General features: G+C 32.9%; 3 protein-coding genes across 3 annotated transcripts; 1 reads left to right on the top strand and 2 right to left on the bottom strand.

The window, feature by feature from the left end:
- Positions 1-8,932: 8,932 nt before the first annotated feature.
- Pgd (phosphogluconate dehydrogenase) lies at positions 8,933-17,406 on the bottom strand. Its single transcript, XM_090104352.1, has 12 exons — positions 17,224-17,406; positions 16,205-16,316; positions 15,756-15,870; positions 15,128-15,279; positions 14,082-14,174; positions 13,382-13,532; positions 12,806-12,916; positions 12,217-12,360; positions 11,262-11,416; positions 10,938-11,027; positions 10,219-10,419; positions 8,933-9,505 (listed from the first exon to the last, which is right to left on the bottom strand). The coding sequence occupies exons 1-12, from the start codon at positions 17,229-17,231 to the stop codon at positions 9,386-9,388; spliced, it is 1,452 nt and encodes a 483-aa protein (XP_089960478.1). The 5' UTR covers positions 17,232-17,406; the 3' UTR covers positions 8,933-9,385.
- A 2,680-nt stretch (positions 17,407-20,086) lies between these two features.
- On the bottom strand, positions 20,087-55,040 carry SCAP (SREBP cleavage activating protein). The gene is made up of 23 exons (XM_090104330.1): positions 54,689-55,040; positions 49,294-49,415; positions 48,791-48,898; positions 48,152-48,260; positions 47,352-47,538; positions 44,808-44,953; positions 43,346-44,518; positions 42,842-43,050; positions 41,349-41,502; positions 40,902-40,995; positions 40,159-40,319; positions 39,727-39,812; positions 39,599-39,633; positions 39,391-39,518; positions 38,810-39,140; positions 37,581-37,767; positions 37,002-37,109; positions 26,520-26,629; positions 26,077-26,224; positions 25,424-25,569; positions 24,797-24,917; positions 22,338-24,311; positions 20,087-20,716 (listed from the first exon to the last, which is right to left on the bottom strand). Exons 1-22 carry the CDS (start codon positions 54,805-54,807, stop codon positions 24,181-24,183), a joined length of 4,113 nt encoding a protein of 1,370 aa, XP_089960456.1. The 5' UTR covers positions 54,808-55,040; the 3' UTR covers positions 20,087-20,716; positions 22,338-24,180.
- Positions 26,861-28,286, top strand: LOC149911221 (uncharacterized). The gene is made up of 2 exons (XM_090106556.1): positions 26,861-28,004; positions 28,261-28,286. The coding sequence occupies exons 1-2, from the start codon at positions 26,918-26,920 to the stop codon at positions 28,284-28,286; spliced, it is 1,113 nt and encodes a 370-aa protein (XP_089962682.1). The 5' UTR covers positions 26,861-26,917.
- Positions 55,041-55,246: the final 206 nt, after the last annotated feature.

Here is a 55,246-nt window from a genome sequence, read left to right as displayed (position 1 = left end):
ACGGGCATTATTTATGATCTGACAAATTATTGCTATTGATTTATATCTCTGATTATTTAATGTTACCTAACTCTCCAAATAAGGGTGAGATTAGAAGATACAGTTTTTTATACTTTTGTGAGATGTAAGATGGGGGGAATATTTTCTTAATTGAATAAAAGTGGTGGGAGGGTTTCCTTCAGAAACCCGACTGGGTAATGACCACCTACTCACATTAGGTACCACGGCAAAATATTAAAAATTTTACCTTTGTTTACTATGCATATTTTAATTTATTTTTATTTTAGTTAATTTTAGAACTTACTTTAAATTAATAATAATTCATAGCGCCATAATTTTGGATTTTATTTAAATACTTATATTGATAGAACTTTTAAAATATAAATAACTTCAATGAATCAATTTCAATATAAGTTCGCCCCGGCTCCGCCCGGACTGTATTTTTCTTATTTTTAATAGTTCTATATCCTAATTGCAAAGGAGACAAATACAACGAACCAAAAATCGTTAAAATCAGTTCAGCCATTCTTGAGTTACAAACAATAATATTATAACTATCACGATTTTCTTTTGTATATTCATATAAAGATTCATAGTTTTTTATTATTTTGCCGAGGTAGGTGAGTAAACCAGTTTTGCTAAGGTCGAGACAAGCTTGCAATGTTTCAGTTCGCTTGCGAACTGTGACATTGCAACTTATTTTATGAAACGAGATCGACATTTATTGCGATCTAGTCTCGATCTATAACAATAAAAAGCTAACCTTTTTATTTATTCGTTACGTTGCGTTATGTGGTCAACATATGGCTCAGGTGAAGCATTTAAACAAAAAGAAATTGATAAAAAAAACATTGAGTTTTCAAAATTTCCAATCAAATAAGCTTAGCTTAGTGCCAGAACATGGTCAAAATTAAAATATTTTCTTATTTATAAAGAATCCAATAGGTATTGAATTAGTGCTATGTACAAATTTTAACTTTACCTCTACGAGAAGATCTGTACTGAATAGATCTTAGAATAGATAAAAGCCTCTAGTAATTTTTATCTCTCCTATAGTTTCAGCGTGATCAAGGTACGTACCTACAGACTGACCGACAAGTCATTATTCCAAATATCTTCATCTTTTATTTCGTATTTTTTTTTATTACTCTTTTATAATTCATTTTTTCTCTTCCGCTTTTTGTGGAACACCCATCTTTAAATAAAAATAAAAAGAAAACATATCATTTTAAGTACATACTTGCATTTAATAAAAATCAAAAGTTATATTAGAAAATTAGTCATTTTGTTGATCACATAACGTATTAAATTTCAGTCGGGGTTATCTTTACAGGTATATACCTCGAACGAACTCGATATAAGTTCACAAGTTGTTTCTAACTATTTGTGAACTCTTATCGTGAACGTGAATAAAATTTAATTATGAAAATATTCATAATATTGGATATTTATATCCATTTTTTAGTAACAATGAATGTTTACGTGGTAGTGTTGTAGTGTTGACAGTAGTTAATAATGTATCTAGTACCTAACACAGAGTAGTTTTTTCAGCCGTTAACTTCTTCAATATGTATCTACGTTTACACTTTACATCTTACTTACCTACTTGAAACAAAACATTTTACGCAACATATAATCACTTTGTAATGTTAGGTAATTGATTGATATCCACTTCAACAATCAGTGGAAACTTCACTTATGTTAATAAGTTAGAACCAGTAGGTAGTTAAATTTAGTGCCAAATTTTTAGACGTAATTAGAAGTAGTTTCTAGGATTAATGAATTCACGTATACGATTAAAATATAAAAAAAATGCTGTGGTTAAACGTACTTAAAATGAACAAGTACGTTTCAAACCATTTTTAGATAATCTCTATAATTATGGTTAATCTATGAATATATAAATAGTAAGTTTGTTTATGAATTTATGTCTATTGCTCATTTGAAAATGTTTTGTAAAGCAGTTTTACATGAGTTTTTTCAGTAAAAACAAGGTACCGTAACTTTATTTAAATTTGTGGCAATCAGTTCCTTTAATGAGTTACGATTTTTAGTGAACCGAATAACATTTGAAATTATCTAGGAATTTAAAAATGAGGTCTCACTCAGCAATCCACGGGTTGCCAGGTGAAGACTAATCATAATTATAATCACATTTTTTTCAAATGAAACTTATGTTTGCCGGTAAAATTGCGCAAGCAGAGGTTGCCATTATTGTAATTATTGTTTTCAAATACATAATCAGTAATGCTTAGGTAGCAATTGTTAAAAATAACATTTTAAACAAATAATGTTTTATCCGTGATATTTAAAAAATTACTATCTGCAAACAGAGAGATAACAGAAGAAAAGAACCGGTGTTTCTGTTAATGTGACCCACACACATGTTTTTTGTGAATATAACGATTAATTTTGAATTAAATGTGTTAGCTAATGAAATTTTGAACATTATAGGAATGCCATATTTATAGAAATCAAAATTAATGTTACAGATAAATTAATTATTATTAGCCCATATATTCCGGTTAAAATTTAATGCATATTCAAAGGAACAGTATACTCGTATAAGTAAGATAGATAAAGGAAATTAATTCATTTCTTAATTGAAAATAATACAAAACATGCATAAAATAACTCATAGAGTCAAAATTAATACACTACAAACTTGAAATTAATTTGGTGGGAGGGTTTCCTTCTGAAACCCGGCTGGGGAGATTACCACCTACTCACAATATATACCATAGCAAAGTAATGAAGTGATAAATGCTTTTAGTTTTTCGACAAGTTTTGAGACCATATTTTAAATACATACATAATATGACGTATCTACGTCATCTACAACTGATAAATTCAAATTCATTTATTAATTGCTTGAACACGTACATTAGATGTTTTGTATTACAAAGTATTGCGTAACAGTGTTCGCCATCTGAACTGGCATGCAATATATAACCGATATTTTAATTACTCGCTATTTTCACTTCTAATATTTTCTTCATGCATGTTCAAATACAAAATTTATTTTGAAACTGTTGTCCAATATTTGAATAACTTCATTACTTTGTTATGGTATGTGAGTAAACCAGTTTTGGCAAAGCTGGTCGAGACAAGCTTGCAATGTTACAGTTCGCAAGCGAACTGTGACATTGCAACTAATCCATAAAACGAGATCGAATCTTATTGCACATTATAACCTAGTCTCGACCTATAACAATAAAAAATAACCTTTTCATTTATTAATTTATTGTAGTACTACGTTATGTGGTCAACGTTTGACATAACACTTATAATTTTATAAGACTGGTACTTAGATTTACTTCGAAGAATATTAAAGTCTAAATTAAAAAATCACGCATTGATTGTCATTTCCTTGAATGGTTGCCTGAAAGAGATTTCTCTTTAGCAATCAGGCCGTCTTGTAAAAAATAAATAATTTCTTGTAAAAATTTAATGCTATATACAATATATTTCTATTTATTTATTTATAAATATATTCAGTCATCATGTTGATCTCATAACGTACTTACAAATTTCAGTCGGGATTTATAGCTTCATAAATCTTGAACGTACTTGAAATAAATTCACAGGTCGTTTCATGTTGATTTGTGAACTCTTATCATGAACATGCATAAATTTAATTGTAGAAGTAATAGGAAAATAAATTGTAATCGCTAATACACTCAAACTATTATCTATCCTTTCTTAAGTACCCAATGAGCTTGTTAAGACTTCTATCTTATTTAAAATTGCATATACCCTTGCAGATTTGAGACTGGTAAACTTGTAAATATTTTTTATTCGACTGATAAAAAATGTATAAACATGGTTATATTTATATAGGGAAGACTATACGAATAACACATCGACCAACGTTATTCATGTGAGAGAGTATGGTCACATCATCAGGGTATTTTTACCGAATTTAAAATTATTAACTTCGGGCCCATCTAAAATATAGCTACTTAGTCTGTTCAAAATTATAAGTTTTTTTGGAATTTTAAGATAAAATTACCGGTAAAAAGCTTTAAGGTGTATTAAAGTATGATTCAAATTAAACGTGACATTTGCGCACAATCAGTCAAGCACGTAAACCCATTACCGTAATTTTAATTTGCACAATTTCTAATTTGGCATAAAATGAAACGTCTGTTCCCTCATTTCACTGGAGCAATTATTAACGTATTATTCTCTATACTTTCAACATAATATACTGTACATTCCTCTTGCCGAAATTCAAGTCTCCGTATCCGTATTACGTACAGTATAACAAAATAAATATAATATAACGGAGCGTGTTAAGTGTTTCTTTCAAATGAAATGAAGATATTACATTATATTCATCGCATTTACTGCGGTAACTGTACACAAAACAGTTGTGGAACACATTTCGATTCATTTCATATAATATAAAATTATAAATTTGACAATTGATTAAGAACTACTTATGAGGCGTGTAAATATATTTGATTAGTTGAAGGCACCTACGCCGTAGCCTCCGTAGCAATAGCTACAACCTGGTAAAATAATCCTCCTTCCTTTAATATCATATCGGATAAACGTATATATACGAATGTATATATAAACATAAAATGATTAAGAATTTTGTACATATAACTTTAGTATAGTATTATAAAAAGTGGTACCAAGTACACGCTCTAGATATGATAAAGGTTTATTGTACCCAATGACATTATAAGTAAAAGGTGTAGATAGGTTATATACCAACACAATTGTCATTCGATTATTCAAAAACAGCACACTTATCGCACACACGATTAGAGGTCAAAGGTGGTCAAAGTAAGAAAATGGCATGATTGAACTATCGTGAGCGACATCGAGACAATTGAAGTAAAATGTGGCTAATTCGCTTTCCAGTACTAAGAACCTATCTGGCTATCTACACCTTTTTACTTATAATATCATTAATGTACCTTTAAAAAAATAGTGTCATAAAAATTATTACTAAGTCATATACAATTGGCTAAGGAAACATTACCTTTTGATTTAGGTGTGTGTCTCGTTTATTGATTTTCAAAATCTTATACATAAATTACGATAAGTAAGTAGATAAGAAATAGATTTAAGAAAAGTGAGCTTATTTCATGGACCTATGATTTTGTGCGGTATTAGGAGGGAGGTCTATTTTTGTACTAAAATTTATTGTACAATATGTAAATACTATATTTATATAACAACAGAATGCCATTTTCGTATATATTTGAAATTATTATTAAGTATGTATATTTTTTCCAAAGTATGTATAGTATAGCCTTAATTTTTACATTAGAGACCTACATCGTTTTTCATTATCTTATATGTATAAATACCTATATATATATACGTTCATAAATAAAAAAATATTGACTTAAGTTTCAGTTAAAAGACCGGTACACCAAATAAAAATAAGGATGAAAAAAGTTCTTCCTCACAAAATTGTCCAAAATTATAGGAACACGGTAAAAGAGCCCTTTATGCATGTCGAAACGCACAAAGAAAGTAGATTCTACTGGTTGATTGAACAAGTCCCAGTAGATTTAGTAGAAAATTTTGTGTTGAAATTATGTTGTAGATTTTTATTAGGTAATTTAATATAGATAGGAAACTTCTTCAAAAGAAGTGTAAATTTCCTTTAATTTAGTCTAATATAGGTAATCAGAACTTAAACTGATTTAATGAATGTCGTAGAAGTAAGAACAGTAAATGCTCAAAAAGCATCAGTAGTTGATAAATATAAGTGCTAATGTTGTAAGTTGTTAGTTACCTAGTCAGTAATTAAAAATATCTACTGAATTAGTATGTGGTCTGAAAAAAAAAACAAAATTAATTTGTCTTTTATCCTGCAGTTTTAATGCTGTATGATAAAAAGGCCGACAATGTCCTGTATTATAATAGTCATACTGAATGGAATATGACCATAGACGAGCGAACGAATTTAATGTATGAATGTGCTTTTTTGTTTTGGATCTTTACGGTCGTATAATTGCAAAAAAGAGTCCATGAGAATATCTAAACGAGACCTTGTAGCAGTTTACATACCTAATATTTAAAATCTAAACTTCCAAATTGGCTCTACATTTCACTCAACACATTATTAACATTTGAATTTGGTACTTAACCATTAAATACTTAAATTTACGTACCTATCTACACATATTCATCATATTATTATCGCGATACTTATAGGAATGCGAAATTTAGCTCAAAAAAATTATCAAAAGTAGGTACGCTATGCGTTACATTTTGGCCACCAAAAGGTTTTCATATGTCAATAAACTTTATAGTAAGTATATTGACATGACCTCATTCGAATTTTCATGTGTCTTTAATCTATTTTCTATAACTTGATAGGAATTAAGGATTAGATTAGGTATAATTGTACATACAATTGAAAGACATAATAGTGAAATTAAAATTTAAGCTTTAATTATTAACTTTGGTGAATGGCCTTGATGCAGTGAGAATGAAGAGTTATTTATTGATGTTGGAATATTTATAATATTGAGTAGTTTTTATTAACCCTAGATAATTTAATATCATAAACCTACTTCATTTCATTCTCAAAGAATATACCTAAATAAAATACTCTTCGTCCAGATTACCTACATACTTATATTTTAAAATCGATATCTTTCTAAATTTAAGGACATTATATTTTTATATAAAGCTTCCCTATAACGTTTAATAATACATATTTTATGTACAAAACAACATAGTCCGAGAAAATATATTTAATTAGACATCTAAGAATATTTTCTGAAAGATATTTCTCTAAAATTGTATCCATATTTAAAAAATATCAGTTCTTGCATTAGTCACAATTATTTGTCAGCATTCAAAAGATTATAGTACTTATTACGGTTTTCATTTGAAACGGAAATAATTCAATAGTTAAATATATTGTTGTATCCTGCAAGCAAAGTCCGCCCCTTAAAGTGAACATCGTGTCCAGACTCCGGAGTTAAATTTTGTCACTAAGTATAAATTACGTAATAATTGATTTTAAAAAAATATTATATAAGACTTATACCTAATTATTGTGTTACGTAAATTCCATATTATCAGCTACTTTTGTTTATATACATATCTAGAAATATTAAACATACCTACTACCTATCCCTGAACATTCATCCACCTTTGCTATTTGTTTTTTATTGTGTGATGAAATGAATTCTGAATGAGTGCGTTTCATTTAAATGTTACTAGTTAATAGGATGTAAAATATAGACATTATAATAATTGCTGTACAGATTATTTTAAGTAATAGTTTAACATAGTAGTATAATACATTTTATGGTAAGAAATCTGTGTTTATTAATAGTCAATAAGTGTGTGAGGATTACAAGGTTTAAAAATACTGTTATACCACAGACTAATTATAATATACTACGGTTATACGAAAAATTTAAAACAAGATCTTCGTAATGAGGTATCATACCATGGATGACCCGAGATCTATTAGTTCTATGACTAATAATAAGTACATAATTTATTCATGTCTACCTTAACACCCAGGTAGTCACTAGGCATCTATAGTACTATTATTAATCACGATTACTTCGTGCAAGTTTATGTTATTTAGTAGTATACAATGTTAAATTAATTTCGCAATGCCGAAGGAATTGATAGTTTAATTCGGTTTAAGAATATCTGGACAGTTCAGATTTAACTGTGTTTAATGTGCGCAGTATGCGTATAAATACGTTTATTTCCAATGATAATTTTTGCCCATAGTTAAGAAAATATTAATTGTAATTAATGGCAATATTTATTTGCAAATAATAACTACTTACTGGACTAATTGTTATTATTAATTAATTACGTAATATTACAAAGTGGATGTTGTTATATTGATAATGAAGTATATCCATGCTTTTGTCAATAATAATAATAATATGTTAATTTACACTCTCTGTCCATAGTTAAGAAGATATATAAATTGTAGTTAGTTATTTGCAATATTTATTTGCCAATAAGAACCTACTTACTGGAGTAATTAATTATCATTTTTAATTACATGTTTCAAATTGGATGTTGTTTTAACGGTAATTGATGTACTTACCTATCCATGCTTTTGTCAACTGTAATACAATTCTATCGATGTGATAAAAATAAAATGTTAATTAAAATAGAACTTTTACTTATCACTTTATTTTACAGCACTCGGAAGTGGGAGTAATGAGGAAAACTCGATTTTTTCTGTCCTTTGCGATTACTGGTTTTCCTGGTTTCGCCCATAAGCCTCTCTTCAAACACGGAGCCCATAATATTAAGACAAGCGTTGTTAGCAAAACTCCACAGACCATTATTTTGGCACAACATTGATTCACAGATCGATTCTAATACATAATAAGACAAGTATGTTATTAATTTAATGGTTCCAACCCATAATTTTGTAAAGCTCTTGAATAAACTATCTATGCCATTTGAAAATGCATGACAAGTGTCATGATAGCTTGCTATTATGAAGTTCCCTGTCGAAATGATGGAAAGAAGTTTATGTGGAATAATCAAGGGAATAAAGCGCATCACACACGGTGAAGATACTATAATATTTTATGTTAAGATTCTCTAATATAAAACGTTATAGTATCTTAAGGTATCCGGTATCAGCGTTCTGACCATCATTTTTCTTTTTGTCATTGCGTACTAAGACCCCTGTAGAACCGCCAACCTGTTACAAATGACCCAAAATGTTGTGGTTAAAATATTATAGTATCTTCGCCATGTGTGACGCGCTTAAAGTACCTACCTACGAATTCTAGTGCAAGTACACATGCAAGTATAAAGGATAACAGCCCAAATTCATACTTTAAATGAATAAAATATTATGAATTATATTTATTATACTTCTTTCATTATTATTGTATAATGATGGACTCATTCATAGAAAAACAAACATTCAATGGCTAGTTTGATAAATGAAACAAACATGTTCTAAAATAGCCCATTTATTTCAACAGCATTTAAAAACTATAAAATATAATTCATTTTGGACCCATAATTTCTAACGACGCATACAGAACATTCACCAATACAATAAAAATAATCTATAAAATACACAAATCTGTGTAACCATTGATGTACATTAGGATCGATAATCGAAAAAAATGCAATAAAATGGAACATTATTAATATAAAATATAATACCAAAAAATTAAATAAGATACATCGAAAATTCGCAGAGCGTTCGCACGTTCTTGTCTTAACCTAGGAACATTGCGCTTACACCTAAGGAATGTTCATAAAAGATCACAACACTAACAACTGTATGGTTATTACAAAAGATTCGTAATTTGATTCTTTAATACGTTTTTATGAAAGCATTTCTCGAATATTAGCCGAAGAGAGGTAAAATTTATGCGCAAGTCTTTCTTGTCCAGATAAATTAATTATTGTACGTGGAAGCGGAGACATTGCCGCCATGACCGGTCCAGTTGGTGTGGATGAAGTTCCCGGGTTTGTCCACTAGCTCGTAAGTATGGGCGCCGAAATAGTCCCTTTGAGCCTGAAAAATAAAAATAAGATAACCTCTTTGATTGATTGGTGATTGAAATATCTAGTCTTCTTATACATTACTGCAACATTTTCGTATCATTGACCGCTTTTACGAATTGTATTTTTTTTTAGTATATTTTCTTTTCTTTATTTATTTACAACAAGTACAAATGATTTAGAAAAGGCTCATTGTATAAATAACTAAGTTAGGAAATCCGCCATCTTAAAACTCTTTTATTGATATATTTCACTAACACTCGTATAACTCAGCTTGAACTTCTCTAAAAGTCAATAACAGGCGTTAAATTCCCAATACACGACTCCGATCCGATTAAAAAACTGTAATACTATCGGACATTTATAAATCTAAAATTCCATTTCCAAGTAAAGTAACTTAAAACAAGCTGGCAACACTACAGCCCGGTATCCAAAAAAATTGAAATAATTCAGACAAATATCAGAATAGAACGCAGGTGTTGGCACTTCACTGAGAGCAGCTTGAGCTACGGCCTCCCACAGCTATTACTAACCGAATCTTATTTATTATAAAGAGCAAATAAATAATTCTATACACATAGCCTGCAACAAGTTAGCTGGCAACACTACAGCCCGGTATCCAAAGAAATCGGCCCGGTATCGGAAGAATTCAGACCGATATCTCAAGAATGCAGCCCAGTATCTGAAGAATTCCCAGGATTTATAAACATCAAACAAATTATTTACCTGCAGCAAGTTAGCTGGCAGCACCGAAGCCCGGTACCCATCATAGAAGGCAAGCGCAGAAGAGAACGCAGGTGTTGGCACTCCGCTGAGAGCAGCCTGAGCGACCACTTCACGCAGCGCTTGCTGGCTGTTGCTGATGCGCTCGCTGAAGAACGGGTCCAGGAGTAGGTTGCTGAGCTGCGGATTCTTTGTGAACGCGTCCTGGTGGGGAAAACATGTTTATTGATTTGTCTCATAATTCGATAGCGCCGGCTGCACGCACGAAAAAACATGACTCATGCGGCGTTACCTCGCTCTGAGGCGTTCCATGTAAGGCTTGAAGTGCAAGCGAGAGCGCAGAACGAGCGACAAAGAAGCACAATCGGACGTTGTCACGTTCAACTATCGTCAGTAAACCGATTTTACAGACAACCATTTATTTAAATTAAGTTTATAGAAGTAAAAAAAATAAAGTAGAAAATAATAAGGAATAGACAAAAATTTGATTGTGTGGCTTAGTGTGGCAACGCTTGGTAATATAGTTTATTATCCTTTTTTAATTTCTTAGATATTTTTCAATTAGATACGTTTAAAGTAAATGCATTTCTTACGTAGTAAACGCTTAAAAAATACAGTAAAAATAGAATACAAAATAATTAGGATTGCATATTCACTCTAAAAACGAAAATAACGATAACACATCATATTGATTTTTGTTAAATATTACAAATGTTATTTACCTTGATGTTTCCAAGGAAGACACTCCTGATGATGCAGCCTCCGCGCCACATGAGAGCAATACTGCCGTAGTTCAGATTCCACTTGTTCGCCTGTAAAAATAAATATTATAAGTCTGCTTTATACTGAAACAAATATAAGAAATACTGACAATTTTTATGATATGTAGTTTGAAGAAACTTTTTGAATACTAAATATGATAATAATTATTTGCCTATTTGTCTACCCTAAACAATGAACAATGTTTTCTATTTTATGCACTATCCAAAAAACACACTGGCGTCATTTAGGTTTTAAATAGAATAAGATTAATTTTATTTAGATACCTTAGCAGCCTCTCTAAGAAGCATGAATCCTTGTGCATAAGAGATCATCTTGCTAGCGTAGAGGGCCTTACGAAGATTTTCGAGGAACTTTTTCTTGTCTCCAGAGAACTTGGTCGCTGGACCGGGCAATACTTTGCTGGCTTCGACACGCTCATCTGCAGATAGTAAAAACATATTAGTTATGACTACAACCTATATTCATTACTAGCTGCTCCGCGCGGTTTCACCCCGTGGCTCCACCCCTGTTGGTCGTAGCGTGATGATATATAGCCTATAACCTTCCTCGATAAATGGGCTATCTAACACCAAAAGAATTTTTCAAATCGGCCCAGTAGTTCCCGAGATTAGCGCGTTCAAACAAACAAACAAACAAACTCTTCAGCTTTAGAATATTATTATAGATTCACTAAATATAATAGTTGTGTTCACTTTAAATATGTATAAAAACACCTAATATCTATGAAAATCTTAAATAATAACAATTTTTAATGTTACTGGTGCATGAATGAGCGAAAAGGAAAGGAAAAGTTCATAAAAACAATCAAACACATAAAAAAACAGTTTTTGTAACATTCACAAGCTGGATTAACATAATTATGTTACATACATTTATAATTTTCTTTCTTCAAAAGTGTAGAGTCCTCATCATCCTTAAGCATGTTAAAGTTCAGAGAATGTACAGTTGTTCTTAAACATACATATATATATAAAACTAGATTTCCGCCCGCGGCTTCGCCCGCGTTTTCAAAGGAAAACCCGCATAGTTCCCGTTCCCGTGGGATTTCCGGGATAAAACCTATCCTATGTGCTAATCCAAGTTACCCTCTATATGTGTGCTAAATTTCATTGTAATCGGTTCAGTAGTTTTTACGTGAAAGAGTAACAAACATCCATACATCCATACATCCATACTTACAAACTTTCGCCTTTATAATAGTATTAAGATTATAATTACCCTTAAGAGCAGAGAGACAGCGAGCGAACACTGCTTCACCAATTAGAGTGACAGGCACTCCATACTCCAAAGCACTGATTCCCGTCCACTTGCCCGTTCCCTTCTGACCGGCTGCATCCCGAATCTTCGGTAATAGGTATTTGCCTGTAAAACAATCAACTATATAAAAAAAGTCGGGTTTTCGTTCCTGACGCTATAACTCCAGAACGTCTGAACCGATTTCCACGCTTTTGCATTCGTTGGAAAGGTCTCGGGCTCCGTGAGGTTTATAGCAAAGAAAAGGTGTCTCTGGTGGCGAAACGGAGTTCACCCGGTTTGCTAGTTATTAATAAATATAACTTATCTTCGTAATACACTAAATGCTATGTGAGGTATTCAAGATAGATAAGATGGAATATAACAACACTTGATCATCATAAGTTTAATAAAAACTAAATAGAAAAATACATGAACTCAGAATAATCAACCTGAATGTTAAACTTTAAAATTTTCATAGTATCTCTGAAATAATACTATAAAATAAAATTCACTGAGAAATTATGAAATCACTTTAATTTCTGATGTTTCATAATGCAAGTATTACACTTACCATCTGAGTCCTTAAACTTCAATATGTCTCTTGTGATTTCAATAAGGAAAGAGTCCAGTTCACCTTTGTTCCATTCTTCGAACACTTGAGCCATTTCATCTTGTTCAATGCCTGATAACATATACAGTTTCAACGTTTAGTATAATACCTAATATGCTTTATAAAATAAATACTTTTTTAAACTCTAAAATTTTGTTTTTATTGTAATAAAGATAGTCTAATCAATTTATGTATATATGTATATCTTAATATATATAAATCTCGTGGCACAATGTTTGTCCTCAATGGACTCCTAAACCACTTAACCGATTATAATAAAATTCGCACACCATGTGCAGTTCGATCCAACTTGAGAGATAGGATAGTTTAAACATGTAGGTACCACGGGAGAAACCGGGGCGGACCGCTAGTAATCTTATAATTCTGAACTAATCAATTGGTTTTCCCTCGCAAGCAATAATTATATAATGTTAGTCTTGTATACTAAGTAAATAAATATTCTATTCCATTAATGACACTTAACAAAATATGTACAATTAACTATTATATAATATGTATATATATTCAATTACTTACCCAAAATGTCCTTCATTAAGTTATAAGCTTCACAAATGAGTTGCATGTCACCATACTCAATACCGTTGTGGACCATTTTGACAAAGTGTCCTGCACCTGACTCGCCAACCCAGTCACAGCAGGGCTCGTTGTTCGCTTTTGCACTGATTGCCTGTAAATAAATACGTGTATTTAAATCATGAGGTATCTAATCTTAATATATATATAAATCTCGTGTCACAATGTTTGTCCTCAATGGACTCCTAAACCACTTAAACGATTATAATAAAATTCGCACACCATGAGCAGTTCGATCCAACTTGAGAGATAGGTACCACGGGCGAAGCCAGGGCGGACCACTAATAATTTTAAAGTTTGTAATGTAATTTAAAAAAATCGTGTGTGCCGAGGACAGGTGTCAAAAGTGATACTTCTTTGGCAAAACTCAAAGATACCAAAATCGTCAGCGTCAACGTGACGTTACGTTACGCTATGGCCATGACGCGACCTTAAAATTTTACTCACAACGCGCCTAAAGTAGAATATTCTTTGATACGAGCATAATGTTTTAATTTAAAGTTTATAGATCAAGTTTTAACTAAATTAATAGGATTTTAGACTTATGGAAAGAGGATTTCTATAATATAGTCAGATCTATAACTGTGATAAACCCTATGATAATTCTGTGAAATAATGTCTGTTACACATTACTATATCATACCTGGAAAATGGGTTTAACATGGGGCCACGCAGCCGGATGGCCACCGGGCATTAGAGATGGACCATAACGAGCGCCATCTTCGCCACCGCTGACCTTAAAAGAAAATAGTTTATAAACTAAAGGTTTCTTAAATAAATGAATTAAAGCTACGCAAAAATAGATTCACATTTTGTAAGGATGGATTGCATAATATTGTGAATTAAAATGTTGCGATTTTTTTTATTATACATAATATCACTATTTTGTCATCATCAACTATAAAACATTTAAAATATTATTCACATTCTAAGTATGTTTTGCGCCAAGTCGCGTTCTAGCATACATTCCTTACCAATCAGGGTTGCCTGGAAGAGATTGCTTTTAAGCAATAAGGCCGCCTTTTAGTACGTAATATGTGCCGTGTGTTTTCATTGTATCTTAATTGTAATTATAGTATAGCTTATTTATGTTTGGTATATTATGTACAATAAAGAATAAATAAATAATTAAAAAAATATGTAATTATTCTCATTAAAAATTTTCAATAATATATACAAATTCAATCTAAGGAAATTCACAAAGTGGTATCAGTAAAACACAATGACCTTTGTACATTCAAGGACTGCGAAGGTTATTGGCAAAGCATATTGATGTAAGTAGTTAAATGAATAATTATCACAAACGAACTAATACATCATCCTGTATTCATGATCATAATGGTATAGATATTTGCAACAATAAGATATCATTGATGAGGCATCATCCAAGATTTAATAAAAGAGAATTAATAAAATAACAAATCTAGTTTTTCCACAAACGAAGTCCAGTTTTTCCACAAAAGAATATCCTCATATTTTAATGAATTATGATAATGAAACAATTTAATTTGTACAAATACCTATGTATTTACTACAGTGATCCAATATGAATTTGCAGGTACAGTATTATTCTGGAAAGTTTTATCAATGACTTGATTCTATATTCATATTTTTTCATTAATTGAACAAAAAAAAAACATAATATAAGACTGAATCATAGATCATACCACAGACTTATCATAGACTTACACCCATCCCAATATAGTAGATACCAGTTGATTGCAACTGTTCACACCACCTCTGTGTATCGGTGTACTGTGAGTTTCCACCGTCAATAATGATGTCACCTTTTTCCAACAAGGGCACTAGCTTCTTCACAAATTCATCAACAGCAAAACCAGCTGTAATTACAACATAAATCTAATAAATGTTCATAGAGTAATTTCTTTAATACATCCATACTAATATTATAAATGCGAAAGTAACTCTGTCTGTCTGTCTGTTACTCAGTCACGCCTAAATTACTGAACCAATTTGCATGAAATTTGGTATGGAGATATTTTGATACCCGAGATAGGACATAGGCTACCTTTTATTGCGAAATATGTACCACGGGCGAAGCCGGGGCGGAACTCTAGTAATATATAAATTAAAAGCAGTTATTACTTATACAATAAGCTGGTATTGAAGGTTTCTAAGTCACTCACAATTTTTGCGGTCAAGGTTTAGTAAACAGGCGTCCAAATTACCTTTCAAGTGACCTCTAGTACAAATTATTTTTGTTTATAATTATATTATCTTGAGCATGCTGCATGTGTTCCTAATATTAAGTTAAATAGATATTTAATTTAGTAGAATGGTAGAAAATAATGATTACCTTTGACCAATAACATAACCTTCCTAGGCTTTTTGAGTTTGGCCACCATGTCTTCTAATGACTTGGCTCCGATGATTTTTGTTCCTTTTGCTTCATTTGCAAGAAATTGGTCAACCTATGGAATTGAACAAATTTTATAGATGGATGGAATAAAGGACTTAATTTCTATTATTTAATTAATGTAAGAAGTAATTTATGTTCTTGGAAACAGGTAAAAATTGGTCATAAACAATTTGCATAATAATTATTGTTTGTTAAATAAAAGAGGAAGGGAAAATCATTAACAAAATTTTCCTTAAATTATGCTACAATGTGTAACAATATAGGCAATTGAGAATTTATGAGTTCTACAACATTCTTTAATTAAGTAGAAGATCTTGCGAACATGTCATGTACAAACAATTTTTACATTACAAAAACATGAATTATGTTTTTTTGATGGCACTTACTTTTTCAACAGTTCTATTGAATGCACAAACAACAAAACCCTTGGAGTCCATGTTTAGAATGAGGTTTTGGCCCATCACAGCCAATCCTATGAGGGCGATATCTGCTTTTGGTCTAAAATATAATAAAAAATTTCAATTATTCAGTTTTTAAGAAATTCTGGGTTCATTATTATTTATTATACATTTCTCACGTTATAAAACAGTATTGAATGTATATTAAAGTATTAGTTAAATTGACTTAGAATGTATTTTACATAAATTATCCTTATAACCTTTTAACTTACACATGTGCAAAGAAATTATGCTTAACTCAGTGTATTCAAAATATAATGCAATATTATGCCTAATGGTACACTTTCTCAAAAAGTTAAGGTCAATTTTATTATTTTTAGTCAATATATATAAATTTTCATATTTTAAAGACACAACTTAATTAACTTAATGCATCTAATATCATTCACCTTCAAATAACCTTCTCATGATAGTAAGAAATTATATGGAAATTTTGACTATTCTGTACAATGTTATATAAAGCCCTGTTTTAGCTTTCACAATGTTAGTATTAAATCTTCATACTATGAGTTTTAAAAAATACATTTATCATACAAAAAGGTAATGTTAAGTTTACAGAATACTATAACATATTCTTATATTAATTGACTTGCTAACTTATTTAACAAAACTGAGCCTGGTTAAGCTTTATGATTACTCTTTATCATTTTTGGACATCAATCAAGCAACACTTAAATTGAGATAATTTATAACTCATTATGACTACATCAATTTTAATTACAATTTGATTCCTATAAACAATTATATCTATATAGATATATTTAGATTTGTTTTAATATCTGCCTAACTCATTACTAGAAGAAAATTAATGTTTTGAAACATATCTAAATAGTTTTATAATAGCTTCCAGTAAATTTCATAATCCAAAGTCATGCTAGGTCAGCGTTCTTTGTAAAGTTTTTTAAATCATTCTGAAACAAACTTTTTATAGAAAATGCAATACTTACTCGGCCATTGTAAAATAAATTATTGAGAAGTAAGTTAGATGAATAAACTATAACTATTCATAAATTTAATTTTGTCACGGCTGCACTACACGAGCAACACACGAGCAATATAACACGTTTGTTCAATAACGAAGCCTGAAAGCCGATCATACGATCCAATTGCTCATACCGGTACTTGAATAATGTTGATGATGATGACGACATCCGTGACCTGACACTTACAGCGTGACATTGACTTTGACGTTAGACTTCACTTTTTACTTTTTATTAATTGTTGCCATACTTATAAAAAATATCTCAAGCCACGCAGACCACCAAGCAGACCAAACACGAGTTGGCCATATCTTAAAAAACCTTGAAGAACGGATTAAAAAGGTGACCTTTTTTTTCTTTTTCATATTTATCTATGTAGGAATCAATATTAATTATTTAAAAGCTTGAAAATGTAAGTAATAAGTATGTATTTATGTTTCAATACCACCCCCTCGCATGAAAGAGTTTTTCCTTTGTTCCTATGGCAAAATTAATCGGTATAAAAAATAGCCTTACATACTCCATAAAACAACAGTTATATATAAGTGAAAATCCCGTCAAAATCGGTGCAGTCTTTATTGAGATTAGGGTGAACAAACAGACAGACAGACAAAAATTGTAAAAATTACTATTTTGGTTTATGAACAGTGTATACATCTCTATAAATTTAGTATTTAAATAGGTTATTTCAATATTAAAAAAGACACTCCAATATTATTATTTGTACCTACACTTATATAAGGTGTATTTTTAAAGTAAAAACATTTTTATAACAAAACATTTATTAAAAATATTTCATTTACAATGTATTATTATAATAGGTAGTGAAAGCAGGAATATGTGTGAATAAATAAGATTTTACAAACTAGGCAATCCCAAAATTAATGATTACTTACTTACATTAATTGTATAAAAATTAATGTCTTCTAGAAAAATTCATTACAAAGGATTTATCTACTTAAAATAAGACCGTACCTTAGAACGTTATATAAATAAGAACAACCCACTAAGTTAAAACAAAGCATTAAATAAACTATTACAACAATGTAACAAAACTACAAAAAGGCTTAATTAAAAATGCATACAACACTAAAAACTGGCCCTGCAAGCAACACTACAAAATAATTGACAATTTTATCAGGGGAATATTAAAATGGATTTATAATTTCAAATTGTTGAGATCGCGTTGGTCACAATTATCATTAACACATTCATCATAAATAAAACTAAAGTATTGCAAGTGAGTTTTATGGTTAAGATGAGTTATAGTACTATAATGTACCAAACACATTATCTAAAAGTAATTAATGGATACCACTTGTACCTTAACAATTTTAAACAAGTCATATATTGGGAAGAAGGACGGATTTAGGAAAGGAAGTGGGGGTAACTTATTGGATATACTATCAACTTATTGTTTCAATTACATTCTTCGCAGAACATTTATACAAATCTTGGAACCAAAATACAACATTTACATTAAATTATTGTAAACATTCAAAAACTGAAATAATTCAAGCACAGAACAGTAAAAACATATAGAAGTGCTGTAATGTCTAATTAGTACGAAAACCAGTGTCGCCAAACCCACACATTTAAACCGATAGTTATACAGTACACTACAAGTAAACTATGCCTGTGATTGGACAGCTTAATTTGAGTAAAAACTGACTTAGGTTATAAATTCAGCATTTCAATATGTACACTAACGCACGATGTTACGGTTTATTTTAGTATAACATCCCTAGGTATATTAGCTGTTTTGTTTCTCATTGCACAGAAATTCCAAATTCGAAAATATTCAGCTACTCCACAACAGAGGGCGTTAGTTTTCGATAGATATAAATTTGAAACGCAACACATAGAGATAAGGTTGAAATTTGTGTCACTCAACATTAATGACATTAACTTGATATTTATCTGATGCTATGCTCTGAGGGATGTCAGCCTTGTTATCGATAATTCACAAATAAATATTTTTTGTGTATTTTTATTTCTTTCTTTTATATGAGTATAGTATAATGCGTCACATTTTGGAGTATGTTTATTACTACTAAGTACGTCTTTTTATATTATTATTATTAAATAAAAAACGGAATAGAATAGTATAAATCTATATTTACAAAATACAAACAGGAAATATGCATTATTTTAAATCTTGGAACTGCCGTAGGTTTGATGTATCGGTGGCCTTTGTTAGACCGCTTAGCTTAGTTCGGCATCCAGTTAACTCGTCACGTTGCATTTATCCATTTCTCTTTTAAATTAGCCTCTTTGGGAAATCTATAAATAAATTAGACAAATGAAAGCTAAGGAAAAATAAAATAAAATTTAATATGTATTTATAATGTTTGTCTTTTCTAAAGTATCGATACTGTCGATATGCACCACAAGCATCACTAAAGTGACATTCGTTTGTTTATTGCAATAATATTCCAGAAAGTCTTGTTTGCTGTTCAATCTATAATAGTACTAATTTCTTATGGATTAAGGTTCATTTTGACTAGATATTTGTATACAATTTTGACAAATTACGACAAGCGAAGTTATAACATAAAATATAATTAAAATAAATTAAAATAAGACTTACCGACGGTATGAAATGCCTTCATTGCTGATATTATTTCGTCTGCTATCATTTTTGCACTCTTTATACCGAACAACACGTCCTAATTAATGAATAAATATGGAAAAAAGGTTTGACAGCTGACAACCGACTCGAATATTTTTCTGCGCACAACTGAGAGCAAGTTAGGTGATCTAAACTTATCATTGACACGTGGGCCACGCCCACATCACACTTCTATCTACTTTACTGTTCTGTGAATTCAAGAGATTTTTTTTTTCAAAACAAAAAATCCTATATAAATGTATGAATGAATGTCATTCGTTTACACAGGTTTACACATAGTACCTACTTCCGATATATATAAAACTACACAAATAGCGCTAATAACCAATTAAGTACGATTATTATAGCAAATAACCGGTATTTAATGAATGGCACCGTTATTTATTCCCTTTTACAATTATTAATAAACATCTAAATATTGCACAAAAAAAGAATTGTATTTTATTTTTCTATAAAATTGTGATGTCGCAAAATATTATTTTGTATTCATATTCAGAACGATTTTTGCATGATTATTTTAAAAAAACAAATGTAAACATACCTATTACTATTATTTTTCCATTATGGCTCTGTTCCTAAATAAATAATCCATATTCCAAATCATAAAAATAAAAATAAATCAATTCAATTAAAAATAATTAATAGACAAGTAAACATAACATTTAAGAACTTTGTCATACTTTTAACACTTTATTCTGTCTATATGTCTTTGGGTTTACATATATGAATGAAAAGAGATTAGTAATAAACCGCACCAAGTATAATAAATAATATACCAAATGACGTTATATCTCTTTTCTGCATAAGTGTATATATTTCTTTCCATGCCTTGCTCGGAGCAATTATCAAGCCTGGAGAAGTAACAATTAATTGAACAATAAAGCACTAGTTTGGCCTTTTTGGCTTATGGCAAAATGTCAAGCGAAAAAAGAGGACAGATATATGTCAGTTCGACAGTTTGAAATGACATGTAGCCCTTTCAATTTGTTTTAGTGACCAGTCTGGTCACTAACGTATGGTGATTTTAATTATTGTTTTTGAAGTGAAAAACGTGTTTTCTAGTTTCTTATGTTATTTTCTGAAAAGATAATTTACTAAAGATTACATGGCTTGTGTTGTTCACGGCTGTAAAAGCCGTAGTACTGGGAAATCGGATGAAGATTGGAATTTGTCTTTTCACAGGTTAGTGTTTTGATCAATTTTTTTGTTAATTGTATTATAAATAAGTTAATTTACGTTATTTTCATAATCATCTATGTTTTATCTAACCGTAATCATTGAAATGAAATCATAATCAGCTTAGTTTTTAGAAAAAATGCAAAATATAACTTCCATAGTGTTGTGCAATTATCGATACTTGAGTAGGTACGAAGTACTTCATTGATAATGACTGCTTTAGGTTAGAAGATAAAAAGGTATTTAAGTATGGATTTTATTGTTATTTGCAGGTTTCTGGCTTGAGAAAAATTCAAAGATGTTTGGGTTAAAGCTACAGCACAGGGAAAATTGGAAGCCTTCAAAGTTCAAAACATTCTCGGCCTTGTTCAAATCATTTCGAATCAGACGGGAAGAAAAGTAAAGTGCTTTGCAAAGATGCTGTGCCACAAGTTTAAGGTGGCATCTATTTTAAATAATAAATATTGTAATTTGTTAATTAAGTATCGAAATAAAATGTTGTAAAAAAATTTTTAAATTTTATTTGTTTTATTTGAAGCAATTTATTTTCAACTTTTACCAATTTTTTCCTGTGGGAATGAGTTATTTTCCCGCGGTAAATTGTAGCCTATATGTTATTCTGATGTTTAATCTATAATATTATGTATAATTGTAAAGTTCCATAAAAACTCATTCAGTAGTTTTTTCGTGAAAGAATATCAAATGTCCATTCTTATATATTTTTGCTTTTATAATATTAGTAGGATACGATTATTGATTTGTAAAAAGATCAACGTGGAAGTCAGATTCGCGCACGAAGGGTTCCGTATAATTCTATGAATTAATCTATGAAAACAGGAAAAAATACGTACCTTTTTACGAAACCATAAAAAACAACCTAAACCGAAATACCTAATAATATTTTTTTATAAATACCACTACCATACAATGCAAGGCAGTCAATACGCATCGTAAATGAATAATTCCAAATTAAACGAATCTTAAAATTTGGAATTACCTATCCATAATTCAAAATTAAAAGAATCTTAAATTATCTTCAAGCAATTTTATAACTTAATTTTTTTATTTATCGATATTTTAGTATTCGATAAAGTGGCAAGCACTACCTTTTTAGAACAAAAAGTGGCTACATTTGGATTTGAATGCCAAGCCGATAACAGTGTGTTGTCTCTTTCTATCGCATTAATTAGGGTATTGAATAAAAGAGAGCCACTATATAAGAAACGTTCAATTAATTGTTACTTCTCCAGGCTTGTTAATTGCTCCGAGATGCCTTGGCTTATTAAATAAAAAATGTGTGCGTGTACTAGTGTACACATGTAAGAAGTGAAACTTCTTTTTCACTTCTTTATGACCTTATTTTTCAAAAAATAATATACTTTATGCAACTTTACAGAAGTACGTCGAATCAAAGATGGCGCGTAACGGACAAATGTCACGCGTAACGAAAAAATGTTACACCAAATTTTTTTCCAACCCCGACAAAGAAGTTTCACTTCAAAAATCAGAATCCAAAATCGGATTAACTATAATTATAAAAATATCTGATAAGAATAAATATACACAATATTAATCTTACACTTACTTCTGTCATTTCACACTCAGATCAATGTCAATTATATTCACATACAAAAATATTTTTGTTCTCGTCGGATGAAATGTAAATTTTAACATTTGATACTATCAACTCGATTTTACAAATATATTCTATGATCTATGATCGGAATATATTTAATAATTTTATAGTTTGTAGAAAAAAAAATGTAAAACACATCAAAATCATTAATAATAATTAATAACTTACCTAACTCACTATATTGAAACGCACATACCTTAATTTCGATTACAAATTTTCTTTACAAATTAATAAAACTTAAGTAATAGTAGTAGCATATAATTTACAACACAAACATTGTTAAATAAATAAAGAAAACATCACAAATGGTTAACATGAAATTATTACTAAAATAATAGGCAATGGATAGGATTTTTTAAATATGTACTCATCTTAAAATTACATCATCGATAATTATGCCAGGTGGAGATATGATATCATTAAATTAAATTATTGCATTTTATTTGGAAACACTTTTATAGGGCCAGTTTTACATTCATACAATTTAAAAGGAGTATTTCAGTCGTGTGACGACATTCAAAACATAAGTATAAAGCATTCCTGAAAGTCTTACTTCCAGTTAATACATAGGACTCGCATTTGTAAAGAATTAAACAAATTCGGAAATTGGAAGAAGGAAGTTTACAAAATAACATATAGGTTATAACCAGATATAAAGAAGAGGGATAGAAAGTAGAATTACAGAGGCAATTAGCACATTTTCTTTCACTGTTACATTCACAAAATAACACCTTTTTTGGGACAAAATTAATCATAGTTAAAAACATTTTAAAATATGAATCGTGTGCGTATAATGGTAACGAAAAAAGATTTACTGTAAAATTTGTTTATTATTCAGGCATATTTAATTTATGCAGATGTTGATCAAATAGTAATAAGCCGTTTGTGTTGAGAATATTCGAGAAGCTTTATATAAAATAATATGCAACAAGTTTCACAACGAAAAATGTTACGTAGGTATTGATTATAAATCTGATTGAATTAAATATAGCATTTATAGGTAAATAACTTGAAGTCCTGTCTATAAAAATTATTGGCTTACACTAACTAAACTAAGCAAAGCTGAATGATTAGATGTTGTGACTTATGGCACAGTATTGCCATGTAATGAGTTTGAAGAAAATATGTTTTGATAGACTTGAAAATAACGAATGGAAAACAGTTTCAGGTATGAAGACATTTGTAGAATTATGAAATTATACTAACATAAAGCAATATTACATATCTCACTATTTGTTAGGTATACGTATTTCTATAAATCATTAATACACTGGATGATAAACGATATTTGATACATTGTTACAGTCAGTTTATAAAATAATTAAAAGTTTATTGATTCATTAATACTCAGTATAAATGGATTATGTATGGAGATTTGAGCTCAGCGAATACAAAAATATATATAATATTTCGTATTCGTAGCATTTTCTTCCATGTGTTAGAATTCAATATATTGCCATATCAATTAATTAACAACAATTTATTCATTTTTCATGTCAAACCTTGAAACGAGCGGGAATCGCACGATACGCAGTTGGTTCGCGTAGTCACAGACTATCGCGTCCTTTAGCGGGAGTATTTGTCGTACGAATATGCAGCCGTCACTTTGACCTGCAGATAAAAATAAAGATTATATTCTGTACAATAACTGTACTTGCTGTATGTTACAATATATCACACTGTTCAAGCCAAGAAGCTTATATCTAATACACTGGAGATTTCAGTATGAACATTAACTTGTAACAAGAAAATATGACCTTGAATGACGCCTGTACGTTTTTTTATCCCTTTCACACCTAGGTAGTTAGTTAGGTGTGAAAGGGATGGATTCTTGGTTTAAGCAAAATACAACAATGTTGTTTAGATTAATAACATATTATATTTTATTAAGAAATAAATGCATTTGGAAGAATTTGTTTAAGGCGTAAGTTTGAAACGAGTTTCTTTAACACGCGTTGTTTAGTGTTATTCTTGTTAAGTAGACAGATTCCCATCCGCCACAACCGAAATACTTCCAATAAATAACGATATATCATTTTATGAATCAAATAAATGTTTTATCTGTCTCTATATCTAAAAATAATAAAATCTCTTACCAAATAAAACCCTTCGTATAACATCTCCACTGCTTAAATCGTAGGCTGTGAGTCCACTTCTATCGCCCATCACTAAGAGAGTGTGAGTCAAAGGTAGCATACGACTCATGTAGTTTAAACCCTATTTAAAAGAAAAGAATTAATCAGAACAATATAAATACCTTCTATCTTCAATTTTTTATCGAGTAAATTTTGGTTTTATAAGCGATCATTCATTTGTTTCTTTTAAACTCAATTAAAAAGTCTTTAGTTTTAAAATATACTGGCTGCGCTCCGCGGTTTCACCCGCGTGGTGCTCCTGTTGGTCTTAGCGTGACGATATTTAGCCTTCCTCGATGAATGGGCTATCTAACACCGAAAGAATTTTCCAAATCGGACCAGTAGTTCCTGAGATTAGCGGTACAAACAAACTCTTCAGCTTTATAATATTTGTATATATTACCTTTATTTCAGAATTCAAATTCAAAATTTTATCTTAGTCTATCTAGTTTTATCTAGTTTTATCTTAATATCTAGTTTTATCTTAATCGTCATTTCACAATAAGTCTTACTTATTTATTATTAAAAAATGGTGGCACTGCTAATTTCAATACACATAAAATAATAATAACCAATAAATAAACTCACAATATGTATAGAATTGAGCATATGCCCCTGAAACCGATCCCATATGCAGAGCCGTTCGTCCGCGCCCGCAGACACCACGTATGAAGCCGTGTACGTGAGTGACGTCACCGCGCCGTCGTGCGCTTGCATACTGTATAGACACGCACCTGTAATTATATCGATGTAATAGTAAAACACTGGAAAATACATTTTTGACGTGACAACGTTTAATAATTCGATAGAGCCGGCTGCACGCACGAAAAAACATGACTCATGCGGCGTTACCTCGCTCTGAGGCGTTCCATGTAAGACTTCAAGTGCAAACGAGAGCGGGGAACGAGCGACAAAGAAACACAATCGGACATTGTCACGTTCAACTATCGTCAGTAAACCGACTTTACAGACAACCAATATTTTTTAATTGTTTATATATTGATTGTACACCTCTTTCTATTGATCGAAATTATGAGGTTGAAAAAAAATAAGCTGTATCCTAGCAAAATTAGAAGAAATTATAAGCATATGCATTTTGTAGTGTAGTGTAAATATGTTTCATGTTATGTTTTTCTTTCTAATCAAACTCAAATATATGTATTTTTATTCAAGCAAAATTATTTTAAAATATATAATTTAGTATAAAAGTTACCAGAGTATAAAGTAGGCAACACACTCACCCGTATGTAAATCCCATACGCACAGTAAACCATCTTGTGACCCACTACCCGCTATAGTGGGATTCGCGTGATCTATAAAACAACTAGTTATGGGCCCGCAATGGCCGTGTAGAGTGAATAGCTGCGTTAGATCAGGACTTGAAAATACCTGAAAACAATGTGTAACATTACTCATTATCAAAAGTATTTTTTTCTAAGAACAACCGTATTTTGCTGACATTCTCTCAAATTTAATTAACTAATATAAATAATGATACATAACGTTAAAATATATAATATCATTATGGAGTCTTTTTTTGCTTAGAATAAATTAGTAAGTTATCATGGATATAGTTTTTTAAAGTATATTTTTAAACAACGCCGGAAACGTCGAAAATTTAGGAGGTTCTCATTTCGTAGTGTATTTTATTTTTTCTAATATTAAATATTAAGAAAAGTCTTACTTTAAGCACATGGTCTTGCCCTCCGGTGAGTATACGACCTCCCTCAGATTGTAGTTCATTGATTGGTTGCTGATGCGGCCTGCAGTGTGCGACGCGAACGCATACAACTTCTAAAATAATAAATAGCAATACAAATGTAATTCATTCATTGGGAATCATATTTTACTGATGAAAAGTTTTGTCCTGCATTTTGGGGCCGAATAATCCGAAAGTTATTTGCTTTAGTGATATTATTTTGAATAAAAAGGGATGGTTCCAATTCTGTCCGTCTAATTGTTACTAGTTCAGGAGAAAATTCGCAATAATAAATGAGTTAAATAAAGGAAGCCATTACGCCGCGCGCGCGCATGCGAACGGTTGGTTATTATGCGTGACGGTGTGGTATTCGGGATTTGAAAATGTCCTCCGTGGTAAAATGTGCAAATTGCAATGTAGTGATCAACGAAGTGCTGGCCTTCGTCCATAATAAAATATCTGTAATGGACGATGAAAGTATTAGCAGAATCTGTGCAAGCGCTTTCTCTGAAAGTGAAATTGTAGCGGCGAAGAAGTTGTTGTTCGAATCCTTGTCGACAACGAAACGTAAGATAACGAGGAAGAAGGCGGGGAAAAATATTCGTGATATAGACGACATCATCTGTCTTATTCGCGATACCGACTCCGAGGATATCCCAGTCTTCGTGGCCCGCGATCTTGAGAAGTTACCCCCGGTTCTGTTCGATCATGTCGACGTGACGAGGCTACTGAAAGACATTGTTAAGCTACGGCAGGATCTCGACATGATGAAAGAAGACTATGCTACAGTTAAGCAGATGGACCAGTTGAGAAGTGAGGTGCAATATCTTTCATCAGGATGGCGCAATGTAAACACCAAAAGAGGTGCATATGTCGCAAGACTCACAAGTTATGAGTGCGATAGTGGTCCCATGGGATTGCCGATAGAGTGCAATGAACGCAGTAGTGAATATTTTCAACAAAAATCTGCGTTAGAATCTCCTCTAAAATCCGTTATTAATAATCAAATAGCGGAGGGTAGCAGTGAAGCTTTGCCGCAAGGTATGCAATACGATTCGACCGTCGAACTTCGAGAAACGGCTACGATGACGCACATCGCGGGTCAGCTGATCGAGTCGCTTGCGACTCCTCACGCGCAGTCCGCACCCGTTCCCCCGCCGGTGCACGGTGTGGCCGACGGAGCTTCGCCGCCGCCGCCGCCGCTGTCCCCCGCGCAGGCCGGTGGCCGCGTTCCCCTGTCCCCCGCCCCGCTGCTGATGCTACCTAGTCCGGCCGCATGTACTGAGCCGCTACCACCACCAGTCGAAAAAATTGGATCCGGCCCTGTCGCTCCTAAATCGCTGGCGGAGATTGTTCGAGAAGGCCAATGGAAGACACAGGCCCCGAGTAACCAGTGGGTTCGTGTCCAAAACAAAAGATCACGAAACCGTTTCGTTGGGAAGCGAGGAAACGCGGAGCCTGAGCCTGGAAGTAATTTTAAGGCAGCGGAAACTAAGGTTCCCATGTACATTTATAATGTGGCGAAGGGCGTGTCCGTGTGTGACATCCATACCTACATAAGGAAGAAGACTAACATTGATGTTACAATTGAAAAAATGGGCATGAAGTTAGCGAAGGATTACGAATCATACAAAATATTCGTACCTAAACATTCGTTAATAAATTTCCTGAATGATGACTTCTGGCCAAAGGGGGTAGCCTATCGTCGATTTATCAACATTATCAGACGTGATAAGGGAAATATCCGTGTGACGAGCGAGAATATTGACAAGTCTAATTTATGAATAACATCAACTTGATAAGTTTTAACTGCAAAAACGTGACGAGATCAGTGGAATGTGTGCGGCAGCTTTGTCGCTCGGCGGATGTTGTGGCGCTGCAGGAGACGTGGCTAATGCCGCACGACCTCGGGTTCCTGGCCGCGATTGACGACGACTTCGCCTGCACGGGTACCTCTGCAGTGGATACCTCGGCAGGGGTCTTACGCGGTAGGCCCTACGGCGGAGTTGCCCTACTGTGGAGAAAGGTTGCGTTTCCGACGGTGACCGTAGTGAAGTGCAATAGTGTGCGGCTCGCCGCGATAAAAATCGAGCTCAGTGATCGTTCCATCTTGATATTTTCTGTGTATATGCCTACTGAATCCAATGAAAACTTAGTGGAATTCACAGAGTGTCTCAGTGAAATGACAGCCATAATTGACAGTCACAATGTGCAGTCAGTGTTTATGTTAGGGGACTACAATGCGCACCCCGGTGAGTCTTTTGCTACCGAACTTTTAACTTTTTGTGCGGAACAATCGTGGTCCTGTGTAGACCTGGAACTTATGCCGGCGGACAGTCATACATTTGTAAGTGATGCGCACGGCTGTCGGCGCTGGCTCGACCACTGTCTTGTGACAAGTGCCGCGCGTCAATCCGTGTCCGCGGCCTGTGTGTTGTATAATACTTATTGGTCTGATCATTACCCTGTATCTATACGATGTAACTTTAATTTGCTTAAACCTAAGATTTCTATACCTACTACTTGTATAAATAGGGTAGTCTGGGGCGAACGTGACTCAACTCAGATAACGAAATTTAAAACTGTATGTCACTCTAGACTTCGTGAGATTAATTTTCCTTCAGAATTAAGAAGCTGCTCAGATGATATGTGTCGTAACCAAAATCATAAAATTCTATTAGATAACATGTATGACGAGATTATTTCTATTCTGTCGGAGGCCGCTATTAGTAGTTATAATGTTACCGAAAAGCGTAGATGTAAATACATTACCGGGTGGAATAGGCACGTCCGCGGCGCTCACGAGAAGGCTCGGCTATGTTTTCAGGCTTGGTTGTATGGGGGTAAGCCCGGGGCCGGCCGTCTTTATGATGATATGTGTGAAACAAGGCGCACTTTTAAATCAAAATTAAAGTGGTGTCAGAATAACCAACAACAAATAAAAATGGATATTATTGCTGAACTTCACTCAAACAAGAAATTTGGTCAGTTCTGGAAAAACACCAATAAAATGAATCATAAGCCGGGCCTCCCCGTCAGCGTGGCGGGAGTGCACGAGCCAAGTGAGATTGCCACCTTGTTCTCCCACCATTTCAGGGTGGACTCGCCTCTGGGGCCAGCGCGGCAGGGGCCCGATGCTGAGGAAGGTGGTGAGCGTAGTGTTTATTTTACTACGAAGGAAGTGCGTGCGGTGATCAAAGGCATGGTGAGGGGTAAATCCCCGGGTCACGACAGCCTTAGCATCGAGCACCTGCAGCACGCAGGTGTACACCTACCCAGAGTGCTTGCTATGTTTTTTACCCTGTGTTTAGGCCACTCCCATCTGCCCGATAATCTAATGCGTACTATAGTTGTACCAATCATCAAAAATAAAACTGGTGATACATCGGATGTAAACAACTATAGACCGATCTCACTAGCTACAGTGGTCGCCAAAGTACTGGACAGTCTGCTTGGTCAGCACCTGGATAAACACGTCTCGTTAAACGACGCTCAGTTTGGTTTCAGGCCCGGGCTTTCCACCGAGAGTGCTATCCTGTGTCTCAAGCAGACTGTACAGTATTACACGAGTAGAAAGACTCCAGTCTATGCATGTTACCTCGATTTATCCAAAGCATTCGATCTTGTATCGTACGATATTCTATGGGGTAAATTAAGGAATGAAACTTGTCTACCTAGGGAAATTGTGAAATTGTTTATGCATTGGTATAACAATCAAAAGAATTTTGTAAGATGGGCAGGCTCTCTTTCGGGGGAGTATGGGCTGGAATGCGGGGTGAGGCAGGGGGGGTTGACCTCCCCCATGCTTTTCAGCCTGTACGTCAACCGACTGATCGATGAGCTCAGCAGCACCGGCATAGGGTGTCATATAGATGGAGTCTGCATGAATAACATCAGCTACGCAGACGATATGGTGCTGCTGAGCCCGTCGATTGGTGCCTTACGAAAGCTCTTAAAAATTTGTGAATCCTACGCAGTGGCTCATGGGCTCAAATACAACGCGAAAAAGAGTGAAATAATGATTTTCAGGCCGGACAACAAGCGATACACATTTGTTCCGAATTTCACTCTGAGTGGTACAGCTCTAAACAAAGTCGAGCAATTTAAGTATTTGGGCCACTGGGTCACCGAAGACCTTAAGGATAGTGTGGACATTGAAAGGGAGCGCAGAGCGCTGTCTGTCCGATGCAACATGTTGGCCCGCAGGTTTTCACGGTGCACGGGGACTGTCAAAGTTGCACTTTTTAAAGCGTACTGTCAGTCCTTTTACACCTGCAGCCTGTGGGTTAACTATACACAGCGGACATACAGCGATCTGCGCGTTCAATACAATAACGCGTTCCGGGTGCTGATGGGGCTGCCGCGCCACTGCAGCGCCTCCGCGATGTTCGCGGCGGCTGACACAGACGGCTTTGCGGCCATCATGCGTAAACGGTGCGCATCTATCATGCGCCGCACGCGCGACAGTCCCAACTCCATCCTGCGCGCGCTGGCGGACCGGTGGGACTCTCCGATGCTGGCGCGCTGGATACGGCTGCACGCAGTCGTTTAGTGATTTACCGCCATCATCGGGAAGTCCACCCGGACCTGCCACTTTATGTTTATTTTAGGTTAAAAAAAAAAAAAAAACATTCTTTATTACTAACACTAGTATGTAAGCTCGCAATTGTACTAACACTATATGGATGTAATCTTAGGATGAATCTGAAATAAATGATTATTATTATTATTTTGTTTATCTTTCTGTTTAAAGATCTCGGCTCCAATTGTCGCCGGGGTTAATGGTGTTCACGGGCCTAGGCCAAGTGAGCATCATTTTCGTCTACTATATGTGTTATGGTATCGGTGTACTTAATTGGTCCGTTTGTAGAAATTTTCTCGTTATCCTGCAAGTGTTTAATATGACGGCTTTTTGTAGTAAAATGAATAAAGCTTTTGGAAGATCGAGTGATTTTACGGCTTGATGAAGTTGAGTTGGTACTATTCCAGTCGTAGATAGGACTATGGGGATGATTGAGACTTTACGAAGATTCCACATACGTGTAATCTCATCTTTTAGCTCTAGATATTTATTAATTTTGTGTGATATAGTTGATTGGATGTTGTGTGTGTTAGGGATGGCTATGTCTATTAGGTATGCTATTTTATCTACTTTGTCAATCAGGGTGATATCCGGTCTATTATAATGTACTGTTCTGTCTGTAAGTATGGCTCTATCAAAATAAAGTTTGTGATTACAGTTTTCTAAAATTGTCTCGGGGATATATTTGTAATATGGCACTGGTGTTTTGTCTATAAGGTTGTGTTTTATAGCGAGTTTTTGGTGTATTATATTTGCAATCTGGTCATGTCGATGCTTATAATCTGTTTGAACTATTGCACTGCATGCACCTGTGATATGCTGGATGGTTTCTGTGGAGTTGTGGCATTTTCGGCAAATATCTTGTGTAGTTGGTATTTTCATTATATGCTTTCGGTAGTTGCGTGTTTCTATCACTTGATCTTGGATAGCTATCATAAACCCCTCCGTCTCTGGGAAGAGTTCTCCTCTTCTGAGCCATTCGTTTGACGCTAGTTTGTCAACATGCTGTAGGTTCAGATCGTGGTAGTGTCTTCCGTGAAGAGGTTTACGAGACCAGTCACTATGTTTTGTAGCTTTGTTCACTTGTACTTCGTTAGTTTGAGTGAGTTGACTATTGAGGTTCAGTGGAGTTAATTTTACATCGTTCTTGATTATTGCTTTATGCAGATTAGATGAATTTATTTTATGATGAAAGTATGATCTGAGGCCTGTTATCTGTTTATTGTGCAAGTTGATAATGTCTATAAGTCCTCTTCCGCCTTCGTATCTTGGTAAAGTAAGTCTCTGTATGCAAGATCGTGGGTGATGTTTCCTATTATAAGTCATTGTTGTGTTAATAAGTCGCTGTAGAGATTTAAGTTGTGTTTTTGGCCAGTTTATTATTCCAAATGAATAAGTGAGCACAGGGATCGCATACGTATTGATTGCTTTTATGGTATTTTTTGAATTTAAATTTGTCTTTAGAATTGAATTTAATCTATGTTTGAATTGTTGTTTCAGTTGGTCTTTAATCTCTTTCTGGGGTATTTGTCTCGCCTGATGATATCCTAGGTATTTATACATCTCGTTTTCTTTTAAAGGTTCTATTAGTTGTCCATTTTGTAGTTCGTATTGATGTCCATAATATTGTCCTGCGCGTATTGAGTTAATCCTACATTTATCAATTCCAAACTTCATTCCGATATCATTTGAGAAACGTTCAGTAACTTCAGCCAGCTGGTCTAATTCTTCTTGTGTTGAAGCATACAGTTTGATGTCGTCCATATACATTAAATGATTAATATTGTGTTTTTGTTCTATTTGTATGTCAGTCTGTTGGTCAGTATTTATGTATATAGCAGGGTATCCAGCATCTTCGTTATTTAGGAGATTCGATAATGGGTTGAGAGCGAGGCAAAACCACAAAGGACTTAATGTGTCTCCTTGAAATATTCCTCGTTGAATTTTTATGGTATCAGTCTCTATTGTAGAAGCAGATGTATTTAGTCGTAATCGTGTTGTCCATTTTGTTATAGTGGATTCTAAAAATGAAATTATTGTTGGATGGATTTTATATATTTTAAGTACTTCTAGTAACCAAGAATGAGGCACGGAGTCGTAAGCTTTTTGGTAATCAATATACATACTAAAAAGATTTTGTTTTTTCTGCTGCGCCCGTCTCAAAATTACAGAATCAATAATTAGTTGTTCCTTACAGCCGCGACTAAATTTTCGGCAACCTTTTTGTTCTTCCGTGAGTAAATTATTTCTCTCTATGAACTTATAAATAACTTGTGATAAGCAAGCTGTAATGATTTTATAAATAGTTTGTAAGCACGTAATTGGTCTATATTTAGCAGGATCTCTTAGATCATTTGGATCTTTTGGAATCAGAAATGTGATTCCTTCAGTTACATATTTAGGTATAGTTTCTGGATTAGTAATAAAATTGTTTATGTAAGAATGTAGGTACGGGTGAATATGGGTGAATTTCTTATACCAATAATTGTGAATATTATCACTACCAGATGTTTTCCAATTATGAAGTTTATTTATAACACTATTGAATGTTTCTAAAGTTATAGATTCAAATGACATCGGTTCCGCATTGATATTATTTGTTTCTGTTTCTATCCATTCAGCTTCTGTATTATGTAGTGTAGGAGATTCCCAAATTTTGGACCAAAATTGATGAAATTCATCTATATGTGTTTGCATGTGTATGTCTGTAGCTTGTTGACCTTGGTTAGTTGTTGTTGCTTTAAGTGTTCGGTAAAATTGTTTTTCGTTATTGTTGAACTGATTATTTTGATTCTTGCGTTGTGAACAAGTTTTATATCGTTTTAGTCGGCTACAAGCCACCGCCAATTTCTGTTTGAGAGTATCTAAAAACTGATTTAACTCTGTGTTAGGATCTTCATGAGTCGTATGTATCTTATAATAAGCTAAAATATTGTGTACGTGGTTACTCAGCTTGGTATTTCTATGTCCTCTAATATATTGCGTAAGTCTCCCAATTTTTGCTCTTAAGTCTTCTATTTTCTTTTCAAGTCTGATTTGCCATTTAGGCTTACGGTGTGAGTAAGAATTACGTGTTTGTGTACCAGAAGGGATAGTTATTTTACTCCCATTTAATTTTGCAGCCGTCCATGCTGCACTATACAAGATCGTCTGAAATGTATCGTATGTAGTGTCGGATTTTATATGTATTGGTAATATTTTTGTGTTTATATAGTTAACAATAGAAGCTAATTTTTTTGACGTTTTCTGTTTGGGGATATACTGTCTTTTAGTGGGTTCTAGTTGAAGGAAGTATTTTAATGCTGTATTGAAAGTATTATTTATATCAGAGCATTGGTCATGGTCTGTTATTGTTACTTCATCCTGTTGATCTGTTAAATTTATTTGTGCATTAATATTAGTATTCAGATTATGGTTTGTTTCAGGTTCAGAATGGCTGAATGTTTCTATATTGTTTGATTGTGTTAAGTCTTGTTCTGTATCTGGTGTTTGTGTTTCGATGTTAGATGATAAGGTGTATTCGTGAACCATTTCTGTTTGATTTTGAGCTATTGATTTATTAGAACGTCTTTGTTGAGATTGCAACTCCTTGTTTACTTCTTGTTTAATTTCGTTTAACCTTTTCTCTGTAATATATCTACCTTTATTGTTAATTATGAGTCGTCTTTGGTCTGCTACTCTTTGCTCAGTCACATGTTCAGCTAAATGGGGGAACGTTTTAATGAATTCACGATACATGGTTGTTCTGTACATTGTTAGATTGGTTTCAAGATTAGTTACTCTAAAATAAGATCTCATTATTGCTTCATTATGTTCTGTAGTCCATCTCATTCGACGACCAGGCTGCAAGGTAGTATTGGGGATTATCAAATCTTGAGTGAGGGAATTTAGATTTGCTGTAACTTCTGCTTTAATCTCATTGAGAACAGTTGTTGGAAGTAGTTTATTTCTAATTATAGCTCTATATTGATCGCCTAATCTTTGCCTTGAAACATTCATATCTGGAAATTTTTGAAGGAATTGGTTATGCAAAGGTTCAAGATATCCTTGTCTAGACGTATCTAGTTTAGTGATAATTAAGTAGTTACGATATATAAATTTATTCATTTCTTCCGTCCATGTTCGTCGGTTTGTGGTAGGTTCGTTTAAACATGATGAAGATTCTATTATGTGTATATTATTATCTATTCTATTGATGTGTGTAATTTGTGTAGTGTTGGGTATTTGAGAATCTGATTTTAATATATTTTTTACTTCCTCTCTTATATCGCGGAGTGTATCATCCTCTAGTAGTTTGTCTCGTATAATAGCCCTTTTAATTTCACCTATTTTTTGTTTAGTGACCTGTATATGATTATATTTTGCTTTAAACTGAAGATGTAGTTCAGTCATATAACGTTTTTTCGTTTCTAATTGAGTAATTAGTAGGTATGTACGCCAAATGAATTTATACATTTCCATATTCCATTTTTGACGCGTACGTTGGTTTTTGCCTATGATGGGAGCAAGCTGATGGCTATTAGCCTCTTGTTCAACATCACAGGTAATTTGAGAAGAGGTAGATGTGGGTGATGAGCAGTTTGATAGGCATTCATACGAGTGCAGTGACGATCTTGGTGATTCAAAAAGACTACGGGTTGATGTAATACTAGTATCGCTTGCTTCTTCGGTGTCCATATTCATAGCTGAAGTCGTTTGACGGGAAATCGACGCCACCCGGAGATTCTTCGCACCCCTGGTCCCAGTCCTAGGCCGGCTACCGTCTGTACCGGAACTAAAACTAGGGCCGCCGGGAACTTGGGGCCATTTTTTAGAACTTCTTGTATTCATCATTTTTATAAATATTCAGAAAATGTTTTTGTTTGTATAATGTTGTTTTGGGACCGTTGGTTTAGGAAGGGTAAAAGCTGGGATGTTGTGTAGCTGTATCGTTTCACCATACTATGCTTCTTTGCATTGGGGTTATAACCATGATGTTCTTGGTCAGATTATATCCAGGGACAAGCCTTCCTGTAAGCCCCCCCACCACGACAAGGTGGTCCCCTGGGGGGGTTATTATTATTATTATTATGTTTCTCTGTTCCATAATACTCGGGTACCACCAGAAGGACGGTACCCGGATCTTTGGAAGGCTTACGTGGGGACACGGATCCAACACGCAGAGGCCCTTTCGAGAATTTTAATGTGTTGTGGGACACCAGCCGCAGCCTGCCCATGACTGCACTATAGAGATACAGCCCTAGGCAGTCCGCGGCCGATGTAGGACTATTGCAAGATAAGGGAATAAAATAAACTGGGCTATGGAATGGGATGTTAATGGACCGGAATTAAGGACTATGGAAGACTATGGCACCTGCCTTTCTACTAAGATATAGCAAAAAATTGTTGGCAGGTGGTGACTCGCCCTCTCACTGTATGGGCCCCCGAAATAAGTCGCTGCAATAGTGCGACAAGGGGGCAACATATTGTGAGCAGCTAAGGGTGGAGAGGCGTCCCTGGACTTTAAACTACGATCACGCGCTCCCTGAGGGTCCAGCATCACGTGCCCACTCGCCACTTACGCTTCGCATCCACCCTTCGAGCTAAAAGCTCTCGCGACTCCACTCTGGCCGGCCGGTTAAGGCAAGCCAGAGGTGGGGGTCCTGTCCTCGTCAGGCTTCACTCCGACCGGCCGGTGAAGGCGAGCCGGAGATGAAGACAGGGGCCTCCCCCGGGAGCACTCGGTTCCCGCGGGGTCGCTACTCCCCGACACCCCGCCACAAGGTGTCCTGCGGGTTGACTGATTGCACGGGTGGAATATCTATTGTCACGTAGACAATAGATATTCCAACCGTGGGCGATGGGGTCGTCACATCCCTACGCCCTTATTATTAATTATTACTAACCTTCACCGTCACTATTTTCTGCTTCATACGAAAAGCTCATCCTGCCCCGCGCCATTTGATCTTCCATCCCATATTTTAATGAATCCGCTGACCCCGTCCTCTTGTGTGCTGTAATAAAGTTATTAAAATTATCTACACATAAAAAAAATTTCGTTAATATTTGGGCGAAATAAACGTAACTTTTATCAATTTTTATAGAGTATCGCCAGCAAAGTTCAAACTAAACGATAAATTAAAAGTAATTCAAAATTTGTCATCAAAACATCATTACTACATTAAACCAAAACCTAGAAAAACCTGACAGCATCGTAAAAGCTTTCAAATTTTTGAAGTGAAAACTTCTTTAGCGGCGTTGAGCACTTTTTCTGTAATGGGTATAAAATCTTAAACTCGCGTCAGGACACGTGACCTGATCGAAAAAGCGTAAGACGGATACCATTTTAAAATATCAAACATGCTCAACGTTAATAATCAAGATTTCACTTCTGCCGGCACTACCGGAATTCCACCCGTCTTTTTTTTTATAAGTTTTTATATCAATATAAAAAAAAACTAAAATACAAATTAATCATAACTCACTCCTCCGATGCGCAGTACTAAACCGCCAATCGACGTGCGCGCCAGACGTCGCATTGTACGCATCCAACCTGAAGAGCGTCACATGACCAGTCAATAAGGCGACGCATATCCGTCGCCCACCGCCCAACACTTTGACATGAGTCACCCCCGTGCCACTGGGACGCTTCTCCATGCACCAAAATACACACTGTGGAAAACAAAGTCTTTAGGTGTATTTTGTTTATTTATTTATTTATTTATTTTGGGGTTTAAGCTCCCCTCAACTGTTTCGGGTCACATATTACTACTACTCTACGTAAAGTGTCTGTCTAATTGTCTTTCAGGTCTCCCTACAGAGGGATGATACATATTAATATACAGCGAGGCATATCCGTCGCCCCCCACCCAACACTTTGACGTGAGTCACCCCCGCTGGGATGTTTCTCAATACACCACCATGGAAATGTGTAAACACACTCACACTGTGAAATACAAAAGCTATAAGTAGTGTATTTATGGATGTTTAAGCTCCCCCCTCCGATATGGGGTCACATATTTCTATACGTAAGAAGTGTTTTATTGTGTTTTAGGTCCCCCCCTCCTCTATAGAGGAATGATACGTATTAAAATAGTGATCACGTAACGTATTAAAATAGTGACCACGTAATAGTCACGTGACCATCCATTATTTTTACGTGAGTGACCCCCGTTCCACTGGGACGCTTCTCCATATACCACGATACGCACTGCGACAAATTGTATCTATTTATTAATAAGAAATATCTCCCCGCATAATATCAAGGTGTATATATTCCAATACAGTGTCGTGTGACAACACAACACACATCCATTGCACATTCACCGCTCTCTAGATATTTTTTATTGTTTAAAATATAACAAATCTGCATATTAATACATCATAAGATGAGCAGATAAGGGTCGACAAACCAACAGAAAATTGAAGTGTATACCATTTGTTGAAAGGTATTTACGTTTCAAATATCTATTATATTTCACATCCATACTGATATTATAAATGCGAAGAAAGTAACTCTGTCTGTCTGTCTGTTACTCAATCACGCCTAAACTACTGAACCAATTTTCATGAAATTTGGAATGGAGATATTTTGATACCCGAGAAAGGACATAGGCTACTTCTTATCCCGGAACTATGCGGGATATTCTTTGACTGCGCGGGCGAAGCCGCGGGCGGAAAACTAGTAAAATCTAGTAAACAATATATCAATTACCTTTAATTTACCAGACGTCGCATCCCAAAACTCCAACCTTCCATCCGCACAGCCCAATATGATAAGATCATTGCAATAGTCCATACACCACACCGGCGACTCCTTCATAGGTTTCGACCTCCAATTCAAATTGGTCACAGCATCTTCACTATCACTTTTCCTTAACTCATGCGTATTTTTTAACACTTTATCACTATTCACATAAGTACTTTCGTCGATCACTTTGTCTTTAATGTTATTACCACAGAACTCCCTATTAGCACTATATTTATTAATGTCCAGATTTTCTTTTGTCTCGTACATGTCGTGCTCGTCCGAAAAGTACAGATCTCTGTGAACAGAATAAAATTAAGTGTAACATTATTATATCATAAAAAAATCTGAATTATACAATTTCTTCACTTGAAATAGCTATCATTCATACTACATTAATTATACTTAAAGGAAAGATGAAGAGCAAGGGGTATTGAACAATAATTGCCCCATTGCAAGGCTACAATTTTGTAATAATATGAATAGTATTATATGATAAGTATGTACTTTTTACAATAAGATATTACTGAAATAATGAAATTCCTTACCTATATGTCTTAGCAAAATTATATTTGGTATTTTCAGCGACTGGGAGACACAGCGATGGATTTCGTTTATTTGACTGAAATTGTAAACGACTCAGGTGATTATTCAAAACACCTCTTCGTAATCGTACCTATAAAGAAATAAAATAAGTTATTAAAACAAATAAATTGATAATAATAATTAAATTTAAAGAGATAAAGAAATACACACCTCAGGCCTTTGTATAATGTCTATGTCGTGTGATTCTGAAATTATAGGAAAAAAATACATAAATAACTGTTTAAAGTACTCAATAATATACGTAAAATAATATAAGATAAACCAAAATCTAACTTTACCTTGTATAACAGGATGGAATTCAGTATTTTCCACATTCCTCTTGTTATTTGCTTTATCGTACATTTCCATTTCTAATTTGAAATAGCTGGTAAGGATAAAAATACAATCATCATAAATGAGCCAATCAACATTAAAACATGCATGTACTATGGAAATTAGACAACTGATAAATATAATTGCTTATTTTCAATGACGAATGTAATATAACTGGAATATTAAGTTTAATTGTAATTATTAATTATAACTACTTATTTTTTATTTCTTGTATTGTTAATTATAATAAACTTGGTAAGAGATTACAGTGCTTATTGATATGCAATAGAAATATAAGCAGAATTTCACACCATTTACTTTCGCGTAATAAACACATACAAAACCATTTTCTAAGTATTTAATAATATAAAAACTCACATATAAAAACAAATACTCACGCACTACGATCAATATTGGTTATAATTTCACCATTGAGCGAGTCCCACACTTTAATGTTGCCCTGTAGGCACGAGCTCACAATTTTTTCTCCATCTGTGACTAGACATTCCACCTCTTGACTGTGACCCGCTACTACTAAGGGCACCGCTTCCATGACCAACTGGAAAAGGCGGGAAAATTAAATAAAAAAAGAAAAAAAATGTTGTGTGGTTTTATGAAACCACGGTAAAAGTGAAACTTAGGCACAAAATTATCGTATTTGTACGATAATTATCGTACGGTTCGACCGTCACGCGACATGCGCTACACAGACCAAAAAGTTTGATACGATGTAATAAAAGTTTCACTTTAAAAAATCACAAATCAAATGTCTCAAATTGAACAAAAAGCTAAATTATTTTTATGAGAACATTTTTTACATACCTATAAGATTTTTATTTTTTTTGTAAACATTTTAAATCTTATAATGTAATTATATTTATAAAGAATTACTCCACTCGTTATTTAAAACAATTATTACACACAAAATAATAAACAATAATATTATGGAAATGAGCTAGAAATCTTATTGTATTATAATTACAATTACTTATATTTATTATTATTTTTCAATGTCAATTACACTATGAATGCAAATAAAACTGTTTACGCAACAATTGAAGTGTTTAAAGGAGAAATGGAAACTATCTTGTAACAAATTAATTAAGGAAGGTAAAATGAATAATAATAAAGAATTAAATACTTGTACTGCAGGTTGTTTCGCAATTATTTTTCTGTATTCGTCGTCTTCGCTCCAAGAGGCGCGCCATTCTGCGTAGTGTCGGGAGCAGATACACCTAAACATAAAGCTAGTTATAAGCACCTATGTATTTTTCTTTTTTTCAATGCAAATAGACAAGGACACTGATAACTCCTATTCATACTGCGATGTTATCTATGTTGCAGTTATTATTGTGTGATTCTATTAATTCTATTTTTCACATATTACTGTAAATATTTAAGTACTTACATACTATAAAAATTAAAAACACTTATTTTGAAGGTAATATACCTAATTTAATTCAATTGCATTTACCATTTAACCAACATTTTAGGATATTTATAGATTTGGAACTATAAAAAATTAACTGAAAGTTAAAGTAACACTAAATACCATCTGTATAACGTAGCTCATATAAAAACAACTTACCTGTAAAGTACAACCATCATATATGCAATAACAGCTATACTAATTGAGCAGAGTATCGTCAATAATAGAATTTCCATAGGTGTTGTCGGATAGATAGGTATCTCGGATCCTTTACCCCATTGTTGTTGCCCTTTGCCCTCGATCAAATCAAATTCTAAAAAAAAACAGAAAAATAAGAGAGAATTTGTTTAAAAATAATTAAATACCCACTAAACAAACATAGTTTTTTTTAAACGGGAATTATTTTTAACCAAATAATATATAAATACAAAATATTTATAACAAATTGTCATACCAAAAAAATATTACTATTCCTTGATCTTAACTATAACGCTCCTGCAAAACACGCGTGCATCCAGAGCGACAGCTTACAACGAATGCAATATTGAATAAAATCTTTTATTTTAAATCTAGTCTAGAAGCGCGTTTATATTATAGCATCGTGCAATAGATCTAATACTAAGAACTATAGTGTTTCATGAAGCTCTCAGAATATATAGGCTGTGTGACATTTAAATCCTAATCATCCTAATAATTTAGGGGTGAAATATTTAAGAGGAATAATAATAAATTACTATTGCACGCCTCATAAGCGAAGCGTTGAGGTGGGTACTACTGTGACTTCGCGCAAAACATCTGATTTTTCAAACTTAAAATGTCTTTATGTATCATACATTGCACTTGTAAGATAATACATACACACACATATTAAGAAAAAACACTATTTTTAACATTCATGATATTTTTGATGTCATTTTTGTTATTTAAACTAGTTAAAAAACAGTTTAAAAAAGTTCTGTCTTGGACGTCCGTGTGTCTGTATGTGCGGAGGATTTTCTTGTTAACACGATAGCGACCGAAATACTTTACTAATCGAGTCTTTTTTTTTCTCTTACGCTTGAGTATGCTCAGGAATAGAACCCTTTCATTTTTCAGGGTCTTATTCGATGTGGTTTAATTGTTATTAAATAAACAAAAATAATAATTAATAAATAATTATTAAAAAAAAATTATGAGGCGTGCACTTTTGGATTTTCCAAACTATTTTTTTTTATATACAGAAAATATTATAATCATACATAAAGTTCGCACGTATAATTATTATTAATTCAATTATTGCTGTAAAGTGATATAATTTTAATGGATAACTGCTAATACACATAACTACATTTTTGTAATATTTGTTTATTGTTTTTCTATAATTTTGATAAGATTTCGCAAACAGAGTAATTTGAAAATGATAATTTTTATTCCTAATCAACACCTGCATACCAACAACAAACAGATATTATGACCAACTTCTATTAGGCTAGAATATACCCCAGAACACCCACCGGGTAAATTTTACCCGGTGAGTGTTCTGGGGTATCGATAGGGTCTAAAGCAGCAGCCAACGCTTGGCAGCATAACGGTGGTAAAACTACTACGTTTTTATCGGCGAGTCTCGTTGAGAAGAGCATCTGCATAAGATTAAAAATACCCCAAACACTTACCAGGTAATATATCAATAGGGTCTAAAGCAGCAGCCAAAGCTTGCCATCGTAACGGTGGCGGGTCCCGTTCGTCCGGGTGTCTCACACCCGCTGCCACTTCTGGGCTCACCCGGTGACTCACAAGTAGCGGTGGTAGTACAACCACGTATTTACCGGCTAGCGTCTCGTTATATTGGGACAGTATTGCCGACCAGTGGTAGGGAGTGAGCCTAGAAGGATAGGAAAATTAAAATAACATAAATACAATTATATAAAATTTTCTGGCCTTTTATTTTGAGACTCGGTCATTTTAAGACAAAACTATATGAGTTGCTCAACAATGTCTATTATGTATTACTATTTAAATTTGTGAACTTAAATTATATTAACTTGTTGATTCAGTACAGTTTCAGTACAGGTTCTGATGTAATTTGCACATTTATGGCTATGTGTTGATTCGGACATTCTAAAAATAAAAACCTAAGCTTAATCTTTAAATTAAAATTATTATTATTTAAAACTCACCTAGACCACGGTCGGGAATGTGAGGAATGTTTCAGATATATAGTATCATTTTCATCGACTACACTCTTCTCACCCTCGACGACATCCAACAGAGGCGAGAATACCAATGGATGCCGACCACTATTGTTATAGTTCATGTACAGATTCGTTCTAGGTGTTACATTATCGGCGCTTTTGTTTCTCTCTGTAGATGTATCTTTATCAACATTTGTTATGAAGTACTCTACGATGCCAGAATTGTAAACAATCATTGATATCCACACGAGCATCCATACCATGAAGGCTCTTTGGAAAAATCTCGTTCTTGCCCACATATTGACTAAACGAATCCGTTTTGGAACGCGGTTGTCCGGCGTTCCGGGACTAGAATTCCTTTTCGCAACAACATCTGTAGGACTATTTTGCGCCAAACCATTTAATCTTGGATGCGACTTCGACTTTGTCATTCTTTGAGGAGACAAACTATGATCGTCGTATCCATTACTGTATCGCCAATTTAAAGCGTAGCTCGAACTAAAATATTCTTTTAAATGTAACTTATTGTTCTGCTCGGGCAAATATTCCATTCGACTGACGTCTATACCGAGTATAGGAGCGAAAAACATCATTTGCACTAAATAATCCGAGATGAGACTGACGATCATGTAAATTGAAAATTCTTGAATGAAAGGCACGAACGTGAATAAGCTCACTGTTAAAATTGTTATTTCTGTGAGTAAGTTTTTTGTAATTGACCATCCCTCCTTGCTGAGACCTTGAGCTAAACGAATTTTAACATCTAATCTTGAGTCTGTTGACGTCACACTTTTTGTCAGCACCAAAATATTCTCGAGGCCAACGATTATGACTAGATAGGGGAAAATCTCTTTACCTTGTAGGCTCAGAGAGAATCCGAAATAGAAGCATATTCCCATAGACATCGATAAACTGCCCGCAATAGTGACTACGGAACACGCCGCTAAGCCTAATTTTGATTTGATGAATTCGATTTTTCTTACAGAAAAATAAACGTACAAAAATATTCCAACAAGTGATATGAGTAACGGGACTAATTCGTGGTAGTTAAACTGTCCTGGATAATAAATCAGTGTAGCTTCTTGCGCGTGTGTGTACGGTGTTTCTTGATACAACGGATACATATCTTTCAACTTATTCGTAAGAGTATTAATGAATCTGGAATAATAATAACAATACAGATAAACAATACAATAATAACTGATAATTCAACTGACATCGAACGATTTTTGAACACATTATTTGTTGATAAATATGTAAAAGCATTGATAAGTGAAGTTAGTTTCCTGTCTTGAAGCGTAAAGCATATTGGTAAAGTTTAATTTGTTTTCGTTATAAATAATCATAGCGAAGAATGCAAATCGAGCCGAAATCTTAATACAATTATAGTTACACAATAATTACAATTTTATAGTGTATTTCAGGAATTCCTTTTTACTCTACAAACCTTTGATCTGCACTTTCATAAAATATTGTAACGGCATATTGTAGAACGCGTGGGCGAGCCCTCAGCGGGTATCGCTTTATGCCAGTATCTCGAAGATGCATACCGAATGCCATTTCTGAGATAGAAGACTTGCCTTTTAGAATAGTCTAGAAAAAAAACACCTGATTATTAATTTCATTTTGCGGAAAATGAGACTTGGATACCTACATGATTACCTCATATTCCTTTAACTACATTACTTGTTGAGAAATAAATTTACGTTTTTATGTATTTTGTTTAATTTAAAGGAATAAATTTCATATAGAAATTTCCCAATCCAAGTGAATGTTCTTACTTCTTATGTTGAGAGAACTCACAAATAAAATCTACAAAAAACCTAATCAGCTTAATCGTGTCGTGTATAATAATAAAATAAGTAAGCGGCGATGTGTAATTAATTAAATACAAAGTTATTTATGCTTAAATGACATCTAAAATATGATAACGGTACGATAATTACAACGAAAATCTACTAAATATTTTAGGTTACAAATTTTCGGCTAACCTTTATTGGGATAACGACAAATTAAATGGAAATAAACAGAGAATATTTTTTTATCTCCATTATCTTGATTAAATTCAACTTATCTTTAAGCGAATAATGAATCATCAGGATAATGTAAAAAAAACTAGAGACCCGGTTTTCACAATAGTGATATTTTTTTATGTAATATCAATTCACATCTTTTATTGACCTGGGAAAATAATACTAGTTGCTAGTTATTCACTTGTGGTTGATATTCTCAGAAGTGAATATGGCCGATCATTTTTGCCAATTATATGCATGCAACCAAGGGTGTGCACTACAACCTCGTGCAATAAAATCGTTTGATATAAAGGAGTTTTTTCTTAGGCGAAAAATAGTTTCCGTATTAAAATGAATTTTTGTGGATGGTGTGATGGTGGATCTATCTGCGAGTAGATAACAGTGAACATTGGCTCCTAATGTTCTCGACTAAACAAATTAGTCGATAAGATTGTATGGTTTTCTATTTCGGCGCTCTAATGTATTGGATAATTATTCACGTTGATAACACTCGGCATATTTTTCTATTCTCTTAAAGCATAAATTAATGTGTGCACTAGAATAATTTTATCTAATTAACTCTTAATTAATATGAGTGCACCATCAAGCTATTATATATACATTATTTAATATTAATTTTTAGTAGAAAAAGTAGGTTCAGTTTTTCCTTGATGTAGGCTAGAAATATTGTTTATAGCACAATTTAAAAAATTATAGAAACTATTTCTGACTTTACTAAATCTTTCTATAAAAAAACAGACGGTATTTATTAAGGGTGGTGATTGATTAAATCGATTGCTACTGAAAATTTTGAGAGCTCATGCTAGGGTTTTAATTCACACGTTATAGGGTATGAATCCTATGTCAGCACTTCACATTGCTATAAATGCGTCTTCATGCACCACGTGAGTGTAAAATTGATTCAATATCAAGGCACTTGAAGCAATTTGTATGACTTAAGTCTCATAAAGCTATTTGAAAATAAACGCCTTATAATTTCGATACGTAAACAGGTTTAGTAGCAGAAGATAAATAAAATTTGTTATGGAAATTTAATCAACGCTAAGTAGCGTTTACAAAATTTATAATTGATTTGTTTTGACATTGAAATACATTTACAGGAAAAAAAATAGCACTAATACATAAAGATGATCGGTCCAATGATTTTTTTTTTGCTTTACCTTTTAAATTATATGTTTGCGTAATAATTTTTTAATATTTTTATTGAAAAAGGTGCAGTCTCAGTTTAACAGGATTTTAAATAAATCGAGAATGTTAATTGTTAACATATAAGGACAATAAACGAACTTATAACCTGTGCTGTGTACTATAATTATACTGTCATTGACATGACCTAAATCATGTAGAGCATCATATAGGTATCTAATGAATACAACACCAATAAAACAAATATTTAAATAAGTAGAAAGTAGAGACACATTCTTATGTTGAGGAAAATAATAAAGAGAAACAATTATCTATAGCAGAGGAAAATGGTCATTTAAACTTTTTATTTTTAGAAGTATCTACTATCTACACTCTACAGTTCAAGATGGCTTTTGTATGATAAATAATATAAATTGAGATTTTTGGGTATTTCAAAATACGTTATACTTTAATACATGAAATACGTTCTGTTGTGAGTTTATACTTGTAAATTATGTATATGTGTATGTAAAGAAAGTTATTTTTACTGAATTTCTTTTTTTACATACAAGAAACTACATAAAATTGAATAGAAAAATAGCAAATTTTAATTTTAATTCTCGTAATTCAATTACAAAAAGAAAGGCTCGTTAAAAATATATTTTATAGGAGTATTGAATTTTCATCTAGTTTATGATTTCTTTGTGCAATTCTCTACATATTTACCCCAATAATAAACAAATATTTGTATCATTAGTTCATCTAAATATACACTAGCATGCAAAGATAGCTACAGAAAAATATTACCTCAAAACATAACAGTATTACTTCACCTGGTAATTATGAACTGTATTGACAATATTTGCATCAAGAGAGAACGACTGCAGGTTCTGCTGCCACAAGTTCGCCGGTGACAACAAAAGGCAACTATATTCCGGAAGCACTCGGTCCACACTCGCTTTGCTATTTGACTTTTTGATTGCCTCTATCTGATAACAATGCTGCAAAAGTGTGTCCTTTCTGCAAATAAATTATTGTTAAACTAGCAATTCTATATTTTTTACTTTTTCAAACTACATACTAGATCAATTTTTATTTGGAATTAAGATTTAAGTGATTGTTATTGTTTGTTATGTAATTATGTATTTAGTAAAATTGTCTTATTTACTATTGACTTGGATAAGAGTAATTTATAGATAAACAATAGACAATTGATTGGATTCATTAGTTTCAAAGAAATCTTTACATATTGAATTAATATGTCTAATAGATGCTCATATATTTTGAAAAATTACACACATGGTATTGGTACATATAAAACAATATGAGAATATCTAATCAATTCAATCCACATAAATAGTATAATAATTGCACCATCGCATAGCAGTAAAAAATTTTGAACAATCGCAATTTGCTTCAGTTTCAGGAAGAAAATGGAAAATAAATTAGCTAAGGATTTGTTGTAAAAATTGGAAATTCAAGTACCTAACGAATATGTATTTCACACAGACCAAAACACAATTTTAACACTGTTTCTATACATTTTATAATAGAAGTCCTTCTTACACTATATTTAGAAAAAAAATTCGCACATGTAGCATAAATACAACATTTTAAGGTTAGAATGACTTACGTTTCAGGATTTTCATGGTTCCTTACAGCCTCAAGCAACCGAAACACTTCTTGTAAGGGAGCACGAAACGCATCCCACATTTTCAGATTATTGTTCCATGGTGACACACCTAGTAGCCAAATACAATATAATAACTATTCAAAGATAGATCCTATAGACCCTATAGACCTATACATAGCAATAGCTTCTTAACAAAGAGTTGTATACATTTTTGTTTGAGTACAGCACATAGTGAAGTTAAAATTTAAATTTAATACACACTTTTTGTCTACTTCTATACCAATTGTTATCTTAATATAAATATTATGAAGAGGAAATTTTTTGTAGTTTATAATACACAAATTAATTCAAAGCTACAAACAAAATAATTAATTTGAAGAATTAAAAATCTCTCAATATTAGAAACTAAATCTTTTCTGAGTAGCACTACGTTTTTTTTGTCTCTGTTGAAAATTGCATGGTATTTATTTTCCTTTTATTCAGAAATAAATATTTTCATCAAAGTAGTTCATATTTAAAAATAATAATAGAAATAAACTAATGATTATTACCTCTATGTGCATGTACATATTTATAAGCAACTGATTGATAAGCAAGAGAAATATAAATAAATGAATGTATAATTTTAAAAAAATATACCTATCCTCATTATAATTTGATGAATATAGAGAAGCGGCTTGTCTTTAACCCATACATATGGAAGTTTTTGAGTTTCATTGTGTAAATATTCTAAATGTACAAAATTTTCTGAAACAAAATAAAGTAGATAAAAAATATTTTAAAAAACAAAATTAGATAAGGCATTGCTCAATTAATTAATAAAATCCATCTTAAGATGGAGCCCGTATAACACAACTAAGAAATGATTTTATAGACTATGCAACACATTCTTGTATTATTATTAGTTTGATTATACTATTTTATAGAATTAAAAAAAAACTATAAACATATGTGAAATAACTAATAATATTGATCAGAACTCATACTTTTCTTTAGTTATGTAAACAAAATTTGCTGCATTATGATTTTAAAAATAATACAACAATAATTTTTGACAGGTACAGGGCCGAAAATGTATATCATGGCTCTACATATAGTTCAAAAACAATGATACATAAGAAAATAAACTTATTTGAACTTACTTGGATGTAAACATGGTTTGGTCGCACATTCCACATTTGCTAAATGTTTATCATTTACACTAAAAGGCACATTTACAACTGTAGGTATATTACCAGGTAGAGGTACATTAAGCAGAGGATAGCTGAAAAGTAGAAGAATAATACAGTAACAATATTCAAATCGATTATAGTATGTGTTGAAATATTGATTTCATTTACAAAAGTTTCTCTCTTAAAAAGCAATTACGTTTCTTACACTATACGTGTGATTTATTGCAACGACCTTTTTTTTCTTATCATGCACATTTGGTAAACCTATTGTGAGTCCTGTATACACTCAACACTTGGTAACACATGTTAAACCTTGTGAATATTTATTGTATAGATTCCTAGAAGTACGGGTAAGAAATACTCGAAGAGGGTCATAAATAAAGGTATAATTTTGAGTGTTATATAGACCCTAAAACAGTTGAGTTATATAGCTCTTTGTGTGTAGTTCACTCGTATCCTTCAGACTGTTAAGACATACCTTCGATACTCTTTTTGAAGATAAATAAAGTGACTATCTTCCTACAACAAAGTGCTTGAATTATTTACTAAAATTAATCACACCACTATCCATAATCCCAATAGGTTATGGGCCCAGGCTACGTTGTTGATTAATTTAAATACAAATTTTATTGAGAGGAAGAAAATTAAAATTTCAAAGTGCAATTGAAAATTAGTGAATGTATCGTAAGTAAAACATTCAGAGTGAAGATAAAGATTTTATAAACAATATGGAAACTATAAAATCTAAAAGAAACATCCAACCTTTCAACGGTGAAAATTATAATATATGGAAGTTCAGAATCCGCAGTCTCTTAAATGAACTTGAAGTGATTCATGTAATCGATAAACCAGCACCAGCGAATCCTGACAGCAAGTGGAAGAAATCGGAGTCAACCGCAAAGAATGTGTTAATTGAATATTTGTCCGATTCGTATTTAAGTTACGTGAAACCAGAATCGTCGACAAAACAAATTTTTGATGTACTAAACAATATCTTCGAAAGAAAAAGTGTAGCAAAACAAATTGGAGCTCGGAAGAAATTATTTAATTTGAAGTTGGAAGAAGACACAGATTTGTGTAAACATTTTATGATGTTCGATTCTTTGATATCGGAGTTAGCATCAGCCGGTGCGACTATCTCAGAGGTTGATAAAGTGACTCAACTATTGCTTACTTTACCACCTTCTTACAATGGTGTTATAACAGCCATCGAGACTTTGTCAGAAGACAACATCACGTTAAGTTTCGTGAAAACAAGATTATTAGATCATGAAGTTAAACTTGTTAATGAAAGTCTTGACACAAGTAAAATGGTTCTACATGTTGAACAGAAAACTAATGAAAGAAAACGAAATAATAAGGAGCTTAGAAAATCATCGAAAATACGTCGTGGAATCGTCAAGCCGAAACAAAATGGTATAAATTATAAAGGGCACATTAAGTGTCACAATTGTGGAAAAAGAGGACATTATAAAAATGAATGTCGTAACTTCTCGAAACGCTTTAAGTCCAAACCAAGTACAGAAAAACAAAGGACAATTCAAACCATTCAAGCTGAGCCAGTGATTGAAGACAGCTTTGCATTTATGGCAGGAAATTTTCAGTTAACAAATGAAGGAAGTGAAATATCCTTTTAGCAGTTAGTAAGACAGCTGACAGTGAGGTGGAATGGTAAGACGGCAATGACTGGTAAGCCGAAATACAATATATCTATTCTGGAATTTTCGGTAAGTTAAACTTTATTAATTATTAAAATAAAGATTCTAATTCCGAATAAAACTATTAGCATCAGTGACGAGGTCAAATAAGAAAAGATAAATTTTAAATTATCTATTAGAAGTTTGAAAAAGTTAAATTATCTAGTAGCTAATAGATGACATTAAATGAAAAGGTAGATTACCTGTTTGTGTGAAGCTTGTATAAACAATAAACAAGTGTAAATGTCATTTAATAAAATAATGTTGAAATCAGATGTTTATGGTTCTCATGATTAAAAGAAATGAATAAATAATAATAACATTATTTTGTAATGTTTAATGATGAATTCACTCATAAGAGTGTAACATATTTTATGAGAAATAAATCTGATGTATTGTAAACCTATTTACTGATCATGTTAAAGAGAATTTATCTTACTACTTAAAAAGGTAGATAAAGGTATCAGTTATCATCTCACATTGCCACGAACTCCATATTTAAAATACCTTTAGGTTTTCGAATCAGCCGTATGTTGAAACCAGTAAAACAAATTTGATGAAAAGTCATCAAAGGTAAAATGGGTATAGAGCGTATAAAGTGGAGAGTAATAAATATGTGGTAGAAAGAGATGTAAATTTAAATCAAAGGCAAAGGGAGACGAGGTTGATTCAGGTTTAAATACTGAAGTCCCTAACGATTCGTTAAACTCAGTTGACAACCTTATATATTCAGTTAAAAATAGCTATATGGGTTAATCTCAGTTGGTTGAAACTGAATGAATAGCTATATTATGTTAATCTCAGTTGGTGAAAACTGAATGAATAGCTATGTGTTAAGCTCAGTTAGTGAAAACTGAATGAATAGCTATGTGTTAAGCTCAGTTAGTGAAAACTGAATGAATAGCTATGTGTTAAGCTCAGTTAGTGAAAACTAAATGAATAGCTATGTGTTAAGCTCAGTTGGTGAAAACTGAATGAATAGCTATGTGATAAGCTCAGTTGGTGAAAACTGAATGAATAGCTATGTGATAAGCTCAGTTGGTGAAAACTGGAAGTAAATAGCAGCTATACGTTAAACTCAGTACCTAGACGAAAAACTGTAGTCAATAACTTTGCGTTAAACTCAGTAGCTAGTCATCAATAAAATAATAAGGCAGAAGGCTATCGAAGTATTGAAAATACAAACAATACAGTGCCTAAAATTTAATGACACAGACAATTAGTATTGACAATGAAACCGATATATCAGATAGATATTAAAAGCCAAACTTCATCTAATGAAGATGATTATTAGCCGTTTCATTATTTACTGTGCGCATAATACATTGTATATTTACTCCTAATTCACATGAGATAATTGAAAATAGGAATGATGCTAAACAATGAAAAATGCAATTAATGATGAACTATATTCTTTATTTGTAAATAAAAAGCTTGGACTTTAGTATCAAAACCAAGTAGTACAAATATTGTATATAATGAAAATGGATATTATAAAGTACGATGAGTTCGGAAATCCATAAAAGTGTAAAGCCCGTTTAGTTGCTAGAGGTATTAGTAAAAATATCGGTTGCAACAATTTTGAACTTAAGTCTTTTAACAGCAGCATGGCTTGTTAGTTTACCAGATTGATTAAACTGCATTTTAAGTGGTCAGTTAATCGTACAGTATATTAAAATACTTGAGGGTGTGAAAAGTGAAAACACTTGTGAACCCCGATTGTAAATTAAACAAAGCATTAGGTAGCATATTGCTTAAAAAGTTGCCAGATGTTGGATTGAAATATTTGAAAAGACTATTAGAAAAAGGTTTTACAAATGATTTTAAGGATCGATTCATGTACATACTGAATAGATGAGATATCTCTAATAATATTTATACTGAATTAAATGTGGACGATCTAGTGATTATAGTGAGTGACTATTGTTGAAAAACGATGCAGAATTTAATGAATTAATTTAAAATGGGTGATTTAAAAGGAGGTTAAATTCTTATTAAGCTTTAGAATCACGAGACAAAATAATGTCGTAACACTAGATCAAAGCACATAAGTAAATATTAAAACCGTATGAAATAAACTTAGTACAATGGGTGATCAAAATCTTCTTACATAAAATTCAATTTAGATTTTGAGGCAATGGAATCCAATGAGAATGACGGTATTCCATTTCGAATTCTTATTGGAAATCTAATGTATTTAATTTCATGTACAATGATCTGACTTTAACTATAAGCAGACATGTGAATGAAAATAAACAAGAACTCGGTAATGTTTAAAAACAAGTAGATTAAAATTAAATATGTAAAGGAAACATATAAGAACAAATTGATAAGATACTTGATTCTAATTAGACAAATTGATAAGATAATTGATTCGAGTTAGTATTTAAAAAGAAAAGTACAACGGGTTACTTCTTCTAGTTGTATGATTGATGTACAATATGTTGGAGTACAATAAGGCAGGTTCTTCTACAGAAGCTGAATGTATGGCTCTGTATGAAGCTGTTAAATGCAATATGGTTGAAAAAAAAAAAACATTAGCAGCAGGTATAAACCTGAAAACTAAAGAACCTATCTTAATATATGAATAGTAAAATGGATGTACTAGCTAACAATCCAACAAGCCTTATTAGATCCAAACATATTGACATCAAATATTAATTCCTTTGGGATCAATATGAGAAATAATACTAAAATTATTAAACATATGTCAACAGGTGTTCAAATTGCAGACATGCTGACAAAGCCACTACCAGGGAGGTTCCTGGAGTTAAGAGCGAAAATGGCATCAGAAGATTGATTAGTAAATAAGTTGTATCTTGATGTAAACTTATATATTTTTAATGATCTGATAAGGTTTTCCTGGGTTTCCCTTATCGTGAAGACAAATGTCGGATCACTATGTATACGGTTAGTAACAACCGTCCCAGACAAAGAGTAAGCGGAAGGTATGTCGATCAGTATTAAGAGTATTGTATTCAACTTTAGAATTTTGGTTATCATGATGTATTAATATAATTGTATATGTATTAATATGTAATTGCAATTAAAATTGTAACTTGGAAAAGAGATTAACTTTTGAGGGGGCGTGTTGAAATATTGATTTCATTTACAAAAGTTTCTCTCTTAAAAAGCAATTACGTTTCTTACACTATACGTGTGATTTATTGCAACGACCTTTTTTTCTTATCATGCACATTTGGTAAACCTATTGTGAGTCCTGTATACACTCAACACTTGGTAACACATGTTAAACCTTGTGAATATTTATTGTATAGATTCCTAGAAGTACGGGTAAGAAATACTCGAAGAGGGTCATAAATAAAGGTATAATTTTGAGTGTTATATAGACCCTAAAACAGTTGAGTTATATAGCTCTTTGTGTGTAGTTCACTCGTATCCTTCAGACTGTTAAGACATACCTTCGATACTCTTTTTGAAGATAAATAAAGTGACTATCTTCCTACAACAAAGTGCTTGAATTATTTACTAAAATTAATCACACCACTATCCATAATCCCAATAGTATGTCAGTCCATTTTTCTATTACAGACAATTCATCGTACAATCTTACATTCATTGTTATGTTGACAATAAAGTTATTGGAACTGAATAGGAATGGCAATGACCTCTCCTGAATGCACTGCATTGAATACAAGAATACTTACCAGCATAACAAAACAATAGAAAGCGCCAATGATATCGCTGTTATTGGATATGATGAGCAGAAGAGCCCATAGGTGTAATATATTTGGGCTACCCTTTCGGGTAAAGTGGATCCAGTCATTGTTGATATATGTTAATTATAAGTCCGAGAAACTGCGTGTTTCAAAAGAGAACTTTAAGAAACCATTGCACGAACATTCACATCACTGACAACGTTTGAGAAACATTTTGTAATTATATTGCACTTAATATTATAGATGTTTGCATGTCCCGCCGTAATAAGAACGATTACTTGAATAAAGTGCATCATGCATGAATATACCGCTATGCTCACTGTGCACTGTTACATCAGTCATCAAAGTTGATCAAAGCAACCACGCAATTTTGACATTTGACACTTGTGCTTATTCTGGGTATTGCCACAGACTACTCATTAAATATTGAACTAACTGTGAGCACAGATAATTTGATGTAATTTCTATACACTGTGCTAATGACAAAACAATATTAAACATCTTTAATAAAAAACTTTATTTTTAGTTATTACTGTGGTTATTACT

The sequence above is a fragment of the Colias eurytheme genome, chromosome 1, assembly GCF_061535395.1.
Source record: "Colias eurytheme isolate Ceu_HAF_F1 chromosome 1, ilColEury1 Martin Lab GWU primary, whole genome shotgun sequence".
Lineage (NCBI taxonomy): Eukaryota > Metazoa > Arthropoda > Insecta > Lepidoptera > Pieridae > Colias > Colias eurytheme.
This window is presented reverse-complemented; position numbering and strand designations above follow the sequence as displayed.

Bases quoted from the DNA above. Each gene is read 5' to 3' on its own strand.
- Pgd (XM_090104352.1), bottom strand. The intron at 15,871-16,204 runs GTAAGTGCCATC...TCAATTCCATAG, and splicing joins TCAATAGAACTGTTGAAAAA to GTTGACCAATTTCTTGCAAA. The intron at 15,280-15,755 runs GTAATCATTATT...TTGTAATTACAG, and splicing joins GGTTATGTTATTGGTCAAAG to CTGGTTTTGCTGTTGATGAA.
- LOC149911221 (XM_090106556.1), top strand. From the start codon at position 26,918: ATGTCCTCCGTGGTAAAATGTGCAAATTGCAATGTAGTGATCAACGAA. The intron at 28,005-28,260 runs GTAATTTTAAGG...CAACATTATCAG, and splicing joins CGCGGAGCCTGAGCCTGGAA to ACGTGATAAGGGAAATATCC.
- SCAP (XM_090104330.1), bottom strand. From the start codon at position 54,807: ATGACTGGATCCACTTTACCCGAAAGGGTAGCCCAAATATATTACACC. The intron at 47,539-48,151 runs GTAAGTCATTCT...ATTTATTTGCAG, and splicing joins AACCATGAAAATCCTGAAAC to AAAGGACACACTTTTGCAGC. The intron at 24,918-25,423 runs GTGAGTTTATTT...TCTTTTAAATAG, and splicing joins TGCTCAATTCTATACATATT to GGTTTAAACTACATGAGTCG.